The 67,156-nt window shown below is 38.1% G+C and overlaps 4 protein-coding genes, 1 long non-coding RNA gene and 6 pseudogenes across 5 annotated transcripts; 7 read left to right on the top strand and 4 right to left on the bottom strand.

The window, feature by feature from the left end:
• The first annotated feature begins 8,540 nt into the window (after positions 1 to 8,540).
• LOC145218350 (uncharacterized) lies at positions 8,541 to 10,491 on the top strand. The gene has a single exon (XM_080085758.1). The coding sequence runs from the start codon at positions 9,015 to 9,017 to the stop codon at positions 9,759 to 9,761; it is 747 nt and encodes a 248-aa protein (XP_079941884.1). The 5' UTR covers positions 8,541 to 9,014; the 3' UTR covers positions 9,762 to 10,491.
• Positions 10,492 to 12,780: 2,289 nt separating this feature from the next.
• Positions 12,781 to 23,890, top strand: LOC145218357 (uncharacterized; annotated as a pseudogene).
• LOC145218356 (uncharacterized) lies at positions 14,299 to 17,262 on the top strand. The gene is made up of 7 exons (XR_013857577.1): positions 14,299 to 15,217; positions 15,374 to 15,474; positions 15,752 to 15,841; positions 15,924 to 16,027; positions 16,193 to 16,332; positions 16,587 to 16,690; positions 17,108 to 17,262. It is a non-coding gene; the product is annotated as an uncharacterized LOC145218356 (long non-coding RNA).
• Positions 23,891 to 24,272: 382 nt separating the features above from the next.
• LOC145219545 (uncharacterized) lies at positions 24,273 to 24,935 on the top strand. Its single transcript, XM_080086895.1, has one exon. The coding sequence runs from the start codon at positions 24,273 to 24,275 to the stop codon at positions 24,933 to 24,935; it is 663 nt and encodes a 220-aa protein (XP_079943021.1).
• Positions 24,936 to 27,571: 2,636 nt separating this feature from the next.
• On the top strand, positions 27,572 to 36,150 carry LOC145218351 (phosphomevalonate kinase pseudogene; annotated as a pseudogene).
• LOC145218354 (dihydrofolate reductase-like) lies at positions 32,483 to 32,908 on the bottom strand. Its single transcript, XM_080085760.1, has 2 exons — positions 32,608 to 32,908; positions 32,483 to 32,548 (listed from the first exon to the last, which is right to left on the bottom strand). The coding sequence occupies exons 1-2, from the start codon at positions 32,906 to 32,908 to the stop codon at positions 32,541 to 32,543; spliced, it is 309 nt and encodes a 102-aa protein (XP_079941886.1). The 3' UTR covers positions 32,483 to 32,540.
• Positions 33,059 to 33,770, bottom strand: LOC145218353 (phosphomevalonate kinase pseudogene; annotated as a pseudogene).
• Positions 34,609 to 35,437, bottom strand: LOC145218352 (dihydrofolate reductase pseudogene; annotated as a pseudogene).
• Positions 36,151 to 36,200: 50 nt separating the features above from the next.
• Positions 36,201 to 38,105, top strand: LOC145218355 (uncharacterized). Its single transcript, XM_080085761.1, has 2 exons — positions 36,201 to 37,284; positions 37,363 to 38,105. The coding sequence occupies exons 1-2, from the start codon at positions 37,185 to 37,187 to the stop codon at positions 37,569 to 37,571; spliced, it is 309 nt and encodes a 102-aa protein (XP_079941887.1). The 5' UTR covers positions 36,201 to 37,184; the 3' UTR covers positions 37,572 to 38,105.
• A 4,847-nt stretch (positions 38,106 to 42,952) lies between these two features.
• LOC145219544 (uncharacterized) lies at positions 42,953 to 46,146 on the top strand (annotated as a pseudogene).
• Positions 46,147 to 61,312: 15,166 nt separating this feature from the next.
• Positions 61,313 to 63,379, bottom strand: LOC145219543 (uncharacterized; annotated as a pseudogene).
• Between the last annotated feature and the right edge of the window lie 3,777 nt (positions 63,380 to 67,156).

The following is a 67,156-nucleotide window of genomic DNA, read 5'->3' as shown; positions in this document are numbered from 1 at the left end:
GACGGAAATATGTGTCAAAAGGGAATAAATACTATGTTTACTGTTAGATCTTTCTGGAACCCGAAAAATGGCTGAAATAACTTATGACTACCATAGAAACGGAAATATAAACATTAGTCTCTGCAGAAATGAGGGCAAACACCTCCCCTTCGTGGTGTGAAACGTTATTGCGAAATAACATGCTACCGTTCAGAGTTGCAAGTCGGGCCGGGCTTTTCGGGCCGGGTTCGGGCTTAGGTATTTGTCAGAAAACGGGCTCAAAACGGGCCTGACTTTACGTTCCGTTTCCGTCATTTTTTAGTAACAATTCTCTCGCTTTGATCGAATGCCCACCCTGGTCTAAAACGTATTGTTTACCCCATTGTCTACTATTGTTCATTGTGTTTGTTGTCTTTTCTCTTTTTTTCTTTCTCATACTTTGTTGCAAGGCTTTCGTGGATAGACCTGTCAATCAAAATTTCGGGCCTAAACGGGCTTCTCAAAAACGTTTCGGGTTCGGGTCGGGCTTCGGGCTTATACTTTCGGGTTCGGGCTCAGATTTCGGGCCCGCTTGCAACTCTGCTACCGTTATCATAAACAAAATGAGAAAAAAAAAAAAAGGGATTCGAACCCACGACAGGAGTCTTTCCGGGACTCGCGCTCTACCAACTGATTATATCTATTAACCGTGACAGAATCGTCAACGACGAGTCGTTTCTTGTGACCTCGTGAAACGACTCACATCGGAGAACGGGCAGGTTCAATTATATACGATTTCAGAAGCCGTTTTACTTCAGCATTGATAAAGCGCAAGTCTTCTTTGCTATATCGGCGAGACCGAGCGGCAATAGGGGTGCAACCAGGCAAAAGAAATTCGAAAAGTCGAGGAGGCTTGAGTGTTGCGGCGGGTAAGTCAATCAAAGAAACGCCCAGAGACGCGATGCGAAGCGGGGGTTCAGTGCCTCCCATACAACAAGTCACTTCTTGATGTCTCTCGAGAAAATCTCGCCCAAGAATGACATCGGCTCAAAGGTACTTTGAAACAGTGGTCGGCACCCGCCGGTCCGCGGCCCGGTACCGTTTCGCGACGAGTTCGTTACCGGTGTAACGGTTGCAACATTATTGTGCAATGTTTATGTTAACGGTAGCATGTTATTTCGCAATAACGTTTCACACCACGAAGGGGAGGTGTTTGCCCTCATTTCTGGAGAGACTAATGTTTATATTTCCGTTTCTATGGTAGTCATAAGTTATTTTCAGCCATTTTTCGGGTTCCAGAAAGATCTAACAGTAAACATAGTATTTATTCCCTTTTGACACATATTTCCGTCGGCATTTTCAGTGTTTCCGCAGTCGTGATTCGTGTAGAACGCGTCGTTTCCACCCTGTGTAAAAAGCATATGGTGTTCACTAAATGGCGCTATGGCACTATAAATTACATGGCTGCCTTAAAATAAATAATAAAAAACCTGATCGGGATTCGTCCCCGGGAGAGTCCTGGGTTCGAACCCCGTGAAAATAAATAAATAAATAATATAAGTAATATGAGAAAAAGAATTCGTACACCGGCTTATGTTTTGCACTGTTATATAAGCGTGGACTTTGATGTTTTCGGCCTTCTATTTGTGGCTTCTATTTTACTTCGAAAAACTTCTATCTCACTGCTATTGTTATTGGCTGGTCAAGAGCTAAATTGACGATATCGCCTAAAGCAAATATTCAAGAAATACAGAGTGTTAATCAACTCTGTGTGTGCCTAATATTTGAGATAGTGCAATGAACCGAGCTGAGATCAGAGGATTGATCCGACGTAGGTCCGCCAGGTTCGCAAGACTTTCTAACTATTCCAGACAACAAAGACGAGCTTTAAACCGTGAGGACGACGAGGAAGAAATTTACCGAGCCCAGAGACGCACACGCACTCTGCAGCTCTCTGCTGTTGCTAGACGCGAGGTCAATCGTTTAACTGTAACTCAAAACGCAGTCCCGACTTTTGTTTGGAATTCTAACTTTCAAGAATTTAGCTTGAAGTTCAAATCTTGTGCTTTGGAGGAAGAGATCTCTATAACCGAATTCTTAGGCGACAGCGATCAAAATCTAGCTGAAGGACTACGACGACGTTTGCAAGAAATAAGGTGCGAAATCTACGAGGGGACAATCGTAAGCACAGATTTCGACCAGGCTAGTTTGGGCGACAACCAGGCTGCATTAAATAAAGCTGTGAGGTTCTATCAACGGGTCAACCGTGACCAACTCAACTGGATTGCTCTAACGCACGCAGCACCTTCAAAACCATTGTGGTCACGTCCAGAAGAAGACGAATCTTCGGTTATCAACTTATCTATTCCCTTGAGACGCCATACTTGCCGCCTAACTGGTCCCAGAGAAGGAGGTGTTTCACCGGGCTGTATACTTTTTCAGGGTAAATGCTTCAAAACACTTTGCTCACGTATCCCGGGGATGATATTATCTAATTTAGGCGTTTTCATTGCTAAATATTTGTAGTTTTTTGAAGGCGGTCCGCGATAAAATTTTAATGTCAAATACGGCCCGCAGTAGAAAAAAGGTTGCCGACCCATGCTTTAAAATACCGAAAGTCGGCGAATACCAACGGCCAAGTAAAGAGATTGTAGTTGCCATAGATAAATAAGAAGATGCCATGGTAATGGGCGTATGAGGGCCGGATGTCTGGCAGTGAAGTGACTGAGCTACCTGTTTGCTGATAAAGTTACCGGAGGCACCAGAATCAATCAAGACTTTCACTGGTCTAGACTCCAACGAGCCGTCTGCGAGAGCAGGTCCCAGACTTAGGGGAGCCCCAGCGAGAGAGTGAGATTTGAAAGCGTTTGAAATATAGCATCGTGCAGAGAAACACACAGCTGAGGTGGGACGGAAACGAGAGCTGCTTTGATTAGAAGAGGGGCTGCTTCAAAAAACCTGGGAGGAATGTCCTCTTTTCCCGCAGTTATAACACACAGCTTCAAGAGACGGGCAAGCAGATCGGCTGCGATGCATTGCATCGCCGCAGAAATAATAAGACTTTGCCCGCATCGTGGTACAACTGAGCAAATGAACTAGCGGCGCTTTCAGTACTGCCGGCGGCGCTTTCCGAGGGTGCCGAAGCAACTAATGAATTTTTACCCATCAAGAGAGATTGTTGTTGTGATTTGGCAAGATTTTCAGCGATTTCGGCTGCTTTAAGTAGGTTTAAATCTTCAATTTCTAAAAGACGCTGCATAATCGAAGAAGAAGATGCTGAATCCCCGCTTCGTATCGCTTCTTTGGGCGTTTCTTTGTTGGAATTACCCGCTGCAACACTCAAGCCTCCTCGACTTTTCGAATTTCTTTTGCCTGGTTGTACACCTGTTGCCGCTCGGTCTCGCCGATGCGCTTTATCAATGCTGAAGTAAAACGGCTTCTGAAATCTGATATTATTGAACCTGCCCGTTCTCCTTGGAGAGCACCGGTGTTAGTCGTTTCACGAAGTCACAAGAAACGACTCGTCGTTGACTATTCTGTCACGGTCAATAGATATACTCAGTTAGATGCCTATCCTCTTCCTAAGATTGAGGAAATTGTAAATTTATTTGCTCAAGATCGGTTCTACAGCTGTCTTGATCTCCGTTCTGCTTACCATCAAGTTCCATTGCTGGATAACGAACGCCCGTATACCGCATTTGAAGCGTGTGGTAGACTTTATCAATACAAACGGCTTCCATTTGGCGTGACGAATGGCGTAGCTGCCTTCCAACGCGCCATTGATGATTTTATTCAAGACAATAAGTTGCATAAGGTATACTCGTACCTTGATGATATCACCGTTACCGGTGCTACGTTAGAGGAACACGATCTCAGCCTTCGTCGTCTTCTTGAAGCTGCTCGCAAAAACAACATTACTATAAATCAAGAAAAGTCCAGAATTAGAACAACTACTTTGGACTTTCTTGGACATTGTATTTCCTTCAATGAAATTCGACCTGACCCAAGTCGTTTGCAGCCTTTATTTGAGTTGTCACCTCCAGCTTCACCAAAGGAACTGAAAAGAGTACCAGGAATGTTCTCTTACTACGCTAAGTGGATTAAGAATTTTTCACGACGTGTAGCCACTCGCTTGAAATGCAAAAGACCTTTTGAAGTGGAAACAGACGCCTCTGAATTTGCTGTAGCTGCCGTCTTGTCGCAAAAGGGACGACCTGTGGCTTTCATGTGTCGTACACTTAACCGTTGCGAACGCAATTACCCCGATTTTGAAAAGGAAGCCTCTGCTATGATTGAAGCTGTAAGAAAGTGGTCGCATTTCTTTAAGGGTCGGCATTTCACTTTAATCACGGACCAAAAATCGGTCGCTTGCATGTTTGAACGAAGAAACCGGGGCAAGATTAAAAATGTTAAAATGATATCGTGGAGATTAGAGTTGGGCCAATATTCCTACGATATCCGCCACCGACCAGGTACGCTGAATATTGTTCCCGATGCGTTTACTCGAGTATGTGCGTCTTCAAAGTCTCTTCAAGATCTTTCTGCACTGCATGCATCACTTGGACACCCTGGATACGCCCGTATGTGTATCATTTTGTTAAATCTCACAATTTGCCTTATACTAGTGATGAAACTAAATCGGTTGGCAACAGATGTCGCGTGTGTGCCGAACTCAAGCCACGTTTCTACAAGCCTCAGGCAAGAGAACTGATTAAAGCTACCAAACCGTGGGAACGGATCAGTATGGACTTCAAAGGCCCAGTACCTGGTCAGAATCCTTATCTTCTAATCGTTGCAGATGAGTACAGTCGGTATCCTTTTGTTTTTCCTTGCAAGAGAATGACTTCGTCCACCGTTATCGGTTGCCTCTCCAACCTATTTTGCCTTTTTGGTTTTCCTGACTATATTCATAGCGACGGAGGAACTTCTTTTCTCAGCGAGGAAACGCGTCAATATTTACTCTCGCGTGGCATCGCTACTAGTCAATCCACGCCATATCACCCTGAAGGGAACAGTCAATGTGAAAAAAAAACTGTCTGGAAGCCGGTAAAACTTCTGCTTCGCAACCGCAATTTACCCGATAGCCGTTGGGAGGAAGTGTTATCTGATGCTCCACATGCCATGCGGACCCTACTGTGCACCGCCACTAACCAAACGCCTCACGAACGCTTTTTTTTGGTTTTTCCCGCCGAGTCCTGTCTGGTACCTCGATGCCCTCATAGCTGCTGAACCGTGGCACTGTACTTCTTCGTAGGTTTGTCCGCTCGAAAGGAGACCCGTTGTGTGCTCCTGTGACCTTGCTGGATACAAATCCATCGTACGCCCATGTGCGGCATTCCAACGGACGGGAAAGCACAGTCTCAACTTCTGACCTGGCCCCTTGTCCGAACTCTTCGAGCTCAGCAGAAGATGAGATATCTTCATCTGAAGACGACGTCGCTGTTGAAGTGGACAGTCCCGCGTCCCTTGAATCTACTGAATCGGCTGACTCACCACCTAATCTTTGTCGTTCTACCCGTGAACGAAAGTCACCTGCTCGTTATGGCGAATGGACTGTGTAGTATTGTGGTGATGTTTTGTGAACATTATTTTTGCCGAGGGTGAATGCAGCGAGCTACTAAGCAATTTACGCTCGTGAGCTCCGCTCTGTATTTTGTTCACTCTTTGCCTAAAGGGTTATTTGTATTCCTGCGCAGTTTAATTACATTCCTTAGTTCCGCTTAAAGTCTCTTGTTTTCGTGTTGCTTTCCTCAGTTGTAGTTTTGTGGTTTACTTTTTGTGTTATCTTCTATTTTACATTACAGGACTTATAGTGTCGATCTCTGTTGGTTAAAGCTAATAAACATTATTACGTTTATGTGGTCAATTTATGATAATTTTGATGCTGTGTTTGCAAATTAAATTGCCTATTTTGTTTCGTTGTAAAAAAACTAGATAAACCAGAGATTTTAAATTAATTTTAAAAACAGTTGTTGTTATGCTGTTCCAAAGAACCGAAAAAAACTAAAACCGATTTCCTTGTTTAAGTGATCTGTACAAACAAAACCCAAACAAACCTTCCTGCTGCCTTCCGTTCTATAATGCCGATAACCTATCGGTCGCTTTTGCACCATTGAGCTAGGTGTTATCACTCGACTGCGCTTTTTACCACCGCCCCCTTTTTTGTGTGTGTGTTTCGCCGCCCTTTTCGCTTTATAATAACTTGTGTTTGCAATTTATGTCATTAGCCTTATGAAGGTGTTTCGTATGGGACATCGAAACGTTGGCATATTAAAATAAAAACTGCCGGAACAGCTAAAATTTTACAAATAATGACAAATAACTTTTACATTTTACAAATAGCAGAAAATGTGTAAAAATTGTATTGCACTACTTAAAACTAATAATAAAATATACTTCCAGAAGTGACTAAATACAGTCTTCGCATATAAGATTATAAACCAAAACGTTAGAGAAAACTTTATTTAATTGATTGATACTTGTTTATATGTTCAGGATGGGCATATTATAACATTCGAGCTTGACGTTAAACAAATAGCAGTATAGGAAGGACTAAGTAATTTGTGTTGATAATAATTTTTTTTCAAGGCCGATTGTTCTCGCTAATAGCTGTTTGGTTCTATGTATTCCCTTTTATCTTTCTCCATCCGGTTCGATGCTACTTTTGTGGTTTGTCCAGTTACTTTTGTGGTTGTCCAGTTTGCATCTACAAAAACAGTTAAATATCATTGATTTGTGCGTTGGGCGTTTGAAAGCGATTTTTACAATTACTGAAATTTTAGTGGAAGCTTTCGAAGCGAACATTCTATTCCATTGCTGTTCGTTAATTGCTAAGAATGTAAGGGTGTAGATTCACCAGAAACGCCCATTAAAAGCCATTTTCTTTTTGACTTTATTCCCTAATTTGGTCGACTATTTCACATACTTTTTGTCTATATTAAGGCTTATCACTATTATGTGTTCTTCTTTACTCTATTCGACCCGTTTAAAGCCGAAACTAGTACCGAATTCCAACACGAGATTGCCATTTACATTTTTAAGGCCACAGGTACTACAGGGTTACTTGAAGGGGGACACGAGGCCAAAAAGTTACTTTTAGGGGACCACGGTCCACGAAAGGTTGGGAACCACTGGCCTATCGCATCTTAAAGTTGCATTGTTTGGACAATAGCCGAATGGCCGGTTAATTGGTCATGCGTTTAAAAGTGGCGAGCATTTGTCAAACCTGCTGCTATGCATCAGTGTTCAGTGAATTTTATTCCATTGTTGTTTATGGATCGCCTAGATTAGAATCAATATCGGCAGGGTAAAATGAATAAAAGATTTTATCCTTACAGCATTATCACATCTTCTGTAAGGTAAAACGCAAAAATATGAGATTTACAGTATGATTGGAGGAACAAAGTAAATTTGTTTGTATTGCATTTGTGTAGAATCCGACGCCAGATCAACGCTCTAAATTAGATAAATGCGATAACATCAGTTCATGTCAAAGCTTACATATAGCCAGGCTATTATGGAAGGCCTCCGGCGAAATGCTGAACTAAAGCAGAAACATTTGACCTGTCAGGCCAACGCTGTGTGTTAGCATTTTTTCTCACATGGCTCGTGTCTGCGTAATTGTGACGACACTACGTACTGACGTTACTTCACCGATGATCAAGTTATACGCATCGACGCACACAGTCATAGCCTCAGGCATTCTAGGCTTTGTGCTAATACGAGTCTGATGTTTTGTCTGAAAACTATCGGCATATTTGTAGGCAAGAAAAGAGTTTTATCTGCTGAATGATATTTTTAACAACAACAAACAGTTTTTTTAATGTTTTATGCAGAAACACTATGTAGCATTTAACTCGTTCCTGAATGGGTTCTTGGTGATTTTAAAATAAATTCATATGAAAACGTACAAAATCTGGAGATGGCAGCTGTACAACTAATTATTTTCTAAAGTTTTTCATGTATGCGCGACCACATGTCATGGTAGCCCAGTTGAAGGATTTTCAGTAGCATTGTAAAGTTAGTGAGCTATTGATTTTGTTCGTTTAAGAACTTGAGCGAGCATATCAGGTACGCATGAAAATGAAATTTTTGCACAGCTGACTGACATATTGCGAAGCCAGTTAGCTTATAGTTGCAGACAAAAAGTTTTCAAATGATGCAAGCGACGCAAGAATTATTATTGCACAAATCAAATATGGGTACTTGTAAATTGTTCTGATTCGTTTTAATTTGAAAAAAAACATTCAGATTCAGATTTTTGCCTTCAATTAAACTGTTTGTCCCAAACCACTTTGAATTATTGCACTACATTAAGTTTAACCTATTCTACTATAATTTTATGGATAAAAGTTAATAACCATAAATAAGCTGTTGCTGCCAGGCATAGTATCAAGTCTATAGAGCTCTTCTGGCAAAAGAGCTCTATAGAGTTAATAACCATGTTGCAATAACTTTTCTTTAATGGAATAAAATGTGTCATAGCCTTGACGTCGACCACTTACCGCGCAAGTAAGAACTAATATTTACGCGGAGATTAATTTATATCTGCTCCATTACCTTTATGTTTTATGTGATGGAATTAACGCTGCAAAAACGGTTTAGTAATTTTGCCAGTGGAATATTTCTGTTTGTCCCAGTTTGTGACCAATACAAATGACGTTTGTAATCGGACATGTTAGAAGAAAAATTGTTGCACAGTTGGCTCCCACATTGCGAAGCCAGTTAATATAGGTATTTAGCATGTTACTGCAGCCGAGAGTTAGACATCAAATAGTTAAACGCATGTGCTGTGTTTCTCTATTTTAATGCAATTTTAGGTGATAAGTATTGTAGCGCACACAAACTTTAGTTTTGCAAATCTGACTGCTTTACCTGAAGGCTAAAGGTGTTCGTTTTAATTTGGACTTTGTAATTATGTTAATCAGCGTTACGAATCATGAGATGTTCTTATTTGTTCAACGTAGCATTCTTGGCTGTGGAACATATCTCACACCAAAAAGAAATTCCATCGAGGTGATGTATGCGAAAAAATAATGTGGAAGTTTTAAAAACACATGATGAAGCACACCAATCAAAAAACCCATCGATGTGATGTTTGTGAGAAAACATTTAGCCTACGTGGAAATTTGAAAAGACACATAGTAAAACATACCAATGTGAAACCCCAACAGTGTGATGTTTGTGAAAAAGGATTTAGCCAAAGTGATAGTTTGAGAAGGCACATGTTGACACATACCAATGAGAAACCCCATCAATGTCTCATTTGCGAGAAAAGGTTCGGTCTTAGTGAACATTTGAAACAACACATGTTGACACACAACAGTGAGAAATCTCATCGATGTGATGTTTGTGAAAAAACATTCAGTCAACTTGGAACTTTAAAAACACACATGCTGACACACACAAAAGAGAAACTTCATCGGTGTGATGTTTGCGAAAAACGATTTAGCCGAGGTACAGATTTAAAATTTCACATGATTATTCACACCAATAGGAAACCACATCGATGTGCTATTTGTGGTAAAACATTTCGCCGCGTTGGAGATTTAAGAAGTCACATGTTGATACACACCAATGAGAAAGTTCATCGATGTGTTGTTTGTGAGAAAAGATTTACCTGGGCTGGAAATTTAAAAAGACACATGCTGACACACACAAAAGAGAAACGCCATCGATGTGTTGTTTGTGAAAAAAGATTTACCTGGGCTGGAAATTTAAAAAGACACATGTTGACACACCTAAAAAGAAACCCAGTTGATGCGATGTTTGTGGAAAAAGATTTAGTCGAGTTGGCTATTTAAACACACACACCAATGAGAAACCTCGTCGATGTGATGTTTGTGAAAAAACTTTTGTCCAGATTGGAAAATTGAAAAACCACATGTTCACTCACACCAAAAAGTAGCCTTATCATTGTGATGTATGTGTGAAAAACATTGCCCTGATTGGAAATTGTTGATTCAAACCAATGAGAAACATGTTGACTCAAACCAATGAGAAAACACAATTTAATGTTGGTGAAAGAGGCTATTGTGGAAATTTTTGAAGATACGTGTCGACACACACTAAAGAGAAACGCCATCGATGTGATGTTCGTGGGAAAAATATTTGTCCAGATTTAAACATTAAAAATCCACATGTTCACTCAGACCAAAGAGAAAACCCATCATTGTGATGTTTGTGAAAAAAAATTGTCCTAAGCGGTTGTAGGTACGAGATGAAGTACCCGGCCGGCGTCACGCGCGATTGTCATGACAACGTGTTTGTCTGTGATGCGGGAAATCACGGAGTTTTGCAGTTTAATTCTGATTGCGAGTTAACCAAGCGTGACCACGAGCTACGGCGACCCCCAGCGAAGTTTCCGAAACTTTCGTAAAAAAACATGTTTTTTGTTTTTCGCCCAAAGTGTTATTGAGTTTGCTTTTACATTCCTTAGTTCCGCTTAAAGTCTCTCTTTTTCTTGTTGCTTTCGTCAGTTGCAGTTTTCGCGTTTATTTGACATTTCGTGTTAACTTCTATTTTACATTACAGGACTTTTGTGTCGACCTCTGTTGTTTAAAGCTAATAAACATTATTACGTTTATGTAGTCAATTACTGCAGTTACAAACCCAATTACCAGAAAAAAACGCTTCTTTATTCTTAAGTGTTCAAACCAACAAAGGTCCTTTTGAAAAACAAACGCAAGATTAGCAAGAAATCGTTCCAGAAGAGTTGAAGACGTCTCTTGTTTGCTCACATTGCAGATATATGCCATTCCTTACGATAACGCTCAAGCCAAGATGAAGGGACTTTGACCGCCACCACGCACAGTGCTGCTGAACAAAAGCGTCGCACCAGACGGGCATTTGCCTTTTAACATAGTTGACCCAGAAACTTTGTTCCGAATATTTCTCAAAGCGATGACTTGACCAGCTCTTATCGAATATTCTTTGGTGGATTTTTTATGATATGTATTATTTTGATTCACTCTAACATTCAGCAATGACATGTTTCTAGTAACAATGGTATAGTATGACTGTCTATAAAACTAAAAAAATGATACAACGTACATTTTTGAATGCGGAATTTGTATACTGTGTCCGATTCGCATGAGCATCAAGCACCGGTTTATTTTAAAAAATATACAAGGAGGGTACGGGTACCACATAGGTCAAATTCATTTTTGTAAACGAATATTTTGGGGTCTCGATTGGTTGATGCTTATGATATTTGGGTTCTATTTATACATTCAAAAATACTTCATTTAAACATGAAGGACACCAATATAATGCAACATTTAGCTATGAGATGTTTTAAAGCTTTTTAGTCAAAATAAGTCATAAAATATGCGTCTACATGAATATAGTGCTTAAAAAGCAGGTAACATTTTGACAGAAGAAGTGGCGACTGTTGTGCACTCACCCGTAACTAAAAGAAAAACAGATGCACAGTCCACAAGATTGCAAGTACGAGTGTTGGACACCCATCTCATTCGTGTGGGCAACAGTGTAGTAATGCATATAGTCATTTGATTGTCAGCCATGCAAGCAGAAAACATATTTCATGACACAGAGGTTTGTCTTTGCTTCAGAGCGGGGTAGTAATAATTCATTGAAGAATTCAGGGTGTTATATAGATTTTTTAGGTTTATATCAAGACAATAATGCCGCGGTGTATGTAAATTTGATACTTCACGTTAAACTCAGTATATTTGTGTAACATATGAGGCGTGTGTTAGTTTACAATTACTTTATGGTAACGCGACAAAAAGAAAAACCAATGGGACGTTTGCTGCAGGTCCCATTTATTGTTCGTCTGTTTCTATTAAATGTAGTCTTAAATTTTTTTACAACGAGCAAAAAAATATTATTAAATAAAAATTACTCTACTCTTTGTGTATGTTAAGAAGAGGTGAGATTGCTTCGGCTTGTTGTTTGTTTGTTTGAAACAACAATTTTAGTGAAAACATAATTTTAGTAATAATTGATATTTCGTAATTCCTGTTCAGCAATTCAACAAAGACGTCAATGATCATGTGATTTTAATTTTAGGCGAGAAGTGTTTAATGCACAAGTTTTTGAACGTACAAGTTTCATGAACGCACAAGTTTTAAAATCTGTGATGGCGTTTTTTGAAGCGCTGACCACAGAAAAGTATTGGGAGTTTGTAAAACCACTCTTCGCATTATGTTTTTTGCTTTCAAAAGTGATTACATGTTTAAGAAAAATATTGTTACGTATTGCATTGAACTTTTTGTTTTCCTTCAAAAATATTTTGCTAAGTCACGTGCCACCAGATTGGAAATTTCCCCTTGTAATCCGCGCAAATTTAGTCTTTTACGTGTAATCCGCGCAAAAAAATGTTGTCCGCGCAACTTAGCACAGCTTACGTAGGCAACCATAATAAACTTTTTTTAAAATTTTATATTTTCGTTTTACAATGAAGTGCTATGTCGTCACAAGCCTTACTTCGCGAACAATCCACGTAAATCAGTCAAGCACATCGAAACTTACCGATCGTCACGCTTGAAATAACATTTCTATTTTGCTAACGCAGTCGTTAAAAGTACATTTATCTGTATTTTTAGTACATAGTTTGACTAATAAAGTGACTGTCGGCTGGGCATGTTACATAAAACAATGTTTTCTGTATGACAAATAATTGAAAACAGTTAAGAGCAGTTTGGCAATCCAAAACTATCCTCATAAAACAAATCAGCAAAATGTTTGAATCGTTATGAAAAAGAAAAATTGTTGAATCTAGCAGAATAGCTGCGTGCGCAATAGAACAAAAGTGAAGATTCGTCGTGTTTATTGCTTTATTTAGTTGTTCTTTTTTTCGGCTGCATAGTCCTGCAGTCGTTACATACAAATTGCGTTAATCGTTAAATCCACCTGTCAATCAAAAGTCTATCGATCCGCGCAGAAAATTGTAATTCCGCGCAACAATCCGCGCAATTATTTTGACGAAAAAAATATCCTCCGCGCAAAAACAAAACTTTCCAATCTGGACGTGCCATACAGGCCGAATGTCAAAATCCCGACAGACAAAAATTAAAATAACGATAGGTAAATATTAAATTCCGATAATCACTGGAATCCAATCGACGATGATTGATATTCCGATATTAGCGAGTTAAACACCACCCACCAACGAACGAGTTAGTTTACTAGCTAAATGAATCTTGTCAGTTCCCAATCTTTTAAAATCACACTGGTTTTATAGACTTTTCTTTGTACATCCGGTAAATTTGTGCAAGTCATCTCGCTACAATCGAGACAGGGCCTCAGAGTATGTATCGTCGGAGAGACGGGCAGGTTTCACGACGCGCCTGAAGGAACAGCAAAGATACGTAACAAAGGGATGTCAGGAAATCGGCCATGTTGCTGTAATTGCACAGGGACAGGGTACAGAAAATGCTGGTTTTTAGAATCTGAAACTCACGCGCCAAACGATAAACATAAAAACAAATGTTCTAATGCCGATCAGCTATCGGTCGCTTTTACACCCCATAAACACGGAATTTATCTACGTTATCGCCGTTTTTTTCCTTGTTTTTCACCCTCTTGGTGTTATAACAACGACTGTGTTGGGTAGCTGACATTAACCTCTTGTAGGACGTCAACACGTCTGATGACTTGTATTTATTCTATTTGAATAAGGTGACATAACTAAGTAAGGTAATTGGATTGAAAATGAATATGAGTGAGATTTTGTTACCTGGAAGTACTGAGAGTTTACAAACTTCCTCACATCAGATGTTTTCTACCACACAAAAGTCTGAAGAAAGTATTCACAGTGGGGTTGAAAACAGTCATCTACCTATTCCAATTCTCAAAAAAGAAACAAAATTAAATAAACTGAAGAACTTTGGGTCAAAAGTCATCTTAGGAAGAAACAAGGTGGAACCTTTATTTTATGAAAATCGGCCAACATCAGCACCAGTTTCCTCATCAGTTGGTGGATTTACTCTGCAAAATAGCCCGAAAACGGCTATAGATGAACTTCGTCATCAGCAATTTTATCACAAACTAAAAAAAACCTCCCCTGTTCAATCCACCAACAAGCCTAAGGAGCAATCAGCACTGATTAAAGAAAAAGAGCCTGACTTGACACAAACTGATGTGTTTCATGAAACAGCATATATTCCATATGAGTATGCTCATGCCATGATTAGTAGAATTGTTGATGATATGAAAAGCATGAAACTGAATCATCTCTCAATTGTTGCTAAAATTGAAAATCAGTACCAATCGATTGAAAATGAAACTCAGACCCAGTTTGAGACATTTCTTCATACATTCATCATCATCATCATCATTTTATTTTCAGTTGCGTACGCGGTTATTGCATGCAAATAAAATATAATAGGCAAGCAACTGGTGGATGGCGAAGGGACCATATAGGTCATCGAGTCAGCCACCCGTGTACAGAAATAATGATAAATAGGCAAAAAGGAAAAAAGATAGTCACACAGCAGGAGTCTTTTGATAATTAAAACTAGAGCAGTGTGCACAGTTTACAGTAATGCAAATGATGTACTGTATTGGTCTTGTAAATGTTATCATACATTACACGTGGTTGCTAGGGAACTGGCGGGAGGAATACAAGCGAAAGGTACACAGCATTGGAAAGTAACGTGAAAAATAATGCGGATAAGAAGTATGGCACACATGTAAAAACTTACCAGGTCAGATACATATCCAAAAGGCTTTTTTTGTATAATTTGCTAAACAAGCGAAGAGGGTTGTTTTTTATGTAATGAGGAATGGAATTCCATAATTTTGGGCCTTGGTAAATAGATGCTGTCTGGGATTTTGTTGAGGACATTCGTTTGATGAAAAAGTGGTTAGTGGCAGACTGACGTGTTATATGATTATGAATTGAACTAATGGTGTAGACAGGAGGCAGTAGCTTATTGTGAACTTTGAACATAAATTTTTCTAGTTCAAAATTGTACATGTCAGGAATTTTAAGAATTTGACTTTTCGAATATACATGATTTAAGTTTTCTCTGTATGATACGTTTGCTAAATTTCGGACAGCCTTATTGTGAAGAACATTTAGATGATGTAGAGTTTGGGATGTAGCCGTGCCCCAGCTCAGAATGCCATAAGTCAAATGACTTGCGACAAGAGCTGAATAAACAGGCTTTAATGAAGTTGATGGCAAATATTTTTTAAGCGTAAATAGCATACCTGACCCGGAGGCTAGCTTTTTTGCAAGTTATGCAACATGTTGTTTCCAAGAGAGTTTGTCATCTATGATCATTCCGAGGTATTTAGTATGGGACACTTGGTTTAGTTTCTGTTGACCACAACTTACGCTAAAGCATTTTTGTGAGATTGATTTTTGAGGGAAAATTATAAAATTAGTTTTTAAAGTATTAATGGTAAGCTTGTTTGAAGACATCCATTGGCTTATTTTGTTTAGTTGCTGGTTTACTTCAACCTCTAATATTTGGACGTTTTTGTTGGACATGAAGAGAGCTGTGTCATCCGCAAATAAGTTTGTTTTGAAGTTGGTAATGGAAGGTAAGTCATTTATATAAATGAGAAATAGAATTGGAGAAAGAACTGAGCCCTGCGGGACGCCACAAACAATGTCCTGATATTGAGACTGTGTTGAATTTAACATTACAAATTGTTTACGACCGGTCAAAAACGAAGTGAGAAGTTTCAATGGAATGCCTCTAATTCCATGTTTTTCAAGCTTACCAAGAAGAATTTGGTGGTCAACGGTGTCAAATGCTTTTTTGAGATCCAGAAATATTGCACATGTTGTCTTCTTTACACTATTTTGCATTAAAAGGTAGTCGTATAATTCTAGAAGCGAAAGTGTTGTTGAGAAACTTGTTCTAAACCCAGCTTGATTATCTGTGATGATATTGAATTTATTTAGGTAAGAATTTAGATTTTTTTTCAAAAGTTTTTCAAATATCTTCGAGAAATGTGGAAGGATTGATATTGGTATGTAATTGCAGAAAAGTTGATGGTCCCCACTTTTGAAAATTGGAATCACTTTAGCAATTTTCATGTCATCTGGAAATACACCTGTACTTATACAAAGGTTGTAGATTTCAGTAAGGTATGCAGATATTATTGGACAACTAACTTTGATTAAATTTAAGGGAATGTCGAAGGTGTCTTTAGAGGAGTTATTTTTAAGATTGTTTATTGTGCTTTCCATCTCATAGTTATCAATAAGGTGTAGGTACATGGAATGATTGAAGGTGCTGGTGATATATTTTAGAGGTGAATGATTTGATGCTGGAATGGATTGAGCAAGCTTCAGACCAATTGTGGAAAAGTACTTGTTGAAGTTGTTGGCAACTGTTAGGGGATGAGAAGTTGTGGTGGGATCGGAATTTGATGTTTTCATGGAAGAGATGGGTGGGGATGATTTCCTTTTGTTTAGTATATCCCCAATTACCTTCCACATCTTTTTTGGGTTGCCAGAGTTACTTTGTAAAATACTTGCATAGTAGTTGATTTTGGCGTTCTTTTTTATATGAGTTAATGTGTTATTGTATTTTTTGTATTTATTATATGCCGCAATGGTCCGTTTTTTAATAGCTTTGCGGTATAGTTTGTTTTTAGTTTTTATGGACTTTATAATGCTGTTTGTAATCCAAGGCTTTTTGTAGAATTTTTGATGAGATCTAGAGAGTTTAACAAGAGGAGCATGTTTATACAGGACTGATATGAAGATGTCATTAAATTCGGAGAATAACTTGTTGGGATTATCGAGGTAGGAGCTGATATGATTAGACAATTTTAAATCTAAATCTGCTAAAAACTGACTTTTATCTATTAAATTAAATTTACGTATCCAGACTTGGGTCTGGGTGTGTGATTTGTGTCCTTTTAGAAGCATAAATGTTGGTAAGTGATCGCTGATGTCAAACGTTATAGTGCCTGCTAGGGAGAGTGCAGGGTTGCTGTTCGTGTATATATGATCAAGAAGGGATGGTTGTTGATTGGGCATAAATCTGGTCGGAGTGTCAATTAGGGAATGATTTCCAGATGCTTGTAAGCTTTGAATGTAGTTATGTGTAAGAGGGGTGTTGTTAAGTAGGTTAATATTAAAATCTCCACAAATGTAATATGTTTCTTTGTTTGTGTTCATTTTATCAATGGCTGTAGTCATTGAATTTTGAAATTGCAGAATATTGTGGGATGGATGAGAGTAAATGACGCCTATTATGACATGTTTGGATTTATTAGCCTGGATTTCTACCCATAAATCTTCTGTATTTGGATGGTGCAATTGAAGGTCAGAACGTGGATTAAATGGGACTGAATCATTGATGTAAAGGCCAACACCACCAGCATGAGTGGAAGAGTCAGTTGCAAGGAAGTTGTAGCCAGGCATGTTAATTAGGTTATGTTTGTTTACTGTGAGCTTTGTTTCCGAAATGGCTATAATGTCCGGTTTGCAGTTAATGGTATGAATTAGCTCAATTACTTTTCCCAAGTTCTTGTGCAGGCTTCTTGTGTTAAGATGTACTAGGGATAACTGGTTTGATCCTATTAACAGGTGTTTGAATTCTGCTGGACTGTATTGCTGACTGTGGGCTACTGAGGAAAATGTATCATTGTCCAAATGACTCACCATTGGAAGTAGTTGGAATGTTTTGTTCTAATGATAAACACTGGAAATAAGTGCCATTTATGTGGGGAGTAGCTAAATCCCAAGGCATGGGAAGGCAGACAAGTTATGGAAGGAGGTAAGCTTTTTGTTGAGTTTGTTTGAACAAACCTTTGGCTGATTAAAGAATATGGGCTAGTGTAAACATAGGTGTATATTATATCCACAGTATAGGTAGGCAAAGGAAATAAGTTAGTAATTAAAGAACACATTATGTAAAGCATAAAAATAAATAAACATACTGATATTGATTCTTTATGTACTTTCAGGGATGATGATGTTGTGTGTGATAAGATCCTTTTCACTGTGGATGCTGATGGTAGGGCTTGTTTCATTTTTCCTGAGTAGAATTGTTCCATTTCTAGTCCATAACATTACATTACAAGCAAAGCATCAGTCAAAAATTGATTCTTTTCACCATGTGATTAGTATTTTAAAGTCACGATTAGTTTCCCCAAGTCAAAGTTGATGGCCTGAAGTTGAAAAATAAACAGCTATTACAAGAAAAAACATCATCTTTGAAAGCTAAAAAAGAAGCAGCCCAAAAATTTTTTTTCATGCCACTTGTAAATGATAAAAAAGAGGTACCTGGGGTTGTGGAAGAAACTGATGAACAAGGGGAAAAGATTGCTGATGACTTACAACAAACAGAAAAGTTATTACAACCAATCGCAGAGCAAAATGATGAAGCTGATGCAATCGTCAAACCTTTGAAAACAAATGCATCTGGAAAAATATTACCAGGTGACTTCACTGCACACCAAAAGGACCAGTCAGGTTTAGATGAGCAATTTGAAGCTCTGAAACCCATGGACGAAGTTAACAGACAAGTGGATATTGTTGAGGACACGATAGATGTTGATTCTATACTTAAATCTGATGATGTAACACAGTTTCTAGATGAAACAGAAGATGACATCATGAAACCATCATCAGAAGATTCAAATTATGATTCAGAGAAAACTTCAGAGGGTTTTATATCTATGAAAACAGCGGTTGCTGCTGTTGCACTAATGATTGGCGGAGATTACGAATCTGCAGCAGCGGCTAACTTATCAGAAAAAGATGTCTCGAATGTTAAAATGAAAAGACCCAAAACAGCAGAAAAACGTGGGGTAGACCAGCAACTGCAAAAAAGTCGCAAAATGCTGGTCGAGTTAAAGAAACAGAACGATGCATATTCCAAACAAATACAGTATCTCGAACGGCAAATTAACTCTGTTGGTCCAATAACAGGAAGTTCGGCTGGTGGTGTTGACAAAGACAAAAAGAGAAAGGAAAAGCAAGTTAAGGATTTGGAAAAAAAGCTTGAGTTCGAAATCAAAAAGCTGGAAAAAATGAAAATGTCCAACACTGATTTACAAGGCAACTTACAAGCATCCTCTAAGGCAGTGGTTCTTAACCTTTTTTCCTTGTTGCACCCCTTTCAAATCACCAACCAATTTTCGCACCCCCTTCTGTAAGTGCTTAAATAACAAACACAATGTAATTTAATTTTTACTCAAGTAACTGATAGCACAGTAACACAATACCAAAGAAAAGAAATTGCAAAGGAAAGAACGAAATTACAGTAATACATTTTTGTGTCTCAGTGACTCTTTTGTTGTTGCTTCCCATTTATAATGAAATCAAATCTTGGAGTCTTGGTACAAAGTGCTACTCGCATGTCGTGCTGTGGGTCCAAACGATTTCTGTTTTTTGTTTTAATGTGAAGCATGCAAGAAAATCCTGTTTCAGACAAATAACTTGTTGCGAAAGGCACCAACACAGTAAGAGCCTTTTTTGCTAAAGCATGATATGTTTCTAATTGAGAGGCCCAAAAGTGCTCCAGGCTATTATCGGAAAAATCCATTTGAATGGCAGTATTGCTTCTCATGTCAATGAGATCTTCAATAAATTCGCTATTGTCATCAATATTTTCCAAATTCAGCTTGAAATGATGACGGATCCAGTAGTCACAGGTTTGTAACTCTCCACACGAGAAGTAGCCATCAAACGCAGTACTAAGCGTTTGCAAATGTTCAGCAATTGTTGAAAGAAGGTCTGGATGCAAGGAATCACTTTCCTGCAGTGTTTCTTGAAGGGAAGGAAAATTTACCAAGTTTCCTTTCTTTACTCGTCTAATCCACAGCTGAAGCTTTTCTTTAAATGCAGACAGCTTCTCACATGCATGAATTACGCTGATTCCCTGTCCCTGTAAAGAGCGGTTGAGCTCATTAAGTGCTGTGAAAACATCAGCCAAATAAGCAAGGTTTTGAATAAATTTAGGTTCTTGAAAATATTTAGCCATTTCATTTCCTACTTTGCAGAGGAACTCCTTAATTTCATCTCGCAATTCAAACAGACGAGTCAGCACACGACCACGCGACAGCCACCTTACTTCGGTGTGAAATAAAAGCACGGTATGTTCCTTACCCAACTCCTCACAAAACAATTGAAACAGTCGGTGATTCAGTGCACGCCCACGAATCGTGTTCACAACCTTCACGCAAATTCGCAAAGCATTGTTTAGTTCCATGGGCAATGTTTTTGATGCAAGAGCGTGCCGATGAAGAAAGCAATGGGTAATTTTCAGGTTGGGAATTTCTTTTTTTAGTAATGCACCAAATCCTGATCGGTTGCCCAACAAATACGTCTTTGGCTCGCGATGTAGTTTTCAATGGTTGACAAAACAAAAAGCTCTCTTCAATTTCCTTGTTTTTCACATATCGGACTACCCCTATTAGCTGACTACAGTTTGACACGTCAGTGGATTCATCAACCTGCAGTGAAATCTTTACTGGACTCGCTTTTATGTCAGCAACAACCTGCTCCAGGATATCTTTACTCATATCAATGATTCGATTGTGGATAACATCATTAGATAAAGATACTTGCTGCAGCTTTTTTGCAGCTTCCTTCCCAAGAACAATATCTGCCATTTTAAGAATACATGGCTTGATCAATTCTTCCCAAACCGTATGGGGCTTCTTTGACTTAGCAATTTGGTATGCAGCTTCATAAGAAGCTCTCAATAAGGGTTTCTCTGATGGTGAAAATCCATACATAGGTAATGTTCCGGCGCGATCAAATCTAGCTCTCTTGCTTTGCAATGTCGCGATGTCATTTCCTGCATTCCTCCCACCATGTCTGTTCTTGCAATGTTCATCAAGTTTCGATGGCTTCAAGTTTGCATTTGAGAACATAGTGCCGCACAGGACACACTGCGGACGTTGTGTACCATCTTTTTCGGTGATAAATGTAAAGCCATACTGAACATAGGCATCATTCCACTTTCGCTTTTTGGACATGTTGAAAACAAAGTTTGGTAATATTAACGTTTGGTCCAAATCAAAAATTCTAACCAGCCCTTTTTAAAAATTAAGTCTGCAACATATAAAATAGGCAGTCTTGTACGCGTCACTGAAATAAATTGCTGAAGTTAAACTTAAAACTGTGCTTTAACTGTCATTGCAACATGCCGACCGTTGGAGCAGTTTCGCGTTTTTCTCTCGACAACTGAACCTATCACACCACAGTACGGACTATAGACAACACTTCCGTTATTTATACACAAGCCTGTCAAGACATACTTTCGCATTCATTTTTACCTCATCAACACAAAAAAGTTGCGTTTGCTACAGCTTGATTAGCAGCAAGAAACTCACATAAACAAAGGACAATTGATCTCGTCTGTGACGTTACAGAGAAAATGCAACAATCACCAAGTTGAAAATCAAAACGTCAAACCAAATTTAACTCAGATATCCTGACTGGAGATTTCCGATGAAGAGAAATAATTGGCTAAATAGATGATCAACTTGTGAGTGTCAACAAAGAGTTGACGCCATTACTGTTTTAACGTACAACACTGATGATGGGTTTTTGTATTTATATAGAATAGACCTAACCAACCTTACTGATTCAGCATCCCCGCACCCCCTTGGAACAGTTCTCGCACCCCTTGGGGGTGCGTGCACCCCAGGTTAAGAACCCCTGCTCTAAGGAATTGGCTGACCTGAAAAAAAAACTTACAGCCCAAGAGCAGGAATGTGCACATCTTCGCGAATCTGCTGGTGCTGGAGTGGTGGCACTACAGCAGGTGCCCGTATTACAAAGCGAATTCAAAGATTTGACAAATATGAACAAAGTCCTGACAGAAAACTATAACTCCGAAAGAATCTTAAGAAAAAAGTACCACAACATGGTTGAAGACATGAAAGGAAAAATTCGCGTGTATTGCCGTGTACGTCCGTTGAGTTCCACTGAAAAGCAAAACAAAAGCGCTGTGTTTTCCCCTGATGATTACACGGTAACAGTCGAGCAAGCCCGGGGAGATCTGAAAGAGTTTCAATTTGATCAAATATTTCCAGAGTCGAATAGTCAACAAGACATTTTCGAGGACACAAACAGTCTGGTCCAGTCAGCGGTCGACGGATACAACGTGTGTATATTTGCATACGGGGAAACGGGCTCTGGAAAAACGTACACCATGATTGGCGACAAGGAACAAAAAAATCTTGGTATTGCTCCTCGAGCATTCAGAAGAATTTTTGATCTGATAAAAGCGAACCAACAGAAGTTTAATTTTCAGATTTCCTGCTACATGCTTGAATTGTACAACGAAAAACTGATAGATCTCTTGGGTAAAAGTCAAAAGTCCGACTGGACATAAAAAAAGACAAGGGGATGGTATTTGTCCAAGGATGCAGTTGAAACAGCTGAATCTGCCGATGGTTTATACGAAATTTTTTCGAAAGGATCTGAAAGTCGTCATATTGCTTCGACAAACATGAACAGTGCAAGCTCTAGATCCCATCTTGTCATCGGAGTTGTAATCGAAAGTACAAACTTGGCAACTGGAGCTGTAACACGTGGAAAGTTGAGCTTGGTTGATTTGGCCGGGAGAGAACGTGTAGGTAAAACCGGAGCCACTGCCACTCAGCTTAAAGAGGCAAATTCTATCAACAAATCTCTCTCAGCTTTGGGAGACGTGATTTCTGCCTTGTCGAGTGAACAAGGGTTTATTCCCTACAGAAACAACAAACTTACCATGCTGATGCAGGATTCCCTCGGTGGAAACGCAAAGACACTTATGTTTGTGAACGTTTCACCTGCTGACTACAATTGTGCGGAGAGCGCAATTTCCCTGACTTACGCATCGCGAGTAAAACTAATTACCAATGATGCCAGCAAAAATGCCGAAACGCGTGAGGTTGTCAGACTGAAACAAATTATTGCCAAACTGAAAGCTGGAGAGTCGGTTGATGATGTCGACAGTTAAATCTGTGCCAATGCATCATTTTCAAAGTTTTTATCTGTGTACAGCCATATATAACACTGCAGTTGTTTTTTTAGGTTTTTTGCTCTCTCACTTGCAGTCACACCGCGTAGTTATTACTGTGCTTGTGTACAATTTAGACCATTCTAAAGCTAGACTCAAGGAAGATTTCTACGCTGTTATATTTGTCAACGCACAAACGTGTCATTCATTTCATTCTTCAACAAAATGTGTTGAACTTTTTGAAAACAATATATTTGAAGAGGTTACACCATATCACTGAATTACTCAATTTTTCAAAAAGTTGTTGTATTTAATATTTGAGTTGTTTTACAAATCTCCTATTTCTTGCAAGGTCTGGTCCATGTCTTCACAAATTGCTTTGATCTTGCACTTTTCCGAATAAAGACAATCTGCGATTTTAGACAAAAAAAAAACTTGTACTTACTTGCCGGATTCTATTTGAATAAGAAAATATGTATTTTTGCTTCAAGGTTATGTGAACTGATTGTTACCTAAAAGAAAATATTATGGAAAAGTACGAAAAAGTGAAGGTTGTTGGAAAGGGAGCAAAATATCTAGGGGGTGCTGCAACTCCGCAGCCCCCTCGCACGAGCCGCCCCTGGTAGAGCTACTGACACAGGACCTCACAACACACCGGTTTGGGAATTTTTGAATCAGCAATTATTGTCACCGTAAACGCCTGTGGAAATTCCAAAACCGGCGTGTTGTGAGTTCGGAAGAGCTACTATACCATAACTCACTTTCGATAGGTGGCGCAGGAGCTAAATTATTTATTTAGCGGCTAAATGGGGGTAGGGTGGGGAAGTAAGGTTTTGAAATTTTACATTAATAAGTAAATGTTTGGGTTAGTTTCATTGAATTTTTGATGATAATACCTAACCCCAACAGCCCTAACCGTAGGCATATTTTGAGATATACCGTTTTCAATCCGATCTGCTTACCATTGAGTTCTTTTGCTGGATAACGAACGCCCGTATTGTGTATTTGAAGCGCGTGGTAGACTTTATCCAAAACATTACATCACAACAGCACCTGACCAAACATTATTTTTACCGAGGGAGAATGCAGCGAACTATACTATGCAATTTACTCTCGTGGGCTCCTCTCTGTACTTTGCTCACTCTTTGCCTTAAGGGTTATTTGTATTCCTGCGTAGTTTAATTACATTCCTTAGTTCCGCTTAAAGTCTCTCTTTTTCTTGTTGCTTTCGTCAGTTGCAGTTTTCGCGTTTACTTGACATTTTGTGTTAACTTCTATGTTTCGTTACAGGAATTTTGTGTCGATCTCTGTTGTTTAACGTTGATGTAGTCAATTACTGCAATTTAAACAACAGAAGATATCCGACGGACAAGCTGCTTCTACGCCCGAACACTTTGACGATAGAACCTGAAGCTCCTAATGCTAACAGACACTACGCATTGGCTTCGCACTGTTACAGATTATATCGACCATCCCTCTGAAGGCGAAAACACCGTTACTGCCGCTCACAAGAAACTAATTGTTATGAACTGTTTATCACCTGATGCTTTTTCTTATGTAGAAGATGCCGATTCTTTTGAAGATATCGTCGTGGCACTAAAGCGAATATACGTAAAAAAGAAGAACAACGTATTTGCTAGATATCTACTTGTGAGTCGCATTCAAAATTCCGATGAATCAATATCTGAATATTTACGCGAACTGAAAACTCTTGCCAAAGATTGCACCTTTCTTTCTGTGACTGCTGATCAATACAAAGTCGACTTAACGCGAGAAGCCTTCATTAATGGTCTTTCTTCCTCTTCGATTAGGCAGCGTCTTTTAGAAATTGAAGATTTGAACCTACTTAAAGCCACCGTAATCGCTGAAAATCTTGCCAAATCACAACAACAATCTCTCTTGATGGGTAAAAATTTATTAGTTGTTTCGGCACCCTCGGAAAGCGCCGCCGGCAGTACTGAAAGCGCCGCTAGTTCATTTGCTCAGTTGTACCACGATGTGCCTCTGGCCACTGCTCGACGTACAAATCGACCCCGGGCAAAGTCTTGTTATTTCTGCGGCGGTGCAATGCATCGCAGCTGATCTGCTTGCCCGTCTCTTAAAGCTGTGTGTTAGTACTGCGGGAAAAGAGGACGACATTTCTCCCAGATTTTTTGAAGGAGCCCCTCTTCTAATCAAAGCAGCTCTCGTTTCCGCCCCACCTCAGCTGTGTGTTTCTCTGCACGATGCTATATTTCAAACGCTTTCAAATCTCACTCTCTCGCTGGGGCTCCCCTAAGTCTGGGACCCGCTCTCGCAGACGGCTCGTTGGAGTCTAGACCAGTGAAAATCTTGATTGATTCTGGTGCCTCCGGTAACTTTATCAGCAAGCAGGTAGCTCAGTCACTTTACTTACAGACATCCGGCCCTCATACGCACATTACCATGGCTTCTTCTTGTTATCTATGGCAATCTCTGGCTCTACATCGGCTACAATCTCTTTACTTGGCCGTTCGTATTCGCTGACTTTCGGTATTTTAAAGCATGGGTCGGCAACCTTTTTTCTACTGCGGATCGTATTTGAAACTGAAATTTTATCGCGGACCGGCCTTCAAAAACCTACAAATATTTAGCAATGAAAACGCCTAAATTAGATAATATCATCCCCGGGATACATGAGCAAAGTGTTTTGAAGCATTTACCCTGAAAAAGTATACAGCCCGGTAACGAACTCGTCGCGGACCGGCGGGTGCCGACCACTGTTTTAAAGGACCTTTGAGCCGATGTCATTTTTGGGCAAGATTTTCTCGAGAGACATCAAGAAGTGACTTGTTGTATGGGAGGCACTGAACCCCCGCTTCGCATCGCGTCTCTGGGCGTTTCTTTGATTGACTTACCCGCCGCAACACTCAAGCCTCCTCGACTTTTCGAATTTCTTTTGCCTGGTTGCACCCCTATTGCCGCTAGCTATACTAAGCAATTTACTCTCGTGGGCTCCTCTCTGTACTTTGCTCACTCTTTGCCTTAAGGGTTATTTGTACTCCTGCGAGGTTTAATTACATTCCTTAGTTCCGCTTAAAGTCTCTCTTTTTCTTGTTGCTTTCGTCAGTTGCAGTTTTCGCGTTTATTTGACATTTCGTGTTAACTTCTATTTTACAATGCAGGAGTTTTGTGTCGATCTCTGTTGTTTAAAGGTAATAAACATTATTACGTTTATGTAGTCAATTACTGCAGTTACAAACCCAATTACCAGAAAAAAACGCTTCTTTATTCCTAAGTGTTCAAACCAACAAAGGTCCTTTTGAAAAACAAACGCAAGATTTGCAAGAAATCGTTCCAGAAGAGTTGAAGACGTCTCTTGTTTGCTCACATTGCAGATATATGCCATTCCTTACGATAACGCTCGAGCCAAGATGAAGGGACTTTGACCGCCACCACGCACAGTGTTGCTGAACAAAAGCGTCGCACCAGACGGGCATTTGCCTTTTAACATAGTTGAGAAACTCTGTTCCGAATATTTCTCAAGGCGATGACTTGACCAGCTCGTATCGAATATTCTTTGGTGGATTTTTTATGATATGTATTATTTTGATTCACTCTAACATTCAGCAATGACATGTTTCTAGTAACAATGGTATAGTATGACTGTCTGTAAAACTAAAAAATTGATACAACGTACATTTTTGAATGCGGAATTTGTATACTGTGTCCGATTCGCATGAGCATCAAGCACCGGTTTATTTTAAAGATATACAAGGAGGGTACGGGTACCACATAGGTCAAATTCATTTTTGTAAACGAATATTTTGGTGTCTCGATTGGTTGATGCTTATGAAGGACACCAATATAATGCAACATTCGTAATTCCTGTTCAGCAATTTAACAAAGACGTCAATGATCATGTGATTTTAATTTTAGGCGAGAAGTGTTTAATGCACAAGTTTTGAACGTACAAGTTTCATGAACGCACAAGTTTTTGAAACCTGTGATGGCTCTTTGCGTTTTTTGAAGCGCTGACCACAGAAAAGTATTGGGAGTTTGTAAAACCACTCTTCGCATTATGTTTTTTGCTTTCAAAAGTGATTACATGTTTAAGAAAAATATTGTTACGTATTGCATTGAACTTTTTGTTTTCCTTCAAAAATATTTTGCTAAGTCACGTGCCATACAGGCCGAATGTCAAAATCCCGACAGACAAAAATTAAAATAACGATAGGTAAATATTAAATTCCGATAATCACTGGAATCCAATCGACGATGATTGATATTCCGATATCAGCGAGTGAAACACCACCCACCAACGAACGAGTTAGTTTACTAGCTAAATGAATCTTGTCAGTTCCCAATCTTTTAAAATCACACTGGTTTTATAGACTTTTCTTTGTACATCCGGCAAATTGGTGCAAGTCATCTCGCTACAATCGAGACAGGGCCTCAGAGTATGTATCGTCGGAGAGACGGACAGGTTTCACTACGCGCCTGAAGGAACAGCAAAGATACGTAACAAAGGGATGTCTGGAAATCGGCCATGTTGCTGTAATTGCCAAGGGACAGGGTACAGAAAACGCTGGTTTTTAGAATCTGAAACTCACGCGCCAAACGATAAACATAAAACCAAAAGTTCTAATGCCGATAAGCTATCGGTCGCTTTTACACCCCATAAACACGGAATTTATCTACGTTATCGCCGTTTTTTTCCTTGTTTTTCACCCTCTTGGTGTTATATAACAACGACTGTGTTGGGTAGCTGACATTAACCTCTTGTAGGACGTCAACACGTCTGATGACTTGTACTTATTCTATTTGAATAAGATGACATAACTAAGTAAGGTAATTTGATTGAAAATGAATATGAGTGATATTTTGTTACCTGGAAGTACTGAGAGTTTACAAACTTCCTCACATCAGATGTTTTCTACCACACAAAAGTCTGAAGAAAGTATTCAGTGGGGTTGAAAACAGTCATCTACCTATTCCAATTCTCAAAGAAGAAACAAAATTAAATAAACTGAAGAACTTTGGGTCGAAAGTCATCTTGGGAAGAAACAAGGTGGAACCTTTGTTTGATGAAAATCGGCCAACATCAGCACCAGTTTCCTCATCAGTTGGTGGATTTACTCTGCAAAATAGCCCGAAAACGGCTATAGAAGGAGCAATCAGCACTGATTAAAGAAAAAGAGCCTGACTTGACACAAACTGATGTGTTTCATGAAACAGCATATATTCCATATGAGTATGCTCATGCCATGATTAGTAGAATTGTTGATGATATGAAAAGTATGAAACTGAATCATCTCTCAATTGTTGCTAAAATTGAAAATCATTGGTATCGCCAGTTCTGTAAAAGCAAGAAAAACGACAACAATAAAATGAAGATAAAACAACAACAGGCTAAAAACCAACACCATCACAGGTGGAGAAGCGGGGGACTGACTGTTGGTCTGGCAAGCATTGTGACGCCCAACCCGCGTACCAATCAAGTCTTATCAGAGACACGGAGGAAACGCGCCTAGCAATCGAGCGGGCACAATAAGAGGCAAAGTAGGGCGCAACGATAAACACCCTGCAGAAACAAAAGCCGAAACAACAAAAACAAAATGTTTAGAGTTGTGATCGTCGTTCTGTATATTTAGAGCAGTGAATTTTAACCGGGCTTCGATCGAACCCCAGGGGTTCGGCAACGCCGAATCCGACACAGGCATTTTTGAAGTACAATGCAAATACTTGTTTTTGTCGCAGGCAGTGGTTCTCGAACTTTTTAATCATGCGACTCATTAAAAAATGTAATTTCCTTCCGCGGCACACTTAGCAGGTAAACAGAACAAAAGTTGTTCAAAGAATGTTTATTTTCAACTTTATGAGCTTTAAAACGTTGTTATGCACACCAGTACTTCATCATGAAGTGCTATGACACCAGGAACTGTTTGCACTTAAAAATAGGAAATATTTCGCGGCACACTTGCAAATCTCTCACGGCACACTACTGTGTTTGAGAATCACCAAAAACGGCAATTTGTAATTGCCAAATATCAAAACACTGGAAGGTTAGATTAGGCAGGGGAGTTTCGAACTGCTCTACACAGTTTTTGTGGTACTTAAAGAGTATTATAACCATGTGTCAGATTTTTTGTACTCCTATTGTGTGGCAACAATGCGAACAAAACAGGGATACAAGCATCACAATATAGTTTATGAAATCATAAACACTTAATACTGATCTCCTCGCTGTGCACCGAGCGGGAAATTAATCTGGGCTTTAGGGGCGCTATTATATGGTAAATACATGATATAAACCAAGTATTTTGAAACAAAAATAAGCAGGTAAATGGCGGCCGTTGGTTAAATAAGAATCTGCGTTACAGCTGTCCTAGCAAATTGGTTGTGCACCCCTGCACTACGGTTTTATTTTCTTTTTTGACGTAACAAAGAGCATTGTTCGTAAGCAGAAACACAACGAAATTTCGTTGGCAGCAAAAACTTATTACTTCATCTTTTTCATGTTTGTGTACAGATACTAAAAATACAATGCTTCATTTTGATAAAAACTAAACATTGCCGAAAGCAATCATGAAACAAGTCGATTGTACTATTATTCGACCAAAGGTTGAAGAATATCGCAGTAGTTAGGCCGTAACTGATTTAGAGTGTACTTGAATTTATAGTTGTAGTTTTCATTGTTAGAGTTGTACTTAAACAAAAACAGCGATCGTCGTTAAGTATGTTGACTGTCACTGGGATCAGATACTGCTCAATCAATTGATTCGTTCCTGGCTTACCCAGGTCACCAAGAAAAAGTGCTCAAATGACCCGCCTTTTTACTGAATTTCTTATTTACCCAATAACTATGCTATGCCTTTTAGAACAGGCAAATATACATCTTCAGCTGATTTTTTTTAAATACAGCGGGATCTTTAATTTTTTTGAAAACACAAGCTTCCCAGCAGACACACGACGTCCTATCGAGGTTGAATAGATGTCGAAATGATGTCGCGACGTCGAATCGACGAATTTCGACATTCGGTCGTTGTCTGTCCGTAATTACTAGTCTATTAGGCGTCCAGTTTTGGTAAATATCGGACCAAACAAGAGGGTCGAAGTTCAGACGTCTTTTCGACTTACATATTTGGTCGAAATACGAGCCAAGTCACATGTCATTTGTTTGGACATTTTTAAACGTCGTATAGACGTCAATATTTAGTAGATGTCACGTCGGTCGCTTATGAACTAGTTATCGACGTCCTTAGACGTAGAAATTTTAACTGATTTTCGACGTCATTTTTTGGTCATATGCAGTACGTCCAATAAAGGTCAATATTTAGTAGATTTTACGTCGGTCACATATGAACTAGTTATCGACGTCCTTAGACGTAGAAATTTTAACTGATTTTCGACGTCATTTTTTGGTCATATGCAGTACGTCCAATAAAGGTCAATATTTAGTAGATTTTACGTCGGTCACATATGAACTAGTTATCGACGTCCTTAGACGTAGAAATTTTAACTGATTTTCGACGTCATATTTTGTTCATTTGCAGTACGTCCAATAAAGGTCAATATTTAGTAGATTTCACGTCGGTCACATATAAACTGGTTATCGACGTCCTTAGACGCAGAAATTTTAACTGATTTTCAACGTCAGTTTTTGGTAATTTCCAGTACGTCCAACAAAGGTCACTATTTAGTAGACTTTACGTCGGTCACATATGAACTAGTTATCGACGTCCTTAGACGTAGAAATTTTAAATGATTTTCGACGTCATTTTTTTGGTCATTTGCAGTACGTCCAATAAAGGTCAATATTTAGTAGGTGTCACGTCGTTCGCTTATGAACTAGTTATCGACGTCCTTAGACGTAGAAATTTTAACTGATTTTCAACGTCATTTTTTGGTCATTTGCAGTACGTCCAATAAAGGTCAATATTTAACAGAACAGAATGCGTCCAGCATAAAGAAACAGCAAAACGTTTTGGGATCCCAATGCAACTTGAAAATAAGCACATTGGTTGCATATATATCCATCCCAGTGAACTGATATTAGTAACGCGTAATTAGAGCACGAAAGGGATGTGGGCAAGAATGATGCTAGGAAATCAGCGTTGGCAAACCATGCAACTACTCACCACCACAGCATAATTTTTTCTGCTGCTCAGGTGTTGGTGAAGGAAACTGATTATCACAAGCGAAGTTTCCTAGAGCCTTGGAACATCCATTCACGCGCCAACACAATGAACGTTAAAACAGATGTTCTAATGCCGATAAATTATCGGGCGCTTTTACAGCACTGAGTTGTGTTATCATTGCGTGGTGCGAGTTTGCAGCCTCGCGATGTTCTTATCGCTATTTTTTGTGTATGTTTTGCACTTTGTCGCTATATAAGAATTTTGTCCTGCAAGTTATGTCATTTCCTGATGAAGACGTCTTGTATAGGACGTCGAAACGTCGATTATACATTCTATTTGAATAAGCTAACACCTAATTGGTCATGCCAAACATTATTGTAATTTTTAGTGGCAAACGTAAAAGTGGAAAAGACTTCATTGCTACGAATGTATCCCACATTATTGGAACAGAACGATGTGGTATAATTAGACTGTCAGCACCCCTAAAGTTTGAATTTGCCAAAGAAAATGGGCTAAATTATGAAGAACTACTAAAGTCCAGTGAATACAAAGAGTTGTACAGGGAGAAAATGATAGCCTGGGGTGAGGATATAAGAAACAATGACCCAGAGTATTTTTGCAAACTGGCAATTGCTCCTTTTTCCGCTAAACAGGTTTGGATTGTAACTGATGCTCGCCGAAAGTCAGATTTGACATTTTTTGAGAGGAACTTTCCCGACACAAAACTTATTTTTGTTCGAATAACAGCAAGTAAAACAACACGGATTGCTAGGGGCTGGCAGTTTGTGACAGGAATTGATGATGCTGAATCTGAATGTGATCTGGATGAGGGGCTTACCTGGAATGTCGTGATAAACAATGATGACAACTTGCAAACTTATGCTACAAATGAAAACATTTTGAAGCTCATTAATACTATAAAAGAAAGTTACTCCCATCATAATTGCAATATCATACATAAAACTGTCTATGCTTCTTGTTTTATTTTTTGTTAAAAAACTGTGGCACTGCTCTAACTATGTTTAAGCCAAGCACTATGTAGCAGTACAAACTATTGTACTGATTTGAATCACATTCAGATTCAGCATCATCAATTTTTTTTTTTCATTCAGATTCAGCATCATCAAAGGTGTTAGCTTATTCAAATAGAATGTATAATCTTTTTTTTGATTTATTTTATTGATTTATTTCTGTACTGTATGCAACAGAAAATTTACATCAAACTTGCTACGTATAGTCACAAACTATAATGTAAGCATATGTACAACGGCAGTTTCTTAAATTGAGGTATTTCAATGTACAACTAGCAGGCCTGCGATAAAATGGACAGCAAACTGAACGTTGGTACTCCAAGTACATAAAAAAAACGCAGCTATATGTGATCGCAATGTAGGCAACATAATTGACACAACAAAATTAGTAACACACAAACTTCAAAGCACATATGAAAGATTTGGGTATTTAGTGAATCAATTCAAGAGGGTTTATGTTTTTGGTAAACTTCAACTTTCCACTTAATACCGTTTTCTTCATGTACACACCCTGTGGTACGTTGTCAAATTGATCTGTTGGGAGCAGCTTAAACGTTTCATCCAGCTTGGGAAAAAATGTGTCACATTTAAAATCAGCCATGACCCTTGTAAGATAAACTTTACCACAGTAAGGAGACTCTTGGATAACTTTGTAAATGTCAGCACCTCCAATGTTGATGACTTCATGTATCTTGTTTTGCCATTGTTCACATGATAATAATTGAATTAAATCTTCAAATGACCGAACAACGGCATCCGTTCCAGGTGTGTTCAAAGGTAGTGTCCGACTCATAACAATGTTGTATCGATTTTTCATTGGTTTAAAAGACTTGGGTATGCTATCCCAATTTTTTCTTCCCATTACAACAGCATTCTTCTTGCCCTCTGGTGGTGATCCAGTTGATGCTTTGGTGAACCATGCCATTTCCTTTCTTAACCTCCAAGCAGTACGTAATGCTAAAATTCCATGAAACAATTTACAATACAATTAGGTGCAGCATGACATCATAAATAACTCGTTGCTGGTCCATTGATAACAATAATGCCTGCTATTGACAGTGTTATAGGTTTGAAACTAGGATTACTGAGCCAAATCAGTACAATAGTTTGTACTGTTACATAGTGCTTGGCTTAAACATAGTTAGAGCAGTGCCACAGTTTTTTAACAAAAAATAAAACAAGAAGCACAGGCAGTTTTATGTATGATATTGCAATTATGATGGGTTTTTAAGAGTAACTTTCTTTTATGGTAATAATGAGCTTCAAAATGTTTTCATTTGTAGCATAAGTTTGCAAGTTGTCATCATTGTTTATCACGACATTCCAGGTAAGCCCCTCATCCAGATCACATCAATTCCTGTCACAAACTGCCAGCCCCTAGCAATCCGTGTTGTTTTACTTGCTGTTATTCGAACAAAAATAAGCTTTGTGTCGGGAAAGTTCCTCTCAAAAAATGTCAAATCTGACTTTCGGCGAGCATCAGTTACAATCCAAACCTGTTTAGCGGAAAAAGGAGCAATTGCCAGTTTGCAAAAATACTCTGGGTCTTTGTTTCTTATATCCTCACCCCAGGCTATCATTTTCTCCCTGTACAACTCTTTGTATTCACTGGACTTTAGTAGTTCTTCATAATTTAGCCCATTTTCTTTGGCAAATTCAAATTTTAGGGGTGCTGACAGTCTAATTATACCACATCGTTCTGTTCCAATAATGTGGGATACTTTCGTAGCAATGAAGTCTTTTCCACTTTTACGTTTGCCACTAAAAATTACAATAATGTTTGGCATGACCAATTAGGTGTTAGCTTATTCAAATAGAATGTATAATCTTTTTTTGTTTTGTTATTTATTTTATTTATTTATTTCTGTACTGTATGCAATAGAAAATTTACATCAAACTTGTTTTGCTACGTGTAGTCACAAACTATAATGTAAGCATATGCGGGGCTAGTGTGCGCGCGCGCTGCTGTGTTGTGTTGTTCTTGACTTGGAAGCTTGTTAATTCTTCTGCTTCTCGTGGCTCGTATCGGTCGTCTGCAGTAGGGAGTAAGTTCATTATTACGATTCTTAACGCTTGCTGCATAGAGCCGACATGATCCACAAAAGACCAATTTAGTTCTTGTATTTTATTCTGGTTACGCAACACACATCAAGTCTCATTTATCTCAAGGAAAAGATGCGATGGAAAAGAGAAAGATCAACGATAAAACATTGACTTTTAAACTGATACTCGTTTTTCATGCGATCATTGCAAAACAGTACCTTCTTTTACTCACATCAGTTATTAGTTTGTTTTAAGTTAAGCGCTTGCAAAGATAAGCGCTTAAGCGCTTGCAAGATATGCAGCACTGCAATGGATTGCACAACTATTTCGAAACACCCGGTTTACGCAACAGCCTGTCTTATGGCCAGGCTGTTGGAACATATCAGGAAGACGGGAACATGTAACCACGACACTGAATATGTGCTTCCAATAGTTACTGAATCATGAGAACACATGGAACAGTAAAGTTACACCGCTCGGTAGCATATGTCGCAAAAGCAGCTCATAATTTTCATGGGACGAAAAGTCATGGTTGCAAAGTTAAAATTTTCCATTACTTAATGCTTAGCCAAACCAAAGTGCCAAAATGATGGTTTAAAAGCACGTGACCGCTACACATATGTACAACGGCAGTTTCTTAAATTGAGGTATTTCAATGTACAACTAGCAGGCCTGCAAAAAAATGGACAGCAAACTGAACGTTGGTACTCCAAGTACATGAAAAAAAAACGCAGCTATATGTGATCGCAATGTAGGCAACATAATTGACACAACAAAATTAGTAACACACAAACTTCAAAGCACATATGAAAGATTTGGGTATTTAGTGAATCAATTCAAGAGGGTTTATGTTTTTGGTAAACTTCAACTTTCCACTTAATACCGTTTTCTTCATGTACACACCCTGTGGTACGTTGTCAAATTGATCTGTTGGGAGCAGCTTAAACGTTTCATCCAGCTTGGGAAAAAATGTGTCACATTTAAAATCAGCCATGACCCTTGTAAGATAAACTTTACCACAGTAAGGAGACTCTTGGATAACTTTGTAAATGTCAGCACCTCCAATGTTGATGACTTCATGTATCTTGTTTTGCCATTGTTCACATGATAATAATTGAATTAAATCTTCAAATGACCGAACAACGGCATCCGTTCCAGGTGTGTTCAAAGGTAGTGTCCGACTCATAACAATGTTGTATCGATTTTTCATTGGTTTAAAAGACTTGGCTATGCTATCCCAATTTTTTCTTCCCATTACAACAGCATTCTTCTTGCCCTCTGGTGGTGATCCAGTTGATGCTTTGGTGAACCATGCCATTTCCTTTCTTAACCTCCAACGTAAACTGCCATTTACTCCAATTCCCCAGTTGTTACAACAAGCAGCTAAAGAGTGAATTTCAATATTTTTCATGTTGCCCAAAATAGTTGATTCCAACAACAAATTATTCCTAATTTGCTTATTCAAATAGAATGTATAATCGACGTCCTATACAAGACGTCTTCATCAGGAAATGACATAACATGCAGGACAAAATTCTTATATAGCGACAAAGTGCAAAACATACACACAAAAATAGCGATAAGAAGATCGCGAGGCTGCAAACTCGCACCACGCAATGATAACACAACTCAGTGCTGTAAAAGCGCCCAGTAATTTATCGGCATTAGAACATCTGTTTTAACGTTCATTGTGTTGGCGCGTGAATGGATGTTCCAAGACTCTAGGAAACTTCGCTTGTGATAATCAGTTTCCTTCACCAACACCTGAGCAGCAGAAAAATTTATGTTGTGGTGGTGAGTAGTTGCATGGTTTGCCAACGCTGATTTCCTACCATCATTCTTGCCCACATCCCTTTCGTGCTCTAAATACGCGTTACTAATATCAGTTCACTGGGATGGATATTTATGCAACCAATGTGCTTATTTTCGAAAATTATAGTAAGTGTATACCACCTTTTGCAGTGTAGATGTGACAGATGCTTGAGATGGTATCATACAAGTTGCATTGGGATCCCAAAAAGTTTTGCTGTTTCTTTATGCTGGACGCATTCTGTTCGAATTTAAGAGCTTTTTTATTGTTTACTTCCATTTCTCATTCTGTGTAATAAACAAAATTGCATATTACTGTTTTTGTCACACATAAGTTCACATGCAGACTAAATTTGTTTAGCAATAGTAAGGATAGATTAATTTTGTGTGTTTAAAGGGAATGCCACAAAAAACTAAGCATGCTTTGTAAGCTGTATATTTCACAAAAATTGCACCGTCAGCGTGTTCCTGTTTTTTTGTCAATTTCCACCTTGTTGTAAAACTCTACTAAATATTGACCTTTATTGGATGTACTTCAAATTACCAAAAAAAGACGTCGAAAATCATTTTAGATTTCTACGTCTAGGGACGTCGATAATTAGTTCATAAGTGACCGACGTGAAATCGACTAAATAGTTACCTTTATTGGACGTACTGCAAATGACCAAAAAATGACGTCGAAAATCAGTTAAAATTTCTACGTCTAAGGACGTCGATAACTAGTTCATATGTGACCGACGTAAAATCTCCTAACTAAATTTTCAAATTTGTCTTGCAAGTTATGTCATTATCCTGATGAAGGCGTCTTGTATAGGACGTCGAAACGTCGATTGTTTGCAATAAAACTGCTGGATGAGCAATACTTGGTCATAGCCGATTTATGTTGATGAATGTTTGAGAAAAAGCACAAGTATTTTTTTGTTCAGGTTGGAAGCATTTGACAGAAATCAGAACTTTGTGTCATCCAAGTTGATCAGTTGTGTGTTACTAGTACAGTGTACTGGCCTAGATGTGGATATCAACAGCTTACAAAAGATTCAAAAATACCAGAAATTTCAACAGTTCACATTCAAAATTATTTCAAGTTTCGATCAACAGCAGACAACATTTGCAACAATGATTTTAAAGCCATGCAAAAAGGGAAAGCTTATCATGTCCAAGCTTGCAGCACAGTTTCAGAAAAGCTGCTTACATATGTCAGTGGTGTAGTACGAGCTTCAATGAAAAAGCAAGTGTCATATAGTGTAAAATTAAGTTTAAATTTAGAAGGGTTTATAGTTAACACCACCTGTGAGTGCCCAGCTGGTAAGGGACCCAATTGAACATGCAAACATTTGGCCGCCATTGCAATGGTGCTGGCCAGGTTTGTTGAATTGCATGAAATTTGGATAAACCCAAGTTGTACTGAAAAACTGCAACCATTTCACCACCCCAGAGTGATACAAAGAGGTAAAGTAGTTTTTGTAATCTTTACACTGCTTTTTGGACACCAAAATAAGTGTAATCATAAAAATCTCTGTAAATTAGGTAATGCAATGAGAACATCGAAACTGTTTCCTTCCCATGGGAAGGAGCATGATGACCCAAGGCCACAGCGGTTTCTCAACATGCCCGGTTACCAAGATTTTGTGAGAAGTACAGTAATCTGTAGCAAATCATCCAAAGACATTAGCATAAGGCATATTTATGGAAGTGCTGACTTGAAGACTGCTACCATAGATAACTTAATTCACTAGATGCGCAACTCGGCAAAATCGTCCAGACAGGTCACGCTTGAACGAACCAGTACACATTGGCTTCTTTACAATGGCGGGCAATGGTTGAAGTGTAAAGATATTGGCAAAAAATCGCAATTTATTGCATTAAACGTCAAATAACTTTGAAATTGAAGTGATAATAAACTTGCAGGTTACATAAGTTTCATGTATCTCGCGTAGTTTAATTGTTTTAAAAAGTTTATTTTGTGTTTTTAAAGGATCACTAATCGTTTTTGTTGTATTGATTTTGTATGTTAAATATAACCATGGACAAGACTAAATTCTCGTATTTGTGATTTAGTTGTATTTCTGTGTAATAGCTAGGTTAGCCACATAATGAAAGTTATTTTGTTGTAAGCAGTGCAGTCAGGTTGCAGTAAAAATGAGCCATTGTTGCATACCTCAATGCAGTTATGCGCACAACCGTGCCAATGTCAAAAAATCTTTGTTTAAAATTTGCAGTCCTAAATTTCAAGGCAACTCTGCTATGAAGAAACATTACAGCAATTTACAAAAATGTGTACTCTCCTTGCGTGACCGAACCAAGGGAGACATAATACAGGACATGCTTCACAAAGAAACGTAATATTTCTTTCCTTTTAACCCACTTCTGTTGTCAAAATCAAACATTATTTTTTTCAGAGCATTCATATGTGAAGATCACTTTGAAAAAAGCGATCTGCTAATTATTGGTTGCAGAAAAAAGTTAAAAATAGGTGCTTTGCCATCCAAAAATATTCCTAAACAGCTGTGCAGGACAAAAGTGGTAACATTGCCTATGAACATATAAATGTTTATTATAGCTAATAACATTTGTTGTGGCCTAGACAAGCAGAAAAGTACCATTTGACAGAAAGGTTCTGTCATGAACGCACACACCTTTAAGCGGTTACCTGTATTGACTGCCACGTTTAAGACGCGGTACACGGTTATATACGAAACGTGACGTCATAACTCAGGGACGACATCTAGCGGTAAATACATACATCACAACTTCCCTTCGTTTAAATTGAACTTAACTGACGTCTCGAAGGGTAAGGATTCACAATAACATTCAATGGACGTAAATGAACACGATTACGCCGATATAATACACCATCACTAGTTTTTACAAGATAAGAGCGATGAGATAACTGTTTTTCTATAGTTCCTTGTTGATCCCATAGTTTGTTTTGGGTATTGTACAGTTTTACAGGAGTGTTCACTTGTAATTGCAGCATGTTTCTTGTTCCCCTGTCATAATACTTCTTTTGTTGTTTTCTTTCTTTTCCAAACGGACGGCAAGTTGAACTTTTTAACGTTTCGATATCCAGGGGCATCGTGTGTCTGATTTGCCGACCCATGAGAAGCTGTGCAGGTGATTTTCCGCAAAGGAGAGGAGCACTCCTAAATATTAACAAACTTTTGTTAAAATCCTGTACACTGGCATGAGCTTTTTTAAGTAGTTGCTTCGTTGTCTGGACACTCCTCTCAGCCAGTCCGTTAGATCGTGGATAATGTGGACTCGAGGTTAAATGATCAAAGCCCCATTCCTCGGCGAATTTTGCAAACTCCTCACTAGAAAACTGAGGACCGTTATCACTAATAACAGTTTCGGGAATTCCAAACCTGGAAAAAATAGTTTTCAAACCACTTATAACAGACGCCGCAGAAGTTGTAGTCAACGGGGTTACTTCTGGATATCCGGAGTAGTAGTCCACTGTTACCAAAAACATTTTTCGGTTCCAATAGAACAGGTCAGTTGCCACTTTCTGAAACGGATAAGAAGGAGCTTGGTGAGGTTCTAACGGTTGGCGTTGTTGCTGTGACCTGAATTTTGCACAAATGGCACAGGAAGAAACCAAACCAGATATGTCGTTGGATAACCCAGGCCAATATATACTTTCCCGAGCTCGTCCTTTGCATTTTACTTCACCCAAATGGCCTTCATGCACACGTTCTAAAAAATAACTGCACATAGACATTGGAACAACTATTCGAGATCCACGAAACAAAATACCGTCAACAACAGAAAGTTCATTTTTGACATCCCAAAAGGGTTTTGCTAAAACAGGACAAGCACGCTTATGTAAAGGCCAACCATTATTTACAAGACGCATTACAATTTGCAACTGTTCGTCACATATGGTTTTACTTTGTAACTTTTGTTTAACTAATGGCATACAAGCAATAGCGGATACAATTAGATCTACATATTCACATACACTATGACAAGAAAGCGATTGTACGGACACACTGTTCTCCACACATCTTGATAACAAATCAGCTGTGTGCATGAATTTACCTGGAGTAAACTCTGCGGTGAAATGAAATCTTTGCAACCGGATCATTAGACGTTGAATGCGCAACGGACAGTTATTTAACTCCTTGAGAAACAACGCTATGAGAGGTTTGTGATCAGTTTCTACCACAAATTTCTGACCATAAACATACTGATAAAATCTTTCACATGCAAAGGTGATAGCAAGCAATTCCTTTTCAAATTGTGCATACCTTGTTTCAGCGGTTGTTAAAGCTCTTGCCGCATAAGCCACTGGCTGCCACATGTTGTCATGCTGTTGCAAAATTACAGCTCCAAGTCCATGTTTAGATGCGTCTGCCGAAAGTTTGATCGATTTCTTGGTGTCGAAAAACCGAAGTACTGGGGCAGTTGTGACCAGCCGTTTTAAATTCCTCCATTCCATTTCGTGTGCTTGCGTCCACTCCCAGTTGCTCCGTTTATGCAATAACAAACGCAAAGAAGATGTTTTAGTAGACAAGTCGGAAATGAAACGACCTAGGTACGTGACCATTCCCAAAAATTTCAGCAAGTCACCCTTAGACTGAGGACGCTTCAGTTGCTCTATTGCATGAACTTTATTTGGATCAGGTTGAACACCTGAAGCACTAACAACTTCACCAAGAAAAGTAATCTTGTCTACACCGAACACACATTTTTCCTTATTGAGTTTCAGATTATTGCGTTGCAAAACCGTTAACACATTTTTAAGCCTCATGTCATGTTCCTGCTTAGTTGAACCCCAAACCACAATATCGTCCATAGACGTTACAACGCCGTTCATGTGTTCAAACATCATGTACACCAACTTGTGAAACACTTCTGGAGCAGAACAAATGCCGAACGGCATGCGCAAAAATCTATACCGTCCAAACGGAGTGTTAAACGTACAAAGCTTAGAACTATCTTCATCCAACTTTACTTGCCAAAACCCAGACAAAGCGTCGAGTTTAGAAAATACTTTAGCATTTGAAAATTGACTAATAATTTCTTCTCTAGTCGGAAGACAGAAATGCTCACGCAAAATTGCTTTATTTAAATCTCGCGGATCTAAGCAAACTCTTAGTTTTCCGTTTTTCTTTTCTACTATTACAAGAGAGTTCACCCACTTAGTTGGTTCTTCTATTCTTTTGATTACTTGCATGCTTTCCATTCTTTGTAGCTCCTGTTGTAGTTTGTTTTTGAGTGCAAATGGAATTTTTCTGCTGGGACGGACTACGGGACAAACTTTGTTATCGGTCTTTATTCGGTGACAACCTGGAACACAACCCAACCCTTGAAATAAATCTGAAAAGCTGGACAGCAAATTTTGTTCGTCACTGACAATCGGTTCCAGCTTATTTATTAGGCCAAGAGTTACTGCTCCATTTAATCCTATAATAGGCAATGCATTAATCTCCACAACAACGAATGGTAGAGTTAATGATTGCTCTCTGTATTGAAGTGTTAAACTAATTGTCCCACAAACTGGAATATGGTGGCCAGTATATGAGATCAATCGAATATTAGTAATAGAAACATATGGACGTCCCTGAAGTTTTTGAAAATCATTGCGTGACAAAATATTTACTTGGGCTCCCGTGTCTATCTTAAAACGAAGTGTACATGAAAGCACAAAAATGTCAACAAGCCAATCTTTTGGTGAACTAGTAGTACTTACAGATTGCATGTTGTACGTCTGAATTGTATCCGCGCGTTGCGCTTGCGGGTGATTAGCTGCACTGCAACATCGAGCGAAGTGGTTTCTTCCACCACACTTCAAGCATCGCCTTCCCCAGGCAGGACACGCTCTGACGTCATGTCGCAAGGCACAGAATCTACAAACTCGAGGCGCTGGTAATTGATTACCACGTGGTTCGCGTTGAACAGCATCCAAGCTACAACTTGTAGAATTTGTTGATCGAAACATTGTCATTTGCGATCTTACTGTTTCGTTTGTTATGCACATTTTAATAGCTTTTTCAAGCGTTAGTTCCTCTTCCCGCAGCAAACTTTGACGAAGTTGAACACACTTGATACCAATAATAATTTTGTCTCGGATTAATGAGTCGCAAAGTTCACCGAAATCACAGCTTTTAGACAGTTTTTTTAAATCGGTTATAAAAACATCTATTCTTTCACCATCATTTTGATTTCTAGAAAAAAAACTGTATCGCTCGCTGGTGATATTCTTCCTCGGACAACAGTAGCTTTCGAAGGCATTGACCACAGTTTCAAAGTGCATTTCTTGTCCTTCTTCAGATTTAAATGTTGAGTGGATGGTTTGACCTTGCTCTCCCAACACGTGGAGCAACATAGATGTTTTAACTTTTGCAGCCTTTCCGTCATAACCAACAGCTGTCAAATAAAGCCTAAATCCCCTGATAAACTTAACCCAGTTTTGTGACACATTGCCACTCCATTGCATAGCTTCAGGCAGTGAGAACGAACCTTCCATTTTATAAAACCACTTCTGACACCATGTCATGAACGCACACACCTTTAAGCGGTTACCTGTATTGACTGCCACGTTTAAGACGCGGTACACGGTTATATACGAAACGTGACGTCATAACTCAGGGACGACATCTAGCGGTAAATACATACATCACAGGTTCTTTCTGGAGTTAAACACCACAGCATTGAAAGTATTGAGAAGGCTTTTAAACAATTAGGTCCTCAACTGAAAGGTAGTACACACTTCTTAAGTTAACAATTTATTTTACACAACGTTGTACAACATTTAGAAAAGTGGTCATTTCATAGAAAAGGCAAATACCTTTGGGTAGAACAATATAAAGATGAGATTGTTGAGGCATACATAAGGTACAGTTATGTTTATTAAGAATTAATCTGGGTTTCTGTATGTTATACTTTTTGCCGTAGACTTTGCATCTCAAGTTTCATTTCATGGATGGCGAGTTAAACCACTATCCTTGGGTATTACTCCATTAAAGAAATCAACTTTGAATGCATTTTTAAGTATAACACCTGCTTTTGAAAGAAGGCAGTTTTTTTTAAAGCTAGATCACCTAACATTCAAAACACAGTAACAGAAAAAGGGCCAGTAATGTGTGAAATGTGTGCGAAGTATGCCAAAAAAATGGAACACAACAGAGTGCAGCAAATAAAATCAAGTGCAACTAGTGAAGAAGAATTGGTAACAGTGGATGACCTAATTCATTCGGATATCTTGGTATGCAGAATCAAATGTTTCTCATTGTTTTTGGAACAGTAATGTATCATTTCCCATCTGCAGGATTTGGTTGAGAGTCAAAAACATTCACTAAATGAGTGGCAAGCCTTATTTTTTAAAATGCAGTGTAAGAATGCTTTGTATCGGACCTTGGACTTTTCATTTAAAACATATCGGACTTTGGACTTTTTAATTCAAAACATTTTAATTCGTGTAATTGTCGTGTCATATCATCTCGGTCAACCCCGTTCATAACTCGCCTTTTTCTACACAAAAGCTTGACCACCTGTTAAACCTGTTTTTCTTATTACTGGACCGGTCATATACTGGCTTAAGGCTATTATTGCATCGCTTTTAACGTGTTAACAGTAACCCACGTATTACTTGGCCTCCAGCCATGTTATATATGACACTTCTGTAAAGCGATTTAAAGAATAATTACGGTTTAGAACACAGTTAATCTTCTCGGGCGTACGTTTTACGACTATGCCGGTGATAACGAGATATGACCTGAACGCTATAAATATAGACGTATTTTAGACTTAAAATCAGTTATCTAGAGTTATCTAGAGTCATCTAGAGTTACCATATGTTACCTTAAGAGTACGCATTAGAATTGATGTCTCACAGTTGATTCGTGGCGCGGTGACTTTTGTGTTGCGTGTTTAGCCGCAAGAGGCGCTTTCGTGGTATGTCTTATTAAAATATAATGTGGGAACGTTAATTTAGCTTTGCGTCTTGTTGTTTGTTTAGGCAGCGATAGTTTAATTATTAGAGTCAGATATACGGCCACCCTGATGTGGTTCGTTGGGCAATTGAGTTGTTTGCTAGATCTCCAGCAGCATATAATCATCTCAGAACCAGTGGTGTTCTTATATTGCCATCAGCACGTACTTTACAGCAGTACAGGTATAAGATGCAATTTGACACATAAATTTATAAAATGAGATATGATCACAAATCTATAAACAATGTATGGACGATTGTTAGAAATATTGGCTCTGGTGCATGTGGTATCAACCAATTGGCAGTCAATGCTCTTGAAAAACTTACTTCCCCAATCGAGGCATACATAACTGTGGATGAAATGAAAAGTTAGTTAACAACAGCAATTTATGCACTTTTTCATGTTTTTTTAAATTTATTTTTTTCATGTAGTCAAAGAAAATTTAGTATTCAAGGAAGGCCATTTAGATGGATTTATTGACTACGGGGCCAGAAATGCAGACACCATTATGGCAACCCATATATGTAGTAAGATGGCACACATAATGCAAAACTTGCTTTTAACTAGTATTTGCTAATGTACCATGATTGCAGTGTTCTACCTCAGATCTTTTAAGAACGAAATTTCAATGCCTATCTCTTGGTGGCCAACCACAGTCACACCTGCATTTCAATTGGCTTCCATGTTTTGGGAGGTTGTTGGCATTGCAGAACACCATGGAGCACACATAAATGCTGTTGTAGCTGATGGCGCAGCTGTTAACAGAAAATTTTTTGACATTATTCATGGGTCAAATGCAAAAAAAACAAACCGGCCTTTTCACTACAACCAATCCCTACAGACCTGATTATCCAATTTTCTACTTAGCGACACTAGTCACTTGCTAAAGGTGTTAGATTTGAGCTACTTTTGTTAATTGTTTATGTTGTATATGACAATTGTCAACAGATGTTTACCTTTCCAGACAGCCAGAAATGCATTATTTTCATCAAAGCCATCTGGAACAAAATACTTGAGTAAATCAGGGAATTCCATTCTGTGGAGTCATATCCAACTTTTATATGAGCTTGAAACACAGCGTCATTTACACAAAACAAAACTTTCAAAAATACACATGGAGTTAAATTCCTTTACTAAGGTACAACGCCTACTAACTTAATTAGACTAGCTTTAAAATGCAACAAAAATTTATGATACAAACTTAGATGAGAGTGTCTTTTGCAAAAGAGACTTTAAGTTGGAGTGTGGCTGTCGCATTAAAGCAAGATGTTCCACATTCACAAGGAACAGCTCAATTTATCTGCATGATGGACAAGTATATTCTGCATTATATATTTTGTGGTTAAGTTTTATTTAAGTTATTTTTTACTCATTGACTTGATGATGGAGTATAATAACCAGAGTTGAGAGCAGATATTAATAATTATTTAAACAGGTGGTTTGATATCATAACATGCAGAGCCAACAGGGCAATTTATTCAGCAGAAGATGAGCGGTAGCAATGGTTGGAATCAAAATTTACTCCATACCTAACTGATTGGCAGGTAGTCAGGTTTTTTCCTCCCTCATGAAACATCTGAAGTTGAACTATTTCACTTTTGTTTTTCTCTCATTCTTTAAATATCCAACAGAATTAAGTGGAAATCATATATCCTGGGGAAAACAAACGCATAATTTCAAAAACTACACTTAATGGACTTTTGTTTACAACAACAAACATGATTTCACTTACAAAGCGGTTACTGCAAGATGGCATGAGATTTGTTTGCCTTGGGACCCTCACCCAAGATGTCCTGGAAGCTGTTTTTGGCAATTTGGTGTGCAAAGTATAATTTAAAATCCCAGTTAAAATCAGCTGGTTTGTATTATTTTGTTTAGAGAGCTGCAATGAGGAGAAACACCAACCCAGATATTAATCAAGTTGGCTTTGGTATCAATTCTCTATCTATGCGAAAAGCTATAAAACAAGTTAAGGGGGGCAACACAACGTATGGGAACAAAAATGCATGGACCGAGGTATGTGACGAACCATTTCCTAAAAGACAAAAGGTAGAACATATAAACCAATGTCATTTTACCCACTTACACTAATTATCTTTTTCTAGGTCTAAACAACTACAGCAACTACAACTTGATAAACAAAAAGATAAATAAATTCAATCCCTAACAAAAAAGATCACAGGATATAATTTTCATACTACTTTTTAGTTGAGATTTTTTTAAGTTCCCCTCTCAGACCAGCATTCAGTTTAGATGTCGCTTTGCAATACTTATGAAACATGCATTTGGCAAAGTTATGACCTAAAACTTTCATAAACAAATGCACAATATACTCAAATACTTTCAAAACAAAACTTTCATCTTTTCCACACATCCCAACAATAATTGCAATTAAGCTTTTGTACCAAACTTCATTAGAGTTGACAGATTTTGGAGATACTGCAGTTTCTTTTTTGTAACGGATGAAAATTGATTGGATAAATTGTTGAAACTCATTGGTTGGATAGTGCAGAACAGTTGCTTTCTTTTCCATCATCTCCACAAACTTGCCAGATGCTTTCTCTTTTACAATACATGATACAAAGGAATCGTCAAGTTGAAAATAAGTTTTAGCCTTTTTTATTAGGTACCCATCAATATATTCCAATATTTCTGAAAAATGCAATAAATTTAAAATTCAAACAAAATCGTAATTTATTAGCCAAACCTGTTTCCCTTTCATTAATGTCCTGAATTGGATTTGATTCTGTCGGTGGAAGAACAGAATTTTTTTTTACAATACAATCAAAAATCTTGATGAGAATTTGAGCGGCTTCAAATTGGTTTGTAATGCCGAGATGACTAGCTGCTGAAGGTGCGTATTGAGGATAAAGTATATAAAACTGGTCTTCTTTTTTTGTTTGATAAATTCTGTGACTAAGTATTTGATGAAATTTTTGATTTTCGCGGATATGGAAGGGGTCGCAATTTTTTTGTTCACCTTCTGCGACTCACACACAGCTGTGGTGAAGATATCTTTTAAAACACCATCGTCTAATTTTAGAAGAAAGGTGGGAATCAAAATGAACCTTTAAATCTTGAAGTGAGCCAAACACCTTGCCACACAATTCTTCCTCACAAATGTACATTGGCATATTGTCCAATTCAGCGAACTCGAAGTCCAAACTTGCCACATAAGTGAAGTTAATTGCCATTTTGTTATGATATTATACGGGAAATTCTAAAAACTAAAACAATTTTATCAAACTAAACGTCGCAGCTCAAAAAAACTATCGACAAGACGACAAAATATGTGTATGTTGTTACCAATGCACACGACATGTGTACTGGTTCATTCAAGCGTGCAACGTCTGAGGGAAGGCAAAACCAATATATTCGCGTTCGTGGTAATTAAAAAGATTTGATAAAATAAAAATGTTTAAAAAATACATCAACAACACATAAATACTCATTAAAAGTTACATCTTATTTGATGCAGTAATTTACCCGAGAGAATTTTTTAAATATTTAGTCGGCAGACGAGTTGCGCATCTAGTGAATTAAGTTATCTATGCTGCTACTGTTGATCATGACTATTTTGTTTTGCCATTCCAAGAATACTGGGTTGAAAAGTCATTGAAGGTATAAAAAATACATGGCAAAAATAGCTGTTTAACAAATATGTCGTTCAACTGGTGTAATGTTAAACAAAAATACTAGTTGTTTTGTCCATAACTTGTATTTTTGCTGACGTTTCGCCCACCAGATCGGTAGGGCTTCATCAGAGCAATGAATGATGATTGCGAGCAACAAGCGAAAAGGCGCAAGGACAGCGGGATACGATGAAAAATAATTACATTATAACAAAGGCCATCCGAAAAGAGTTGCGCCCATTGCAAAACGATAAAGCGGCACTAATGTCCGAAATTTGATGGATTGGCTGGACGTCTTGGGTGGATTCCTTTTCAAACCGTTGGTACATCGAGCTGTCCTCTAGGAGCGATTGAGCCTTATGTTCGTATTGTAGTCTATCCAAATCTGATGTGGCCATATTCTTTTTTGATGGCACCGACTGCCTTGACATACCTTGTGACCGCTGATAGACTCGCTTCATTATAATCTCTTCTGATAATAGAAAATGCTGAACAGGCGTTTTCGTCCACCAGGTTGCATATTTAACAAATATGTCGTTCAACTGGTGTAATGTTAAACAAAAATACTAGTTGTTTTGTCCATAACTTGTATTTTTTTGCTGACTTTTCGCCCACCAGATCGGTTCAATGTATTCCACTGCAAACGTTCAATCAAATGCCATTATTCATGGAAAGACATATGAGTCAATTGGTTTAACAAAGTTTTCTGAAGATTCAGGAATTGCAGTTCTTCCCAGTGTGTCTTATCCCTATTTAGCTGCAACATCTGATGGTTTAGCATATGATGGCATTGTTGAAATTAAATGTCCATATAATGGCCGCAACTCTAAGATCGAAGCAAACAGTTGCTTTCCATTTTTGGAAGCCAGTTTGGGTGTCCTTCAGCTCAAAACAAGCCACAAATACTATAAACAAGTTCAGGGTCAACGTGTAATATGTAAGAAACCATATTGTTATTTTATTGTGTATACATTTTGTGATATGTTTGTGCAAAAAATTATGTTTAATGTCAACTATTTTGAGAACTGTATGTTGCCTAAGTTGAAAGACTTTTGTGACACACAATGGAGACCTTTTTTGGGAGATGTGCTATGTAAGAAAAACACGTAATGTTGTTGGTAATTATTGTAGTTTTTATGTGAATCCACAAATCCACTATGAAATATTATTTTCAAACTACCTAGTAAAAAGGGAGCAAAAATAAAAGTTATACCATGAAAATACAAGGATCAAATTGCAGAATGGTCAGAAAAAGTACATGAGCACCAACAGAACATACACTTTGTGGTAGGATAACATATACAATTCAGTGGTATGATAATAGAACAAAATTACTGACCATCATGGACAATATTTCTACGAAAATTGGTAAGCATCAAACAAACAAAAATAATTCTGGAAATGAGTGGAAGCAGTTGATGTGAAATGGTGGTTTTCAATATTTTGTATGTTTTTGCAAGTCCAATCAAACGTTCCACATGAATACGCTTTGAGGCTATTCTCCTATCTTTAATTACATCGTGTGGTTCCAGCCGAGATTTTCCTTTTAACATAGTAGGAGTGTTCACAAAAACATCAAAATTTGCAAACAAATCTTGTCGACTCAAGTCGCGAGCGGTACCCACGCTTTTAGTGTCCCGAACTGTCCAGCGAAACTTTCTAGCGAGAATCGCGTTTTAAAAAGACGCATTGATTAAGTCTTTAAGGTAAAAAATATCCTACACTAAACATTTAATGTTAGTATACGTCAAGAACATATTGTATTTAGAACTTAGTCACAACCATAAATACTGCAAACAACTAGAACCAGAGAGAGAAATAGAAAATACAGAAGAAGATATAGAGGAAACAGATTGACCAAGCTGCACAAATTATTAGTTAGAAAACAGGAAAAAGCGACAGGTATCACCAAAGGATACATGTAATAACTGTAAGAGCTAATCTTCCAATACTATCAAAATTAGATTGCAGCATTAAACGCAAATTGGAAAATTTTTGAGCAGCGGCCAAACATTAAGAGTGTACAAGGTAAGGAAATTAACAGCTCAAGATCAGAATGGTTAGATAATTCAATAAAGGCTGCTTTACAAATCCGTTGTGCTGTTGGCAAGAAAGGGTACCTCAAACATGTTTGATTAAAATTGTTTTCTGATGTGATCTTTGTCTGTTGACCTGATATTTTTGCCATGTAGATATGAGTTCCTAAGATCACTATCATATCCACTTCCCCCGTACTCCACACTTTGCAACATAATTGTGCGTCTAGGAATGAGTCCAGGGATCCAGCATACAGTTTTGGATTAGATGGATGCAAAGTTGCAAACAGTTCCACAAAACGACAAATACACAGCAGAAGTGCAGATTGTAACAGCTGTGGAGTACCATCCAGGCCTTAAGCAACTTGTGGGATATGTTAGTCCTGGAAATAATGCCAACGGCAAGCAATATAATGGCATCACATGTGCTATGTTTTTTTTATGGTCAAGGGCATTGCAACACACTGGAAGCAACTTGTTGGTAAGTTTCATTCCTGACCTTTGTGTGTATCTGCAAAAAAGTTCGATATTTTTCTGATTTTCTTTCGACAGAATATTTTTACACTGATACATCAACAAGTGGTGAGGTTTTGTGGAAGCTAACACAATCCATTATTACTCAACTTTCTATGAGAGGTTGCATAATAACTGATATGGGGGCTTGCAATCAAGCAATGTGGACGTCAGCCGGCATTGTCAGCAACAGGTGGTTACTAAAAAAATATTCACTTAACGAACCTTAACTTCGTTTCTATGTTACAATTGGTAGAGATTAAGTGAGATGTTGTATTCCACATCAATCATTGCCTGATCAGCTGTTGTACTTCATGCCTGATGTACCACATCTTTTAAAAAAACCTTCGAGGTGCTTTTCTGAAACACAACATATGTTTACATGACATGTACTACAATAAAAATAAAAAAAATATTGTTGTTTCCCTTTGTTGTTTATCCTCACTTTTAAATCACACTATATGGGTTAAGTCAGGGGTGGGCAAACTACGGCCCGCGGGCCGCATGCGGCCCGGCAAAGGAGTTTGTGCGGCCCGCCAAATGTTCGCAAACTTTGAAGAGAAAGTGACCAAGCAACGCTGAATAGAATTATAAGCACAGGCGTAGAGTTTTAAAAATACCGGCGATGCGACTTGCCTAAACGCAGATACTTTTTATGTGCTTTAGCCGTTTGTTTCTGCCACGTTATTATGCAAATCGTCACTTGACACAATTTCTTTGTTCGATAAAGTAAAAGCGGTTTACGTTTTCAAATACAGCCCACTTTGCAATGTTGACGCCAAAACTTTGGTCACTTTGGATCAAGTTTAGGTCGTTGCAGTTCTTTGCAAACGAACATTAAACACGGCTATTAAAAGTGGCTCGCATTGTTTAATGTTAGCGCAAGGAATTTATTAACAAAAAAACGTGGTGTAGCCTATGTTGAAACAAATGCTTGTTTATTTTTGAAAACAATTACAATTGTAGCGTTTCAACCAATGTGTGTACAATCATTAAAGTGACAACAAACGTATTTGCACATAGCTGAAAATATACTATGTTAATATTTTGGGCTAAATCAGGGGTACACAACGTGCGGCCGTAAGGCGACATGCGGCCGCGGAGACAAGTTTATGCGGTCGTGGCCATGTATGTTAAAATACATGTACTGGCGGCCGTGACGTAACTAAAACTATTTTGCCTAATATTTTGATTTTCAAACAGCTAAAAACAGCTTTCGTGAGACTGGAAAAAAAGATTACCAGCCTAGTGACCATATACGCCAGGCTTTTTATCCGCTTATTGTGTGCAAACAATGCGAAAGAACAGGCACCGCAATCGTCACAATACAGTTTATGACGTCATAAACAGTTAGCTCCGTTCAGCTAAACTAATGCACCAAGTTAGAAATTATTAATCTGGGCATTTTAGGCGACTTAAAATGATATATATATGTGAAAAAAACAAGTAAGCAATTGGCGTACGTTGGTGAAATACTATGCGGCCCGGTAAGATTAAAAACCTTTGAATGCGGCCCTTGCACTGAAAAGTTTGCCCACCCCTGGGTTAAGTCATTCCACTGCCTCAACCTTAAAACCATGGTTGCAATAGAGAAAATGGAGAAGGTTGCTTTGCCGACTGCATTTTTTTGTCAATACATAAACAACTGGTTTGACATAATGAACTGTAGATGTATGCGGGATGCACTTTTTCCGTGGTCTGTATTGGACCAACTGACAGAGGTAAAAAAAAACCATTCCAGTCCAACAAAATTACTGAAACAGCAAATACAGAATGATTTATTAGATGATGGATACCTTTCAAGCACTGACGATTTCCAGTGCGGGATTAAACTGGCAACAACATGTTTGTTGGCTTTGTACCAGGATCGTGTGGAACATGGTACTAACAAGTTTACAATGTCTGTTCGCTTAACCCAAGATGCTCTAGAGCAGGGTTCGCGACCCAAATTCAGCTTTTTCATTATTATTGCATTGTTACATACAGTCTATCACACACACATTCTTATACTTTTGGACATGTGATGCGAAATATCCAACAGTTGGTGTTGGTGGTGCTGGCCGCATTATGGCCATAGATGTAACTATGGTGGCGAGAAGAAAAAGCGGCTTCAGGCCAGACCCGTTCGCGAGCAATGGGTTTTTGGGGTATTGACCTTACAACAAGGCATATTATGTTGTATTAGTTGTCCTAATTGTTTTTTGTTTTGAGGGAACGCTTCCTTGAACTCGTTGCTCTCAGGGACCCAGCAAAGGGCGTGATAGCTCAGAGAGTTGCTCCCCAAACGGAAATCTGGTCTGATGAGTGGGCAGCATACAATAACTTGTCACGCAAGAAAGCTTCTGTATTCCTGATACACCTCTGATTATAATGACTACATACAATTTGTTTTAGGTACGACGCAGCAGTATACACACCGCACTGACAACTACTCGCATAGGTTTGTGTCTCCAAACGGAGTCCATCCTAATGATATTGAGAGCTTGTGGTGCGACAGCAAAAGAAAATAGCGAGAACAGTCGCACAAAATCTCCACTCCATTTGGGAAGAAGCAACCATTAGCAATAGCGTAAATACATCTGCTTGCTCATTTTGGCACAAACGAGCAATTGATCACGCTAAGCTTGAAAGTTTTTTGCTATTATCGCTTTCTGAGAATTTCATACATTTTTTTCAAACCAGAAAGTGGTTTGCTGAATTACAATTGAAAAAGAGTTGTGAGGCCTGATTCTCAATCTGTCGCTGTCACAAGCACATCTTTGTCATCAGTTGTTTTACCCCAGTCCATATTTGTACTTAAAAGCAACGTTACGTCTTCATGCAAAATTGTAAAATAAACTCGAGAATTTCATACAATGCTATTGTTTCAGACAGGGGCGGCTCGTGCTAGGGTGCTGCGGAGCTGCCAGTTATGATACCAATAAAAAGCTTTTGGCTCGTTTTTTGTGTGGCAATAATCTGTGAAGTGTCATAGAATATGTTAAAAACGCTGACTGTGACAATAAGTTACTAAAATGAAACATAGCCATATTAATGACTGAATAGCAAGTGTGTTAGTTAGTGATCATTGTTACAGCCAGTTTTTCTTAAATGTTGTCCAACTGAAATACTTCAACCTTTTTCGACGCATTTATTACTAACTTGTTTCTATGTATTGTTGTTGTGTTTTACCGTATGTACAGTCGCTTCGTCTCGAGTCTGTGTCACGTGTGTTTTTGTGCCACATTATTACTGCATGTTATTGAGTTTGGTCCGTCGCTGTGCAAGTAAACAAAATTCCCTAATGATGCCGTCTGCTGTTTACATTACACTCGTGTACATTATTGCGTAACAAAAATTACGTCACAAAGGAGTTGCTAATTAACATTTGTATTACTTGTTTTTCTACACAAAACAATGGCTAGAAATGTGGCTTTTCTATGTATTGCCAGTATTTGTTTAATGAAGGCTAAAATTTGGAGCAGCACCCCCAGAAATTTTAGGCACGAGCCGCCACTGGTTTCAGGGCGACTTAGTTCTCTTTGTCCGAAATTTCCGAAACACCATCACACTTTGATTACGCCTGTTTCAGGCCTATGCTGTTGGTTGTTTCTATTACTTGTTATAAATGTATTCCTATTTCTTCCACAGGTGAACTACTGAGCTGTATCTTACATCTTCTTTGTATTCTTTGTCATTACAATGAAGCATCATCATCATGAGCTTGCTGAAATACTTAAACTTAACACTGCCATCTGTTAAATTTGTGCCCCAATTAAATTTACTTTGTTGTGTTTATTTATGCGTGACTGGTTTTAATGCTTAAGTACTACCCCTTCATGATATGAGGTTGGCAAACACAATCTTAGCTTTTAAGCTAATAAACAAATGTTTGTGTACATAAACGCACTTCAAAAACGCGAGAAAATGGGTATATACAGTTAAAGATAGTACAGAGTTAAACCGAAGTCACCTACCAAGAAAGACATCAGTCAGGCAACTGAAAGGTTGGAAGACATGAAAAGCTTGGTCTCATACAAAACTGAATGTGCAAATTGTTATTGCCAGTTTCAAATCAGCACCAAATTTAGGTGGTATACGTCTAAAAAACAGTCCCACACAGCATCGGATCAAAGAAAAACAAACAAACAAGTATGCTGCGATATATGGCCGATTTTCAAATAATAATAAAAAAGAAGTTCATGGCTTGCTGATGTCAATTCCACAACAACCGATTCTTTCTTACAACCTGTAAACGTAGGTCAACAACGAGAAAAAAACACCCAGTTTGTGGTCGGTCCAGCAGATCTGAAAAATATGACCCCATCATATGTTGGTTGCCCCGAGTAAGCTTCGACCAGTAGTGAGTAGTGGGTGAAGAGTATTGCCGGTGTCACTATACAAACAGATCGAAAGAAGTTATTCAAGTAGCAATAAAGAGCTGACAAAGGTTGACAAATGGATGAAACTCAATCTACTGTCCCTCAATTATACCAAATTTTCTCCAAAATTTCCTTCCCTAAATCTGCACACTACTGTAAATGGCAAGGAATTGCAAAAACCAAAGTCACTAAAATATCTGCCTGTTCAACTCCCTAGTAAAACAACCAACAGAAAAACTTTCATTCTGGCAACCTACACATGAATATTATCCTGTGATTTCCCTAGCCTTGCTGCGAAATTGTCATCTAAATAGTGGATTTTATACTGTCAATCAAATCTCTTTTTTTCACAACTTACACTTGTGCGGTGTTGATACTCTACTATCAGTTCATATCTAACTAATTTTTTGGATAAATCATTTCGTGTGATATATATATTACACTAATACAGTCTTGGTAAAATGAAGAGACATTAAAATGCATGTTATGACATCATGTTTCGTTGAAAATTATTTTGGCATCTCTGTCTTCTAATAAAAACAACGTTGTTCATGTGACTGATAGGATCATGTTGGTGTCATTTTTACCATTACAAGATGTCCATAGCCTTTTTTCAGCATAATATAGATTGACTTTTTTAGTGGCATGTCATAAAATGCTCTTCGATCATCCCCACACGAGGTTACGTTCCTAATTTGATAAAATTCTGCATGTTCTTGTAAAAATAATTTTGCATTAAGTAAATTATCTTTCAAATCAAGGACAAATTGGAAAAGAGTATACTGGTATATAAAACAAAAGATGAACGTTAAATTTCAAGAAATGTATTATCAACTTATATTCATGATTCAATGCTGAAAGCTAAAATAAAATAAAAACAGTTCTTCGGGACAACACTTTTTTTTGTTGGATGAATTTGCTGGGAAACCTTTTTTACAAAAATCATGTTGATTAGGTTAATCTTTGTCATATATGTCTGTTGAAATACCCAATAAGGATGAGTCTTATTTATATTTCTTTTCTCCTTAGTGTGACATGTCTTTAAAAGCTTCCATTTAGGGCAAAGCCTTTTTTTAACAATGCAATGTTTTCACCAGTGGCGGCTCGTGCCTAAAATTTGTGGGGGTGCTGCAAATTTTAGCCTTTACTGAACATATATAAGTTTTTTCTAGTTTTCTAACCATTGTTTTGTGCAGAAAAACAAGTAATACAAATCTTAATTAGCAACTCCATTGTGACGTAATTTTTGTTACGCAATAATGTACACAAGTGTAAACAGCAGACGGCATCATTTGTGTATTTTGTTTACTTGCACAGCGACGGGACAAACAGAATAACGTGCAGTAATAATGTGAAAAACAAAAACACACGTGGCACAGCTTCGAAACGAAACGGTTGTAAATACGGTAAAACACAACAGGAATATAGAAAAAAAAGATATAAATGAGTCGAAAAAGGTCGAAGTATTTCAGTTCGACAACAAAAATTGTCATGTTTTATTTAAGTAAATTTAGTCACAGTCAGCGTTTTCAACATATTCTGTGACACTTTACAGATTATTGTCACACAAAAAAACTAGACATACAGCTTTTTATTGGTATCATAACCAATAAATTTAACAACCACATTACAATGGTTTCAGAACTTATTCATTAAATCATAAAGTTATAGTTTGGGCATGATAATTGATAGCTTCTTCCTCAATCCCAAATGATAACTAAGAAACTGTTTTTCTATTTTTCTTTGTCAACAAATAGGATGTGCTTGGTGTCACTACTATCTTGTCTGTAGAATGTTCATTCTTAAGAAACACTTCCTGTGAAGCAATTTAGCAGCTACTGTTTAGACCAGGGGTTCCCAAACTTTTTTGGTCTGTGGCCCACCACATGCTGTAAATTTGGGCATAAACAAAAAAAAATAACTCAAAAACAGCCGAAATGGTTTCTAGCAATTTATTTTTAATGAGATACATGCTCCTGAAATTTGACTACAAGATTCGGAATTCTTTGCAAATGTTATGTTTTTCAAAACAAAGTGCATAATATCTACAGTATAGCAAAATAGTGGAATCTATTCAAATGGCTCTGTGGCCCATTAAAAATGTCTTGGTGGCCTAGCCCACAGTTTGGGAACCACTGGTTTAGACAAACAGTACATGTCCATTATATCAATACACATGATTGAACTTGGTTGTAAATACTGTCCACATGGTGTGTTAAGAAATCCACACTTTAACTTGTCTTCACTCAGGTATTTCAAAATTCCTGTTGCTTCTGCAGTTGTTCGTTCTGCATTTGATATTGCCTGAATTTCAGTGAGGCACAAATTTAATTTTTCTTTGGTAGCATTAAGAACTAAAACTGAGTATTTCTTGTTGTTGCTAATTCCTGCATGACATTGGAGTAGCAGATGTTTTGTTCCATACTTTCATAAAACTTTTTAATTCAATTATTTATTATAAAGGTTAATTGTGAATTTTCAAGGTGTTAGATGACCTTTTTTTCTTTTTCAAGGTGTTAGATACACTTATTTAATTCAATGATAACTGTAAAAACCTAAACCCACTTACAGTCATCTTAAAAAGTCACGCCTAACAGTCAAACAATAAATTTAATGATAGCAAACCAATTATTTAACTGCACTCACTGTCGAACTTAAATATACAGTACACGGGTTTGGCTTTGGAGCTCACTGACGCGAAGCAGACAACACAACTAGCGCTACGTCACGGGAGGGGCTGCGCGAGCCACAGCCCCCTCTCGCCTATTTCGCCCGGCATGTAGCTTTTCCAAGTGCGCATGCGCACAACTGAAAATGTCACGAAACTGGAGCTGCAGCTCCGCCATAGATAGCTTATTATTATTATTTTGAAAATTTTTTTTTTAATAATACAAAATTTTAATATTTTTATTTTAATACAATGCCGATTAATGCCATAAAAATTATTCTTAGCATACACTGATTAAACATAAAAACTATATGAAAAGATTGTTTTGTATAACAACGTGGAATAGGAATGTCAAGTAAAAATACTGGGGGTGCTGCAGCTCCGCAGCCCCACGAGCCGCCCCTGGTTTTCACACTGGTTTGAATCAACAAATTTTAAATTTCCTTTTCGGGAATTTCCCCCCTACAAATATCGCAATTATAAGACTACTCTTTAGTGTGAATCAACATGCGTCTTTTCAAATTTCCACCTTGAGCAAATCTTTTCCCACAAAAATCACAGCGGTGGGGTTTCTCTTTAGTGTGTGTCAACATGTTTTTTTTTTAAGTTTCACTTGGGCAAATCTTTTTTCACAGACATTGCATTGGTGACGTTTCTCATTGGTGTGTGTCAGCTTGTGTCTTTTCAAACTTCTAATCATGCTGAATTTCTTTTCACATTCATCACATCGACGAGGTTTGTCTTTAGTGTGTGTCAACATGTGTCTTTTCAAATTTGACCAAATGCTGAATTTCTTTTCACAAAATTTGCATTGATGAGGTTTCTCATTGGTTTGAATCAACATGTGTGTTTTTAAATCTCCTCTGCGGGCAAATCTTTTTTCACAAACATAAGAAACTAAAATACAATTAATAGTCTGTACACAAAAATTCAAGAAAGATGTTTAAATGAACAAGTTCTGAAACCAATGTAGTGCGGTTGTTAAATTTGTTAGTTATGATACCAATAAAAAGCTTTTTGGATAGTTTTTTTGTGTGGCAAAAATCTGTGAAGTGTTATAGAATATGTTGAAACGCTGACTGTGTCTAAATGTACTTAAATGAAACATGGCAATTTTTGTTGTCGAACTGAAATACTTTTCTCTCAGCGGACAATTTAGTTGTGGCATGTCGGCCTTGTGTAGAGTCGTACGTGCCACCAAGTGTAGAATCGTACGACGTAAAATCGGTCATCATCTTTGAGAGCCTACATCTCAGGTTTGCGACGCGCGGCAAAGACGGTAAAAAAATAAGAAGGAAGTAGGACACTCGTTCTTGTAATGAATGCGCTTGCGGAATGCACGACTGCCTTTTTTTCTTTTTAGTGCACAACATTCTTTGACACAACATTGTACCGATCTAGCGCACGAAACTATTTTTATCAGTTTGTTCGTACGCAAAATTTGTAACTAATATTTATTGACATGAACTTCATAAGGTCATCGCGTTTAGGGTAACACTTACCATAATGTTGTTCGAACCATAAGGTTCAAAATAGATCCTAGCTGAATATCATGTTTAAAATAAGCTTTTTTACATGTATATAATCGGAACTTACATCGAAAATCAACCGATCGTAACCGATAGTCATAATAAAGAGTAGAGACCACATCAACCTTTGCACATGTTACACCCTGGGTGGTAGGAAATCAAGCATCAAATACCAACTGTCACTCAGCAAAAAATACTGAACCCATATAACAAGCAGTTCGACTCCCTGATTTAAACTTTGATAGATCTAACTTTCGGTTCTAATTCGAAACATAGGCACACAAAAATATGTTTTGCGCACAAGAGTTGCGGGCTTTCACTTCTGAGTTTCAGTTCATTGTCGGACCGATGCACTTCACAATCAGACGTTTGTGTGTTGAAGAAGAAAGTATTGCTTGGTATATGCTGTGCTGCTTATATCTGCGGTTGACATTGTCGGATGTCAGTTAGTTTGTGCAGAAACCAGGCTTGGCTTGGCAGAATATTTTAGTCTTATATTGATTGAAAATTGTAGTATACGTTTTGGATTTTGTTGAAAGATGGAATCAAACGTTTCCACTCTCGCAGGCATCGAAGAAAGAACGAAGGGTGCAACCAAATTTTCTTCTCAAAAAATTGCTTGGATGACGATAGATGCAACTTCATTATGCTTTACCATTTACTTGACTATTCAATATTTGCTTATGGTTGTTCACACAACAAGTACAAAAGTGGAGATAGAAATACATGGGTTATGTTTATGTTGACAAGTGTAGCGGCCATCCTAGTGGTCATATACACCGTGCTTGACATATGTTTTATCAATGTTGGTTACATCCTAGGATCAACGAACGCATGTCAAACTTTAACAAAAGTCATGGCCATGGTGCTAGGTTTTAATGCATGTACAGTTTACACATTTCTGTGGTACAAACCAGGGTTGCCAGATAAAAAACGCAGAATAGTGCCAAAAACTCTCAAAAAAGCGCCAAACACAACAAAAAAGTGCCAAACCAAAAATGTTTGATGCCAAAAATACCGCCAAACCAATTTTACAGAAATAGCAGGATAACGAGTATTATCGGCTTTAAATATAGCTAAATAGGTGTTATAAACTGATCCATACTTAAAATCTGGTCAGTAGAGAATTTATAATTATAATATCTACGCGTAACCGTTTACCAGTACTGTACACCATGCAGTTACAAAAATAGCAACTTTATTTTCCAGCACGGCCAGAACCAGAAAGTTTTAAGAGCACCACCTGGCGGTGTACATTTTTAATTAGTTTTACCAACAATTCTTTAAAAATCACTCTAAAAATATCGTTTTTGCCCTAAACCATGCATACGCACCAAATGCCGCCTTCAGGTTTTTGTTTACCCACAATTAAGTGTTTTACTTGGCGATGATACTTTTTCCCTAACATGGCCAGTTTTGCCACAACCAATCAGTCTCCTTACAGCACAGACACTCACTTTTATAACATGATCTATTAACGACGTTTAACGAAACAGCAATAACAACAACAAGTTTGGTGACATTTTCACATTAAAGTTTCAAGACCAGTAACATCATTACTGCCATATTCAGTAGAAGTAGTATTGGACTGTTTCATAAAAACAGATAAAAGCATAAATCGTTTCTTTTAATAACAGAAATATATATTTCGCCTTAATAAATAGGCATCGTCAGTTTCTGCAAAAAAGCAAACATGTAAGGGGCTGTCGGTAAAAGTAGTAAAAAATAAAATAGTTAAAACACTTATAAAATTTAAAACTGTACAAATTAAACAACTGCGAAGCACAGAGGCAAACCACGACTAGCGAGTGGCCACAAGCGACACGAGAAAAGGCAAGAAAAAAGAGACGTGATAAACTGATAAGCCATTAAAAAACACGGTGGGAAGTAAATAAACCTCTAGGCGTGAAGAAACAAAACATTAAGGGGTAGAAACACAAAGATGGGATTACCTCACGCGCGGCAGAATCATTTTTTGTATGTTAATTTCGGCCTTGATTTTGTTCAGCCATTTATCTTCAAAAATATCTAAAAGATTTGGTGAAGGCATTTGCACAAACACAACATAAAAACACAGGTGGATGTGCGGTTTACGCTTTAATATCGCACTATGGTTCTCCGCGTAGTGGCGCAGTAGCGCAGCTCGGTCATTGTTTGCCGAGCAGTCGAACGTTTTCCAAGTGGCGCGATGGGTATTCCACCGTGTGGAGAACTTGTTCTTGGTTTGACCAACATATTGCTTGCCACACTTGCGGCAAGTGGCCACATAAATGCCGTAGTTGCGACATGTTAGATTTTGGCGAAGTTGGATACTGCCTGTGGGCGTTTTTAAAACGGTGGTATGGTACACCATAGTTTGGTGACTACCAAAATTGCCACATAGTGCGCATTTTCCGCATGGACTTGAAGAGCCTGTGCCGTTGTCTTTGCCTGCCTTACTGATGGACAAAGCTTTGAAGTTGGATAGAAAGTGTGCCAGTGTGGGTGGCCTTTTGTATGTAATAGAAGCCAAAGGTTCCATAGCTTTCTCTTTTTGAGTCAATAAATGTTTTAATTTGTACAGTTTTAAATTTTATAAGTGTTTTAACTATTTTATTTTTTACTACTTTTACCGACAGCCCCTTACATGTTTGCTTTTTTGCAGAAACTGACGATGCCTATTTATTAAGGCGAAATATATATTTCTGTTATTAAAAGAAACGATTTATGCTTTTATCTGTTTTTATGAAACAGTCCAATACTATACTGATCAGAAGCAAGAATCTTTCTTTTATACATTTTATTGTCTGCGGGAGATTCGTTTAATAACAAAACTGTTTCAGATATTCAGTAGAATATATTTTATCTGAAGTAAAGTCATGTAACATTTTTGGCGATGCAACAAAGTCTTTACAACATTTACCAGACAGTATCAACTCCGCTCTGATTCTTACAATGGCATCAAGAAGGTACAACTGCATTCGATTCCTAGTTTTGGTTTTAATAGATGTTACAAGAGAAAAAATCCTCTCAACCACGGCGTTACTGACTGGCGTTATCAAGCAAGTTAGCGCATATTTAGCGAGCTCTTCATATCCCTCATGCTGACGTACACCTAGCCAAAAGCGTTCAGTGTTATCAGCAGGTAGCCCATTTTCTTTAAATGGATCTTCGTTGCTCCAGTTAACAAAAACAATTCTTCTGTATTGCTCCTCGATAGTTGCAAAACTGTCTTCAGGTATTAGATGCATAAATATGGTAAATCAGTAAAGCGGGTTTGTGATAAGCTTATTTGATTTAGCACTACAACTGGGCTTAATTTCGATAAACTTTGAAATGTATCTTTTGCTGGCGGAAGACGGTTGAGAGACACCTAGACTTAACGGTTCCAATTTCTTCTTGGATAAAGGCGGTTCTCTTCTGCTGCACAAGTTTTTCGCATTCTGTTAAAAACTTCGCACCAAAATCAACTTCTTCGATATTTTTTTTTCCTTCCACTTGAATCATACATTCGCGACTCAAGACAACGCTGATGTAAAAACAAATCTTGATATAATTGATGAGGGTCAGCCTTTGTATGCTGAAAAAGACTGTTTAATCTTTCAAACTTCTGTACAAGCGGTGTGGCAAATACAAAATACAAGTAATTTTTGTAGTCACACATCATTTCTTTCAGAACCCTGCATTTGTATTTTACATCTATTTTTAATGCGTGACCGAGCTCAACCGAGGTAAAGTACGCTTTAAGTTCTTCCCAGTTCATCAATATATTGAACATGATTTTTCCCCGTACCAACCAACGAGTGGAGGATAGTTTTTTCAAAGGGCAAAGGAGCGCTTCGAGCGCTTGAAAATTCAGAAGCGGCATTCATAACTGTAAACAATTCTTTAAAAGCTTCCCTTCTTAGCTGAATGTGACTGAACCAGCGAGGTATCTCTGACCAGTGTTTTTTAAGGTGTTTTGGGGGACCGAAACGGTCTCCCAAATTTCTCCAGCGGTGTCCCAAAATTTGGACTTGCAACTACAACTACGTTTTTGGTATTTAAATGAAACACTTGCGGTCTCTTAAAACTACTTAGCGGTCACCCAAACCAAACCTTAAAAAAAACCTGTCTCTGACAACAGAAATTCGATATTGGATGGCAATTTGGAAACGGCGTGTTGAATGCCTAGTGCCAATGAATGACATACACATCTGACCTGCACATATTGGGGAGACACAGCTTTAATTCTGGACCACACTGATGCGAAACCTATACAGTTTGAAGGCTTTGACCACAACTTGTAACTTCGTGCGCAATTGATGTAAATATATTTTCTCCAGTAGCCTCCGAAACCGGAATTCAACTAAGAAATTTAGTAGAAATTTCCCGTTTTGTCTCACTGTAGAAGCGTACTAAAACACACATTGTTTTTGTGTTGTAACGTCAGTTGATTCATCAATAATTAGAGCAAACTTTTTATCACGAAGGTCTTCAACAACTTCGCTTTTCAGGCTGGGCGAAGTGAGGTTTTTAACTAAACATGTGCATTTACTTCTATGAAGCTTTATTTTTCCAAGAGTGCTGCCCTGACCGTGAGCTACCAATATTTCCCCTAGGTGATCGACTGAACGCATGGCACAATGACAAGTCATGCTTACGGCAAGTTGCAATTCGGCTCCTTTAACCTTGTCGTTAATATTTGAATTAGGATTCTTTGTCAGGTTAAGTGTAGCCTGTCCTTTGAATGGGTTTTTTTTCCTGTGGTTTTCTGTCTCCTCGTGCTTTTTGAAATTACTTAACCGTGGCCCAATAGTACGGTGGCAAACCTTGCAATATCCGTTTTCCGAACCGTCAACAGCCTTCTTCAACCATTTAAAAGTGTCCTCCCACTTTTTGCATGACATTGTTGAACTTTTTAAACTAAATAAACTCGATGCTACTTGCCGGCGCTGACACGTTTTCTGGAACACAAAAAAAACGCCAAATTTTACAAAAATATCCGCCAAACCGCCAGTTGCTATTTTTGGTGCCAACTACTTTCAAAAAACGCCAATTTTGAGGTATTTGGCGGCAAAACCGCCAAATTGGCAACCCTGCTCGGGACACCCGGGTCTGCCTACGGGATCACAGGAAACGTTCCGAGGAACCGAGCTGGTGTTTCCGTTTAGGCGGGTTCATTTGTTGTTGGTCAAGTTGGAGCAGCCCATAGGCTGGTTACTTCATTAGAGCCCGGAAGAACAAGAGAGAGCAGTTCACTATGGATAATGGGTGGAATTAGTAAGATACTACATATGAAGAGCAGAATACTTACAACCAGTGGGAAATAAAGTAGAATATGTAAACTATATGTATAAACAAAATGAGATGAATTACCAGAATCATTAAAAAGATGGATCCAATATTGGGGTGAAAAGGGTGCAAGGTACAGTAATGAAGATCAGTATATACTAGATGGCTATAAAAAACTTGGAAGCAAACCTACCAAAAAACGAATGGAGCAAGTACCTCACAGACAAATTCGTATTAGGATACTCTCAAATCAAAATAAACAGAGATTACATAAGTTGGACAAAAACATCAAGCAGCAATTTACAAAACATCTTAAACAAACTAAAGAAGAGACACGTTTTCTGGAACACAAACTTTATGATGTCAAACAAGCTCTGCCTTTAGCCCACAATTAATATTTTGTTCTTAATTGTTGCATTGATTTGTCAAAAAGGGCTTGTGTGACGTATACGGGAATTCATTGAAACAGAACCTACCCATTGTGATGGCGCAGCTAGAGGATTTAAGCCATAATTTGTTGTATCAGAAGCGCAAACCTTTCCAAAAAAGCAAAAACGCCAAATAAAACAATTAGGTGCCAACCATTTCCATAAACCGCCAAATTTTACAAAAATATCCGCCAAACCGCCAGTTGCTATTTTTGGTGCCAACTACTTTCAAAAAACGCCAATTTTGAGGTATTTGGCGGCAAAACCGCCAAATTGGCAACCCTGGTACAAACAACGATGCTTCTACAAAAGTTCGCTTTTGAATCACTTTTACAAACGTTGGATTAAAGTACTAAGTTGGTCGAGCATTGTCTTTCTGAATTCGGGCATATTTACTGCTTGCATTGGATACTCGATTACGCAAAGATTTCAGTCATTTGGGTATGGGTGTAAACATGTTGATGGAAATGTTAAGTGGCCTTTAATAGCGGGAAGTGCAATTGATTTTGGGGGCCAGTTCTTACTACTATTCCTTTTTCTCTATCCATTTAAAAGGAGTAGATGGCATTACCGGGTTACAAATGTTGAAACGAACCGCTTTTATGTCCCTCCTTTGCATTTCAACTGATATTGTAGCAATACTTAGTAACTTGTATGTGGAGTTAGAGCTATTTGCAGCAGCAATTGCTTGCAACCTATTAGCTCTTGTTTTAACGTTCGAAACGTGGAAAGATATATTGAGGTATCCTCTTTCACCTTTCACAAGGGTTGAAAATGATGATATCGAACATTCATTTGTTTATTTTTCACTTCACTATTATTGGACCATTCTTGGAACTAATTGCTCGTGGTTTTCATACACCCTAGTTTTGTATTATAGTTTCTGTTGCTTCGTTTCCCCTTGCAAGTCTATTGTTGCGCATTTTCGGTTTCTACTTCTTTCTAGCAAGATTGCACAAACATCCGGGCATTGTAAATGTTCGGTGTTCCACAGTTGTATTGTTGAATTGTAGTATGACTTCACTAAAGGGGATGATCGCATTAACTTTACTGAAATCTTGATTGGTATGTTTCTTAATGAATACGGGTTGAAGTTGCGTTGTATTAAAATCTGCCTGAAGCGTCCGACTTTGGATTGGAATCTAAGACGGCTGCCGAAAGTCAAAAATCATTTTTTGGTGAAAACATCGTTTTAAAGGCGCCATTACGGAAAAAGCCTAAGCAAGCATTTACAGATACAAAAATATGTTAGACATACCAACAACAGAAGGCACGTACCTCATGTGACGTGGTCAGTAAAGCACATACTTATCAAGTACCCTTAAGCTATTTCATGACTCTCAATGACAAAATAAGGTGTTTTGACCAACACTTTTTTCAGCGTTTTAAGAGCAGCATGAAGTGAAGTATTTATTAAAAATCACCAAATTCACAACTAAAGCAATAGAATTAGTAACATTCGAAATCTTTTGTTGTGGAATTAGTTATGTTTTGTGTGATATTGTTGTGCAATATATAAAAATGCTACATTTTTAGTTTTCTAGCCATTGTGTTGTATAGAAAAACAAGTAATACAAATCTTAATTAGCAACTCCATTGTGACGTAATTTTTGTTACGCAATAATGTACACGAGTGTAAACAGCAGACGGTATCATTTGTGTATTTTGTTTACTTCCACAGCGACGGGCCAAACTCACATGCAGTAATAATGTGGCACAACGTGACACAGCCTCGAAACGAAGCGGTTGTAAATACGGTAAAACACAACAAGAATATAGAAAACATAGTTATAAATGAGTCGAAAAAGGTTTTTCAGTCAGACAACATCAAAAAAATGGTCATGTTTCATTTAAGTAACTTATAGTCACAGTCAGCGTTTTCAACATATTATATGACACTTCACAGATTATTGCCACACAAACAAACTAGCCATACAGCTTTTTATTGGAATCATAACTGACAAATTTAACAACCACATTACATTTGTGTAAGAACTTGTTTATTTAAACATATTTTCTTTGAATTTTTGTGTACAGACTATTAATTGTCTTTCAGTTAGTTTCTTAACTGCTATACATGCTGCTTTATTTGCTGGCAAATAGCTTATAATTCCTTTTTTAAGTGCAAAACTCCTTCAAGCTTCAAATATTTATAACACTTTCACTTAAATTTAAACCACATTATTAAACCTTGTGCTTCCTTTTTACAACCAAAATGAATCATAAAGTTATAGTTTGGGCATGATAATTGATAGCTACTTCCTTGATTCCAAATGGCAACTAAGCAACTTTTTTTCTATTTAGTGCTAGCACTGCAAGTGCAAGTCTTTTGGAAGTAATGGTGTAGTAATGGTTTCCTTTTCAGTGTTAAAAAGAACTGTTTTGCCTCTGAAGGACTCATGGAAACTGCAAAAAGGATTTTTCATCCTAGTAATTTCACTTGCCAAAACATCATCTAGATTCTAGATCAGTGGTTCCCAACCTTTGGTGGACCGTGGCCCCCTAAAAGTCACTTTTTGGCCTCGTGACCCCCTTTAAGTAACCCTGAAGGACCGGTGCCCCCCTTGAAAAATGTGAAAGGCAATCTCGTGTTGGAATTCGGTACTAATTTCGGCTTTAAACAGGTCGAATAGAGTAACCAAGAATCCGCAATTGTGATAAACCTCAATATAGACAAATAGTATGTGAAATAGTCGATTGAATTAGGGAATAAAGTTAAAAAGAAAATGGCTTTTAGTGGGTGTTTCTTGTGAATCTACACCCGTGGCCCCCCGGAACACAGCTCGTGGCCCCCCTGGGGGGCCATGGGCCCTGGTTGGGAACCACTGATCTAGATTATTTTCAAAATAATCTTGAACATCAGATCTACAGAAACATTTTCATTTCAGTAACTAGCTTTTCTTTGTCAACAATAGGATGTGCTTGGTGGTCACTACTATCTTGTCTGTAGAATGTTCATTCTTA

Source organism: Phallusia mammillata, chromosome 3 (genome assembly GCF_965637545.1).
Source record: "Phallusia mammillata chromosome 3, kaPhaMamm4.hap1.1, whole genome shotgun sequence".
In the NCBI taxonomy this organism is placed as follows: Eukaryota; Metazoa; Chordata; class Ascidiacea; order Phlebobranchia; family Ascidiidae; genus Phallusia; species Phallusia mammillata.
The sequence above is the reverse complement of the archived record's forward strand: the minus strand, read 5'-3'. Positions and strand labels throughout refer to the sequence as shown.

Coding starts and splice junctions, on each gene's coding strand:
- LOC145218350 (XM_080085758.1), top strand. CDS start 9,015: ATGATGAAGCACACCAATCAAAAAACCCATCGATGTGATGTTTGTGAG.
- LOC145218354 (XM_080085760.1), bottom strand. CDS start 32,908: ATGGCATGGTTCACCAAAGCATCAACTGGATCACCACCAGAGGGCAAG.
- LOC145219545 (XM_080086895.1), top strand. CDS start 24,273: ATGCTAACAGACACTACGCATTGGCTTCGCACTGTTACAGATTATATC.
- LOC145218355 (XM_080085761.1), top strand. CDS start 37,185: ATGGTGCTGGCCAGGTTTGTTGAATTGCATGAAATTTGGATAAACCCA. Junction 37,285..37,362: donor CCCCAGAGTGATACAAAGAG/GTAAAGTAGTTT, acceptor TCTGTAAATTAG/GTAATGCAATGAGAACATCG.